General features: G+C 37.9%; 5 protein-coding genes across 9 annotated transcripts in view; 2 read left to right on the top strand and 3 right to left on the bottom strand.

Moving 5' to 3' along the window:
- Positions 1 to 1,973, top strand: part of LOC148868542 (protein MALE DISCOVERER 2-like) — a 6,302-nt gene extending 4,329 nt beyond the window's left edge. For both annotated transcript variants that reach the window (XM_088973438.1, XM_088973439.1), the window contains exons 8-10: positions 32 to 222; positions 306 to 438; positions 1,151 to 1,973. In XM_088973438.1, coding sequence (XP_088829564.1) covers positions 32 to 222; positions 306 to 438; positions 1,151 to 1,737 — 911 coding nt within the window. In that variant the 3' untranslated portion in view covers positions 1,738 to 1,973. The remainder of the gene's footprint in view (positions 1 to 31; positions 223 to 305; positions 439 to 1,150) is intronic.
- A 3,682-nt stretch (positions 1,974 to 5,655) lies between these two features.
- LOC148868541 (Mad3/BUB1 homology region 1) lies at positions 5,656 to 9,295 on the bottom strand. Of its 2 annotated transcripts, none has more exons than XM_088968082.1 (5): positions 9,099 to 9,295; positions 8,835 to 8,979; positions 8,539 to 8,696; positions 7,615 to 7,699; positions 5,656 to 7,514 (listed from the first exon to the last, which is right to left on the bottom strand). In XM_088968082.1, exons 1-5 carry the CDS (start codon positions 9,185 to 9,187, stop codon positions 6,159 to 6,161), a joined length of 1,833 nt encoding a protein of 610 aa, XP_088824208.1. In that variant the 5' UTR covers positions 9,188 to 9,295; the 3' UTR covers positions 5,656 to 6,158. The 2 variants fall into 2 exon arrangements, with proteins under 2 accessions (XP_088824208.1, XP_088824209.1); XM_088968083.1 differs by having other exon boundaries at positions 8,539 to 8,747; positions 9,099 to 9,258.
- A 5,958-nt stretch (positions 9,296 to 15,253) lies between these two features.
- Positions 15,254 to 16,951, bottom strand: LOC148868540 (uncharacterized). Its single transcript, XM_088972224.1, has one exon. It carries the CDS (start codon positions 16,669 to 16,671, stop codon positions 15,775 to 15,777), a length of 897 nt encoding a protein of 298 aa, XP_088828350.1. The 5' UTR covers positions 16,672 to 16,951; the 3' UTR covers positions 15,254 to 15,774.
- A 6,508-nt stretch (positions 16,952 to 23,459) lies between these two features.
- LOC148868539 (Outer membrane OMP85 family protein) lies at positions 23,460 to 46,482 on the top strand. The gene is made up of 4 exons (XM_088970795.1): positions 23,460 to 24,049; positions 25,395 to 25,880; positions 45,204 to 45,719; positions 46,009 to 46,482. Exons 1-4 carry the CDS (start codon positions 23,534 to 23,536, stop codon positions 46,090 to 46,092), a joined length of 1,602 nt encoding a protein of 533 aa, XP_088826921.1. The 5' UTR covers positions 23,460 to 23,533; the 3' UTR covers positions 46,093 to 46,482.
- Positions 46,483 to 50,476: 3,994 nt separating this feature from the next.
- On the bottom strand, positions 50,477 to 60,160 carry ETO1 (tetratricopeptide repeat (TPR)-containing protein). 3 transcript variants are annotated; one of them, XM_088973192.1, is made up of 5 exons: positions 59,953 to 60,160; positions 57,596 to 59,644; positions 55,242 to 55,533; positions 54,829 to 55,138; positions 50,477 to 51,060 (listed from the first exon to the last, which is right to left on the bottom strand). In XM_088973192.1, the coding sequence occupies exons 2-5, from the start codon at positions 59,593 to 59,595 to the stop codon at positions 50,828 to 50,830; spliced, it is 2,835 nt and encodes a 944-aa protein (XP_088829318.1). In that variant the 5' UTR covers positions 59,596 to 59,644; positions 59,953 to 60,160; the 3' UTR covers positions 50,477 to 50,827. The 3 variants fall into 3 exon arrangements, with proteins under 3 accessions (XP_088829318.1, XP_088829319.1, XP_088829317.1); XM_088973193.1 differs by lacking the exon at positions 59,953 to 60,160 and adding an exon at positions 59,719 to 59,905; XM_088973191.1 differs by lacking the exon at positions 59,953 to 60,160 and having other exon boundaries at positions 57,596 to 59,910.
- Between the last annotated feature and the right edge of the window lie 11,693 nt (positions 60,161 to 71,853).

Below are 71,853 nucleotides of genomic sequence, written 5' to 3'. Positions count from 1 at the left end.
TTGATCTTATAGATTTGAGTCTGCAATTCAGGTGTCCCTAAGCTGAAGCGATCAGAGCTTGAAACAGCTTGTGAAGATTTCAGTAACATAATTGATTCTTCAATAGATGGCACAATGTACAAAGGCACTCTTTCAAGTGGAGTTGAAATAGCAGTGACATCTATTGCAGCGACATCTGCCAGGGACTGGTCCAAGAATTTTGAAGAACAGTTTTGGAAAAAGGTACTTCATAGTCCTAAAGTGAACTTTGTGTAGTCATACTTAGTCTACCAGTCCCTTATCATTTTCCTTGGTTATGGTTTCAGATAGACACATTATCAAAAGTGAACCACAAGAATTTTGTTAACCTTCTTGGATATTGCGAAGAAGAGGAGCCTTTCACAAGGATGATGGTTTTTGAGTATGCTCCAAATGGAACACTTTTTGAGCATATACATGGTATGTAACCTACTTTCAATTCCCCAAGGTTTCTGTATAGTCATCTTAAATTTAGTGAAGAATCATTACCATAATTTGGTTGACAATATCCCAATTTAATTTCCAGCCAACCTTATATACTCTTTTAAGAATCACAAGTATTCTTGGTTGATAAGTCCAATGCCCCAACTTACAAGAGCTCCTCAGGTTGAGCTGATCAGATCATCACAACCATTCAATCCCTCGCATTTTTTTTCATATATCTGGATGATATTTGAAGTTTTCATAGTGAAATTTGTACATTGCATTTGAAGACTAAACAATGTCCCTTTTTTTTTGTGGGGAGATGGTGGGGATGGGGGTAATCTAGGGCTAGGCTACTCCACATCAGAATATATTAATGAAATATATAAAGTAGTAAGATTATGATTTGTCTGAAATCATTAATGTCATCATTTAAAATCTAGATATCCATATTTAACCTGTTCAGGTCCGGTACAAGGTAACCACTCTAGTTGAGTTTCCAGATAATATGAAAATGATAAATTCGGTATTGTAGTGTGACTAGAATGATATGAACTAGATTTATTCTTCTCTCTCTCAAATAATGCATCTTGCTGATGAATTTATACTTGGCCGGTACTTCAAGTATTGATCATTTGGTTATGCAGTAAGTGAAGCCTATATGCTTTTGTATTTTATTTGATTCGAGATTTGTGGTGGGATCATGCAGTTAAAGAGGCAGAGCGCTTGGACTGGGGAATACGTCTGAGGATTGCTATGGGAATGGCATACTGCCTTGAGCACATGCACCAACTGACCCCACCTGTGATCCATAAGAACCTGCACTCATCCATTGTATATCTGACTGAAGACTATGCAGCCAAAATCTCAAATTTCAATATTTGGAATGAGGCAACTGCTTCCAAGATGGGACCCACAACCATGGAACTCCCGGATATGCCATCTGGTCCAGAGAGTAACATATACAGCTTCGGTGTTATATTATTGGAGATGGTAACAGGTAGACTCCCATACTCAGTGGACAATGGCCCACTTATTGATTGGGCATTTAGAGGGGAGAAGTCCCTTAAAGAAATAGTAGATCCAACTCTGAAAGCTTTCCAAGAAGAGGAACTCAAGAAACTGTTAGAGGTTATAAGATCTTGTGTTCATCCTGACCCAAAGCAGAGACCAACAATGAGAGAGGTTACTGCTCAATTGAGAGAAATTACAGCAATGGGACCTGATGGAGCAACACCTAAACTATCTCCTCTTTGGTGGGCAGAGCTTGAGATTGCATCAACAGAAGCAAGCTAAGATATGGAAAATGAATTTATCGTGAAGTATAAAAGTACTTCCTTTTTTTTGTTGGCACACAAAATCGGTTTGTTTGTAGATTGGTATGTTGTATCTAATGTTAGGCAATGGAATGATCTTTGTATATAACAGAGGTAAGCCTGTATTTTCCTAAACTATTTTATATTGTGAAGAAGTTTAATGTGAAAATCACAATGATAGTGAAATCAAAATAAAAAGGAGAGTTCCATTTTCAATTGTTGACTGTACAATCTTTTAGTTGGTAATTAAAGTCAAAGCATGAAGTATAGCATCGTTTTGACACAAGGATCAAAATTTCACAATGTATTGGCCCGTATCGGCTGATACATAGACCTCATCGATACACCATTATACACACAGTTTCGGGATTTGACCTGTTTTAGGGGGGTAGACATGCCTTATACCAACCACCCTGAACAGATTTGAAAAAATAAATAAATAAATAAATAAATAAAACTGTGTACCAATACAGATTTTCTTTTTGATAAATAAATAACAAGAATGTTATTAAAAGAAAAGAAGTTACAAAAAGAGGGTGATAAGAAAGCACCCGAGAATAAAGAAAACCCAACAAAACAAAAGAGCCATCTAACAAACTAAATAATAGGCCCTGCATTACATATTTGATATCTCAGGACCTCTCCTAACCCACTCCCAAAATCCTCCTTGTTTAATTGACTGAATTCAGGGAGAATCAACACCCATTCAACCACTGATCTGCCCACAGCCGCAACCATCTTCTCCATGCTACAAACCTTCTCTTTGAAAGTCCTGTTTTCCTCCTATTTCTTTCCTTTCATATGTTCCACAATACCACCATACCCCCTGACAGACCTACTGCATCCACCTCAGCCCATTCTCCTCTATTTGACCCCCATATCTCATTTTTTAACCTTAAATCAAAAGATTCCAATTTTGTTTCCTGCAAAAAAACAGCATTCGGATTATGTTTTCTCAGAAGATTTTTTACCACCTCTCTCCTCCTCCCATCTCTTAGACCCCTTGCATTCCAAGATAGAAGCTTCATTTTCACAGCTCGCTTCTCCCCCTCTCTCTGCCCTTCTATTCCTCTTCCATCAGCCCTGTGTGTCTCCCCTCCCCCTCTTCCCCTCCTTCAGCAGTTCCCCCATTATCTCTTCCTTCTTGTTTATCCCTTCTAGACCTCTTGTAATGATCAATAGCTTTTCTCACCACTTCTTCTCCCCCTAGAAAAAACAGACCCAAGGCTTTACCTACTTCTATATGTCTTTCTGCTAGTTCTTCGATACCCACCTTCCTCTTACCCACTGATGTCTCCTTCCTCTCTACCACCTTCTCTCTTTCTTCCTGATTGTTTTCTACCTCGTCCCTCAGCTCCTCCACTCCAGATCCCTCCTTCCCCTGCTTCCTCTCTCCAAGCTTCTTTGTGTTTTTTCTTCCTATTATAGAACCTACTTCTTTCCTCCACACCCCCCCCCTCCCCCTTTTTCTTTTTGTACCAGACTTCCTGCCCCTTGACACAGATACAGTGTTCCAGTATTACCCCATCGGAAACAGCTGCAGTATTACTCCAAAATAGAGGTGGTGCAGAGACGGAAGACGCTCCAGGGGGAGAAGAATGACGAGGGAAAGAGCTAGGAGATAGGCCTTCCACGTTGAGCTCACTCACCTCTTGCCGACTAAAAACATCTTCAAATCTGCTTGGGACTGCCTCAATCCCTACCAGAGGCGGAGCTTTGTCGTTTGAAGTTATGGCCAGTTGGCCACCTCCACTTCATCCTCTTTGGCTTCATCTACTGTCTCCACCCCAACTTCTTCCTCCCTTACTCCAGAAACAATTGTAACCCTTATTACTATTGTCTCTGGAGCGTGATTGTCATTCACTAGAGGCTTCTTTCTTCCTGGTGCCGCTGACATCTCTCCCTCTTCACTCTCTGTTAGAGAATAAAACCTATTCAAGGACCTCTCTTAACAGCTTAAGCATTTAGGTTTAATGGTTCTTTGAGATGGTATCAGAGCCACTTTGACCAAGTAGTCTAGTGTTTGATTCTCGTTACTCCCATTATGATTAAGTTTCAGCACAAGATATGGGGTGGGCCTTTGTTGTTTATCCCAATGGGCTTTCGTGTGAAGGGGTATGTTAGAGAATAAGACCTCACTTAACAGCTTAAACTTTTAGGTTGAAGCCTGTTCACCCTCCTCGAAGACGAAAGGGAAGTTCCGGTAAGACCCCTAAAATTCTTGACTTTTTTGCCCCCTCCTCTTCTTTTACACTCCACCAACAACCTGCTAAAGCAGTTGTCCCTTCTCCTCCTTCCTTGATTCACACAACCGGCTATAATTGGTTCCTCTCTCCTCTTCTTCCCTGGCCCCACTCGAGATTCTCATTCAAGAATCGGGTCCACCTCCATCTCATCCACTTGTCCCCTCTTTGTCCTTTCCAGCCACCCCTTTGCCCACGTGTGTCTTCCCATTTGAGCTTGAATCTGACTCAGCATCAACCTCCTCCCCCACTCGACTTTTCAGCTCCCTCTCAGCGTCTCCCTCCTCCCTTGCCCAACTTTTCAGTTCCCATCCTGTCTCCTGCCTTTTCCCTGTTTTCACCTCTGTGCTCACCTGAGCTTCCGAGCACCCTGTCTCTCCCTCCGGCCTCTGCTTCTCTCTGTACTTCCAGATCCAAGTCACCCAATTGATCCAAGAACGGAATGTTTGTATCTCAAAATTCAAACCTCACACTAGTGTTTGTCATTCTAACCAACTTGGCCTTGGCAAGATATACGCCTAAGCATTTGGTTTTACTCTACTTAACAAATTTAGCTGGGGTTTTCATCTAATCCATTTAACAACTTTAGCTATCGGCCCTTTATCTTGGATTCCGTAGGGATGAGAAGCATTTATGCATTCAATTTATTGGGTCCAAGCTTTCTCAATAATCTGGGGGGAGGGGGAGCTTGAGCTTTGGGCATAACAAGGGCATACTCTTCTGTGTCTCATTATTGTTACCAAAATAAAAATAAAAAGAAAATAATACTAACAAATTAACAATCTATGTTTTCCAAGATTCTTCCCATCACCCAAATTCCATTCTATTTGCCATCCATTATCCTCAGCCAATTGTATGGCCCAAGATCTGTGACTTGGTGAATAACAAAGTCTAGTAGGTTGGGCAGGTATGGATTGGGTTCCACCAATTTAGAGTTTGGTTCTAAATTAGGACTGGAATTGGAATCAGAATCCCCCATAATCGGAATTGGAATCATCTATTCCCGATGCCTGTTTGGTCCAATCAAGAATCAGAATCAATCAAAATTTTCAATTTTTGCTCCAGTTAGAAGAAGAAGAAGAGGGAGGCAGCAACAATATTAGAGAGGAAAAGGGTGAGAAAGAAGTGGACAGAAGAAGAGAGAAGAGGGGAGAAAGAAAAAGAAAAATAGGAAGAAGAGAGGGATACAGGGGAAGGACAACCGGATAGGCAGCTAGCAACCAGTCTTACCTTGCCGGTGATGGTGGTTGTCAACGGCTAAGTTGGATGAAGGCCTATCAAACATTCAAGCCTTTGGACAAATAAGGCTTTAGGATTGAAATGGGACTTCTTTGTCAAAAAATAAAAAAGAGAGGAGAATGGAAATCACATTCTTGAAAGCAAAATGGCCATTCCCCATATAGGGGAATCCCATTCCGATCAACCCATTCCAATTCTGATTCCAGACACCTATTCCCACAAACCAAACGCACTCTTAGTTTTCATATAGACGGGTCACTACTGATTTTAGTCCCATTTATTCATTGTACTTTCTGAATATTGAATCAACGATTCTCTGAATAAAAAAACAATTTTTTACTATATACACCATCAGGGGTCTGTCCGAGGGATCTGCAAACGAGAAGGCATGTTGACTTGATAAACTAAGGTTCCGGTTGTACTGATGCATCATTCTATTTCTTTTTTCAGCAGAATGTTCCATTATTATCATCAATGATAAGCAGGTGATACTAAAATTCCAGAACATGGATCAATTCACCTATGCTGCAGTAAGGTATGACATGCCTCATGTTACAATGAAAAAAAAAAAAACTCATCATGACCTTGATAAGCAGGCATGTGCTTCATAGTCATTAGACCTAAAAGCTAACCAAACCCTAATGATATTGACAACATGGTTGGACATCTTTCAGACCCTTCAATTGGATCATCCAAAGGTTTTTTGGATGGCAAAGAAAATAGAGAACCTAAGAGAAAACCGACCAATTAGATCCTCGGGATGTGATACTTTGAATTGGCAAATGGATGACACAAAAAAAGCCACGCCAATTAGCATAACCAGATGTTTATGGATTCAAACTCCATGCCACCATGAAAGTAGACTGAAAACCAGAACCTGTGATTGACATCCGTACTGTAGAGTAAAGAGAGAATGTTCCTAGAAATCCAATGGCTTCCCAAACATCGCATTTATCTCATCCATGGCCTCCTTGGTACACATAGTCGGCTCAAATAAATCAAATTCGCTGCCCAATTTGCTAGATGGCCTCAATGAAGCTTGTTGCTGTGGTTGATTTTCCAAGTTCTCATCAGGCAGTATGGAAAATCCAAAGTCCCTCTTCTTTTCTGGTGGATTATGTTGTTTTTTTGATCTGTTGGTCTTCACAAAATCTAAAGGCTTTCCAAACATGCTGTTTATGTCATCCATAGCCTCCTTCAGGTTGATTGTGGGGTCTACCAAGCCATGGTGGCAAGCATTTTCAACCTCCGGGTCATCCAGAATGGTAGACCCTACAAACCTACAGACAACTGTATCTTCCCTGAGTTTCATATTAGGTGAGCTCTGTACATCCAGATCATCATAACCATTGGATGGGAGATCCTTAGGACCTGGAAATACAAATGCATTTATAGTTTGATCAGATAGCAACGATCTTTCAGTGGAATGATCAACCACATGACATGCTAATCCATTATTTTCATTATTGTTGTCACCACTGTCGTCACATTCATCATCAACAAATATCTTAAAGGTTTCTTGGGGAGGCTTCCGTGTTTCAATGCTAGTATGCTTCTTTAGTAATGTTGGATCTACATGATTCCGAGTACGCAATTCACCAGTTCCCTTGCTCTGATCAGCCAAGCCAACCCCATTTTCAAAGCCTTCATCAACAAATACTTCAAACCCATTATTCACATTATTATTTATTTCAAAATGGTTTCTCTGTGATCTTCTCTTACCCACTGTCTGCATATCCAAAGGTTCACGAAACATATTGTTTATTGCATTCATGGCCTCCTTCATATTGATTGTTGGATCCACCAACCCATGATGGCAGGCATCTTCTGCTTCAGACTTCCCAACAATGGCAGTATCTACAAATTTTACCACCACTGTGTCATCATTGCAATATGTGTTTGGCTTAAATGATTCCACACCAGTGTTTTCTTGCTGCTTGAAGGAACTTTTGGGGCAGACAATTCCTGTGGTTTGCTTCTCTATGGAAGGATCACTAACTTTTCCAACATCAGAAGAGTTTGCTAAAATCCTGAGATGATTAGGAGGAAGGTGAACATCAGGGTCAAATCTTCCATTCCTACCTGCAGTAGTGCTTTCTTCTGTTTCCATTTCGTTCCCAACAATTTTACAATTATTTTGTGCTTCTGTTGGAAAAATCTTAGACCCTGTTGCTGAAGCACCGTATTCCATTCTGCTACTTTCTCCTCTAGCTTCTTTTCCCAGTTGAGAAGAGGCATCCCTAACAGTCAGGGGCCTCGTGGCAATTCTTCCTTCCTGGCGCCGAAGGACATCCATTTTAATAGTTACGATATAGAAGAATTCCAGAAAGAAAGAACAAAGAAAGAATGCACAATACAAACAAAAGAAATGTTACCCTGGCCTTTCTTTTCTTGTATAGCTCCATTCGTTGGAGAAACTTATCATACGATTTCTGCAACTCAACTGCAGGCTCTGCAAGACTGTTCAACAGTTCTTAGGTGAAAAAAAAACTCGATTCATAATAAGAACCATTTGAAATACGTATCAGTCACATAGTTAGCTAAGTATCTCATATTTAACCGATACCTATCACTTCATAGCCGTTGGTATCAATTTAGTTAAATAGCAACCATATATACTACACAGATCTAGATCCTTCCCGTCTATTATATAAAGGCGGTTCACGTTGCTAACTGCTAAGTCAAGCATTGTTAATGGTTTCCAGTGATTCAGAACATTATCAGGCATTTCTAATCTATTACAAGTGAATTTCTTCATTACATAAATCGAATTCCGAAGTGAAGCATTCTATTCATTGGGAGAACCGAGTGATGTAAATAATTGGACTCTGGTTACAAGTGATTAACTACAAACGGTTTGTTTAATTTTTTTCAGGATAACCATTTTTCAACTTGATAGTTTTTTACTTTCTTTCATTCTTTTATTTATTTTTTTGGAGGGTGGATATGCTGGATTCTAACACACAACTAACCGTATGCCTGCGACACGTTACGTCAATGAACTAAGCTACAGGTCTATGTGGCTTTAAAATTTTTCAAATAAATATGCAGAAAAACCTAAAAGAAACAAACCCGCAATAGTGGAGATTCAACTTTCAGAGTTGGTAGCAGCTTATTGCATAACATCAAGTTCCCTATCAGAAAGCCCACAACGTTTCTTAAGATAAATCAATATATCTTTGCATAATATCCAAAGAAAAACACAAAGCACAGTTGCAGGTTAAACGCTGGAAATAAGAATAAGAGGAACAAGCTAAACTGAGAAATATATTGTAACTACAGTAATGAGGATCTCTTACTTCTGCACGCCCAGATGGAACATTTTCTCAGCCTCCTCAAACTTCTTGAGCTTCTCGTAGTACAGGGCATAGGCTTGGTAAAATAGTGCCAACTTCGTTCCAATCCGATTCGTCTCCATCGTCTTGAGAAGAGCTCGAGGGTCGTCCACAAAATCCAACTACCCAAAAGGAAGGGAGAGAAAGTACAAAGAAAAGAACCCAGTTGAAATCTAACCAAAAATAGGCGAAAGAAATCAGAAGGATGAAAGACTCTGAAGAATATTAGAAATATGTAACGAGAACCTGACGGTAGTTACCAGTTGTATCCAAACGCGAAGGTAGCGCATGTCGTTCCGGTAACGCCGATCATCCTCAAAGGTCTGAGCACATTTCTGAAGGAATCGAGGGAGCTTCTCCTTGAGAAGCAGAGGCGGGAGATAGTCCTTCATTTTACGGATACCTCTGGTCTCAGTATTTGATTACACGTACAAGGGAAAATAGAGAATAATCAAAACCAGATCAGATAAAATCATAGAAAACGTTGAGAAGAGAGGAAAAAGTCATGGGCCCTTTTTTCTTACCGGAGCCATGGCAGAAGAGGGTCTTTACCATTGTAGGTCTTTATCTCGGTAATCAACGAAGAAAAGAAATCGTTGTGGGTATCTGCCATGTTCGGAGGAAATCAAGAAGAAAAGAGTACCAGTGATGGTAGAACTTGGAACTTGGAAGAGGAACCACAGACCTAATTCAAATTTGAAGTAACGATTCTAGGCACATTTTCTCGATTCTGCATCTCCTGCCAACATAATATTCCAACGTCCTACCAACAGAATGTGACACCGCACATCTCCCACATGGCGGCGGGTTTCAAGTTCCAACTTCCAATGAGATATAAGTTGGTGGGGTGTTGGAACCGGAACGTGCTAACTAGGAAATGGAAAGTGAAATCTTGGTCCGGAGCTACCGAACCCGCATCAGAACCGGACTGATGGCCAGTTTAAGTGGGTTGTGGGTTGTGTGGGCCTAGCCCATTCCTTTCAAATTTTAATATTATTAGGTGGATTAAATCCATATTCGCTTATCATGTCATTATCGCTTTAAACCGTATTTGAATCTCCCATCCATAAAAACCTATTCACAAATCACCTCATATCTTATCCCACCATGTTTTTGAGAACATCTCCCCATAAATAATACGGCAAATTTCTTAAATTATCATTATGATTTTATTAATTAACTAATTTTATTCTTAGGCCCCTTTTGTGCTTTTCGATAAATTATTTATCTGAGTAAATGTAATTACTTGGATAAAATTTTTCTGAAAAACACTTGTTCGAGTAAGTACATTTATTCATGTTCTTTATTTCTTAGGTAAATAAGGTAACGATCATTTTATCCATAAAAATTCATTATTAAACTGGGTGTTTTTGTCCCATTCAAGTGTTAGCAACTTTTCTCTTAGGTGGAAAGTTTATTTACCCACTTAGACAAAAAAAATAAACTTGTCTCGATCCCCACTCTCCACATAAATCTGAAAAATGAACATGAGATTTCTTGGTCAATGGAATTTGGGTTTCCATTGACCAACCTTCACCCCCCCCCTCAAAATCCAAACAAAGAACGTACCCTTTTTTCGATAATTGACATTGTCGGAAAAAATGAAATACTAAAATTGCCCTCTACTATTACTTAAATTTGCAAAATAAAACCCAGCTAATGAAAAATTTTAAGAAGATAGGAAGCGGATCACTACTCCATTTCTGTTTTCCGTCTCTAACCCATCTCTATCTCCATTTCTGCCTCCATCTCCGGTTTTCGTCTTTGTTTTCGGTCTCCATCTCCATTTTTGTTTTCTGTCTCCATTTGCACGATGCTCAAAACAGCACTAAATCTATTGTGTTCACACTTTTGTCATTGTCTCATGCTCTCTCGTCTGAATCGCATCACGTTCCGGACATGTTCTCTAATTTTAGGGAAGAAATATCCATTTTCAATGGCTAAGTTCAAAAGCAACCACCATTTTTTAAATAAATAATGTGGTTGAGATGCTCCTTGTGTAGGAGATGACACCGTTGAAACAATAGGGGCATTTTCGGTGGCTAAGTTCAAAAGAAGCCATCACCGCCTCTTTCTCGATAGTATTTTGGATGGAACGATAATAGGGCATTTTTGTAAGACAAAATGCAAGAGACATTTGTACTTCTTCAAGACTAAAGGATATCAACGGTAGGCATTCTTGTGCCGGATTTTTTGTCCCTTCAATGAGAACAAAGTGTCGCAATAATCACACGAAGGTGAGATTATAATAGAAATTTTTATTGGTTCAGAATTTGAGAACTCAAACGCAGAGATCTCCCGCAGTCTTGGCCGAAAAATACTCATGGTCCCACGATCTTTTTGGCCGAAAATAGTCATAAGAATTGGTTGAACATCAAGAGTAGAGCCGACAAGTTTCATTCGGATTATGCCACAAAGATGAAGTCTGGAATCTTCACTTGTGACTTGTGAGGGGAACGGAGATAGAGTGGATTTTGATAAAAAAAAAAGGTATTTTAGGAATTTTTGAAAAATGTATCAAGTACATGATGTCACATGTGGCAAAAAGTTAATGGAAAAATATGTTTTAAACAATTGTAAAAAAAACTTAAGAGTAATTTAAGATAATATGTAAATAATAAGCGTAGAGTTGGTTAATTAGCTAAAACATAAGGATAATTTAAGAAATTTGCCCTAAATAATAATATATAAATAATGTACAATTGGGAAATACTGTGGTGTCGGTGTGAGGAGCAGATCTAGACTTATCATTGAGTAAGTGTGGATAGGATTCTTGTGGGCAAGAAATCTAAATTATTTAAACCAAAGGCCTAGCTGTGTGTGTTCATGCCCACACAATTTTTCCAATCCTCTACCAACATGATCTCACACTGCACATCTCATACATAGTAGGTCTTACTTTTATAGTGGGTCCCAATCTTATGGTGAGATGTGTGGCATTAGATGAAGTTGGCATAGGGTTGGAACGTGTTTTGTTGGTAGAAGATCCTAACTCCACACTTTTTTGTTTGGATCAAGTTTTGGTAATTGTTAAGGATCAATATGGTATTTTGTAAAACTAAACTCTTATTTGTAAAAGTCATTTTTAGCCAAATTTTTAGGCCCAAAATACAGCTGGGATATGTGCCAATTCACCAACAGGCATTGGTGTATAGAGTGGGGGTACAGATATTTTGAATATTCATAGGTCTGTAGTAGAACACAAAAATCTTCATTGGGCTTGTTTGTACTTGTCCATTTTTTTTTTATTATTACTTTTTGTGTACCTTTAAATGTAGTTAAATCAAAGGTGCTGGCCTAGCCAATTGATAAAGTTTTATAATTGTAGCAATGGCCTAGGATGGAGTTCTACCTTCATCTAAGTAGCCCTGTTTGGATATAAAGTACTTTAATACTTTTGAAAGTACAAACATACGAAAAGCACAACATAGTGTTTGTATTGTGTATTTTATACTTTTTGCTTATACTTCATGTGCTTTTGCTTTCGTGCAAATGGAGATCACCCTTCAATAAAACTCTTGGTCCTACTTCCACTTGCCGCTGCTAAACAAAAAAAACGATACTTCTGTTTTGGAAAGCCTATTTTTCAAAATTCAGAGCACAAATACCCAAATAAAAGTATTTTATGTACTTTATACTTTGATATTTTTAAAAGTAAAAAAAGTAGAAATCTATCCAAACAGTGCCTAAGTTGTTTCAAATTTAATATTCACAAAATCACAAGCCTAACCCATTCCTTTCAAATTTAATATTCATGGGCTCGTATTTAGTTTTGCCAAATTTTGAATAGGCTGCCCTAAAATCCAAGCCCAAATCAATGTAAAATATTCATGGGGCAGAGCCCAAAGCCTAACACGTTTGTACTTTGGGGGTAGCAGCAAATGGGTACCCTAAACTTTTAATTGCAACACTTGAGTACCAAGAATTTTTAAAAATAGACACTTAAGTCCATTGATTTAGCAAGGTTCGAAGTTTTGATACAGTTCAATATGCTAAATTGGGTGTATCAGACTTTGTATCGACACTCTTTTATATTTTTTTTAGTTCTTTTTCGAAATATGTTCAGGGGGTCAATTAAAGGCATGGTTACCCCTGAAACAGATCGTATCCCAAAATTCCTTACATTTCACGTGACGGTGATCCACTAATACAATACGCGTCAATCGATACAAGCTGATACATAATGAAATTTTGAACATTGTTCGTTAGTATTTTATCGGTTAAACATTACATAATGCCAAAAATAACATTTCCGTATATTTCTGAAATCATTCTCAGGTAACCAAACATCTCCATGATGATGTTCTCCATGAACAATAAATACATATTCAAATTTCCCGGTGATGATATTACTTCATATAATGATCTCAAAACTACACGAAAAGGGTATTTTTTATATTATATAATGTTTAACTAACAGATGAACCCAAGTGTCTATTTTTTGAGAGTTTAAGATACTCAAGTATTATAATTGAAAGTTTAAGTTAACTATCTCTTACTACCCCCAAAGTACAGTACTTTGGGGATACGGGAGTGCTGAGAAAAATCCAGCTGCCTTTGGGTTATATACATGTCTGGCTACATAGGCACTAAAGCCATAGGATGAGTCGCAAAGAAGTCCATATCGCGCTTTCAGTTGCAGGTTCAGACCCGGTCCGGAAAGAAATGGGGAGCCCATTTCTGACGGCATCTGATCTGATTGAGACTTGAGATGTATTGAATGAGCGGCTTCAGATAAGCTACCAAACCTCTAATCTTCACTTCTCACCATAAAGTCAATTCCTCAGCTACCAACCCTAGCTTTACGGGAAACTGGGAAAGTGAGAAAGTCGATTTTTCAGTTATGGCACTTTTTTTTTCAGCATTCAAAGGATTCTCACCAAATAGAGCATCTTGAGTACGCTGCCGGAAAGCCCTCCCAAACGGGCATGAAAACATGAATTCATGTGAATTCGGATCTGTTGCACTTTTTTATCACTCTAGACTCGAAGCCTTCGAGTCCAATCACATTGTGACACGTCATCGATTTAAGGAGACTTACAACCGGTTGAATTAAAAACCTTTTTTGCCCTTCTTGGAAACAAATTGAAGGAAAACAAAGAAACATACATAATACAATATTCAAAACAGAAGAAAGAAAATATAACTCAGACTGCCCTCAAATTTCAGATGACTTCGACAATTCACACAAGATGAGAAGAATAGAACCCATATATCTGCCATGAAAATTAAAAGCAACATATGAGCTTCATTGTTGCATGAGAAATCAGGTCCAAAGATATCCTTATCAAATTCTTTCAGTCTGTTGGCCAATACTACTGTAAAAGAAAGACAAGAATGTTGAAAAATACACACATACACACGTATAGCCGCTGAGTCACTACAATTAATTCACTCAGAAAATCATGGCTGCTGGGTGATATCCACCCTTATAAATTCTTTCTAAAGCTTTACTCTTTGCAAATAAAATTCAGGTTTCTTCATCATTGCCGGTCAATGGTCCACATGATCAACGGTTCTTGATTGTTTGCTGCCATGGGACTGGGAGGTGGAGACAGAAGGGTTTTGGAAGAGTGTGGAGACAAAATGTAGTGCTCACACCGTTTGCACAGCCTTTTCAGCTTTGTACTGAGGTTTTTTTTTCATGGAGAGATATATCTCAATCCAAGGCTGTAAAAGGATGTGAGAACAGTGTAAACACGGTCATGTAAGTATATTAAAGCCGATTTCCAAAGTTTGAAATGTTTTTACTGTCATCGAAGGCAGAAGGGTTTTGGAGAGGGTGGGATAAGCAGAAGGTTTTAGAACTGAAGAACTTTTAAAAAAGAAAAAACTTTTACAGCCGGTTGAAAGCAAGGTTTAAAGGTATGGATGCGATACATCTATTTACAGGTGTTTTATGAACTTATTTTTTAAATGATGTATATTAAAACTAAAACTTAAAAAAAAAGTAAAAAATTAAAAAGAGTATAGTTGAAAGTAAGGTTTTAAAAATCAACCCGGAATCAGAACTGTTATAGTCAGCGGTTTCTAGGTTGATGGTTCAACCATCCGGTTTAAATGAATGGCCCATTCCAACTTGAAAAATAAAAAGTAATTATAATAAAATAATGGCTAAAATTATTAAACAGGTTGAATGAGTCAACAGGTCATTGACCAATTCAACATTTTGTTGCCAAAAACCGGATTTAGGATAAAATAAAACCAATTGGATGAATGATTTCCAGGCCAAATGGTCCAATTATTTGGATCAACAAACACCGGTTGAAACTATCAATACACCTTTACAACTCTAACCAATCACAAAGGTAACTATGGTTGCAAATGTAATTGAACTTACCATATGATAACTGTACAAATGTGATTAGACTGGAAGAGGAAATCCCTTCGAGTCCAATAGCACTAGATTATCCTGAGTGCTTCTTTATAGAATTTATTATTCATATCCATTCAGCAGGTGTCCCATTACGTATAATATGGTGTATATGAGTTCACATGCCGCCCCACACCACATAAATCTCAATCGTGTATTAAATACATCTCCCAATAATAAATACAGGAGATATGATCTCTGTGTATGTATAGAGGGAGGAACATCAAATAAAAATACACATACCGATTAAAAAAAGTGCACCATATTCAATTCTCTTCAACTGCCATGAGATACTAAACGAGTCTATCCTTGCATCAAGCTAATTTTTCCTTCCTTGTCCACTAACATACATCAATTACATTGATTTATAAAGGTATCGGAAAGACATGACAAGCTCTTCTCGTATCATATCTTTCCAGCAGAATAGATAACTAATACAAAGATATTCACTACCCCGTTTCTTCACTGCCGTAAGCCAACTGTTTTTTTTTCCTTGTCCAAAAGCAAAGTGCAGTTGAGTTTGACAATACACAATCTGTCCACGATTCCATGGTTTAATGATTTAATCCCTTATTTGGAAAATAAGGAGTACCAATATATACTGTACATATTTATATTTATATTCTTTCTAAATTGAGCCTTACAATCATTATTTTTTATTTTCATATTTAAGGCTCAGTTTGAAAAGATTACAAATTATAAATATATACACATAAAATAATATAAAATACACATACTCCTTCCAAACTTAGCCTAAAGAACTATACTTTAACTACTTTAGTTTTGACAAAGTAATATATGGATTATATTCTGGCATAAATGATGAATCAACGGTACCACCACATTCTTTGGGTCGAAGCATTTCTTGTTTGTCTGGAACTGCCATCAAATTTGGAACTGGGCGAGCCATGCCGGATAGGGCTCTTCAATCCGCAGAGTGTGTGCTTCGTGCGCCAAGGGAAGAAGGGTGCAAGCCCACACGCCTTAGCAGGTGTATACGATCGTGCCAGTGTACTTCGCAGATGAATAAATCTTTCTGTTTCTCGGACTTGAATATTACTGATCAACTCATCATCATCATCGTCATCGCTTGAGAAATGGTAAGCAGAAGAAGAAGGAACCCTCTTATGCATTTTCTTCTTTGAAGAAATTGAGTAAGAAGAAGCCAAGGCATTTGCTGCCGGGAGAAAACGGCGTATTATGAAACTCGGTGAGTAGTATCCTCTAGACTCCACCATCTCTAAACCTTCATGCTCCAACCCACGCACCCCAAGGCTCATGATATCAACAATATCTATGGACTCTGATAATGAGAAATTGTCGTCTATTACATCTGATGACAAAACCTCATCGTCGTCGGCGTCGGTATCGTCATCACAGTCTGTTGAATTAAAATCCTCGTCATCGTTGCTGTCGTCGACATGTTTATCATCATCATCGTTGCAGGCCACTTTCGCTGGAGGACGCCATCGACCCGGTGGGAGCTTGGGAGGTGGTGGGCTCTCAGCAAGGAAGCCGCTTTTCTCAATATCTTTGGGCATTCCAGGAGATCTCTCCCATGAAAATGGGATCCTTTTACTTATATCACGAGCAACTCCTCGGGGATCTGCATTTGCATCTGCATCGATGGAATCAGCTGCGGCAAGACGCCTTGTTGATAGAAGCGGTGCATTGAAGTTCAAGCTGCGGCCATGACATCTCTCGTTCGAACCCTCTTGATCCATAGCATAGAGCTCAGAGCTCTGCTAACAGTGGTATACCAGTAGAAGAAGTAGTAATAGTACAGTGAGACACAAAAAGAAGGTGAAGAGATTTGCATGAAGACGAGGTGAGGTAGGGGGGTAAAGGGTTGAAGATGAAATATGAAGAGGTGGTTGGAAGAATTATTACAAAACAGTTGAAATGTGGGCATCTCGTGGACACATTTAAAACTCGTTTTAAAAGGGCTCACCGGTGAGGAGGAACTCATTGAAGGGTGCAAAAACAAAATAGTATCATCGTCGTCTCGTCGCAGCCAAGAACTGTGAGTCTGTGAATCGGCAGAAACAAGTCAATGGCACCACCACCCAGGTCCATTGGAAAGAGACCACCCACTGAATTTGTTCTGACCATTCATTTCGGTAGCTGTGGCTCGCAGCGACAGATGTAGATCGATTAATTAACGTCTTTTCTTTCTTGAGGGATTTATCGAGAAACAACTAACACGAAAAAGGAAATTGATCCAGTTTTTCGAAAAGAGAGAAAGTTATCTATTTGCCTAAAGCCCGGCCCACCTACCTCATCCATCTGACACTTGGGCTGGACACAGGACATTACCAAAAGTTTCAAAGTATAGGTTTTTTCGATATCTAATAATTTCAATATTTATTTCAGATTTTCTTATGGATTTAAAATACCCACAATTGAGGTGAGCTAGGTTTGGAATTGGGCCTAAGCACCTTAAATTGAGTTGGGCCCCAACACAGCCAGAGAACCGAAAATATGTCTCGCCTCCTTGATCTGGCCCAACTTCGCTCAATGTCCGGCCGTAGTAGGGGTGTTCACGGGTCGGGTTGGGTTCATTTATTGGGTTTTTCCAACCGATCCGATTTGGTCGGGTTATCTGAGGTGGAAACTGAAACCAACCCACTGATAGGCCAAACCAACTTAATCGGGTTGGGTCGGTTTCGGTTTTGCTCCTGTACAAAATGACACTTAATTGAATTCTAATTGTAATTGCCTAATGGGTTGCCTATTTGGTATAAAAGACTATAGAAAGTTAGAAACTATGATAAATTGCCTATTCTAATTGTAATTGTCTAATGGGCCTTCTAGTTCTAGTAGAAGACTAGTTATAGTTAAGTAGGAAATTACTCAAACTAGGAACTACCAAACTAGTCTTCTACTAGTTCAGGTCGGTTTCACACAAGAAAACTGAAACCGACCCGATATATCAGTTTATATATTTGCCCAGCCCGAAACCAATCGATACTGATGAATTAGATCGGTCCGAGTTTATCAATTTGGTCAGGTTGGGTATTCTTATGAACAGCCCTAAGCCATAGTATACTATCCCTCATGATGCGATTATGAACTTGACACGTTAGCATGGAAAAGATCATTACCAAATTAAGAGCATGCAAATCACATAACGGCAAAGCACACATCAAGGGTTTCTCCTTCTTTTCATTTCTTTTAAAATAAGCATCAAAGCTGTGTTTGGTTTGAAGGAAAAGGTATGGAAATGAAGAGAAAGACAAAAAAATCAATACAATATTTGTAAAGGTTTCTCTATGCTTCCATTCCTTTCTCTACATTTTTCTTCAAACCAAACACAGCCCAAAGGTTTTGCATGTTAAAATGAGTTATATTGTGATGCCATCACCAAATTAGCCCACTTTATTCATGGAAAAGATTCTTACCTTAAACTTGTTTGATCCTTGGGTTTCGAACAAATACACTTCCTCTTCAAGGATAGCTTAAGGGGAAGGTTTGGGTAGCTTATTGTGCATGAAGAGTTAACATGAATATGGATGTACGGTAAAAGAATAATTACTATCAATATTTTTTTAATTTAAAAAGGACAAATAAGGATAACATGTCAATGTCATAAACAGGAAGGTTGGACTTGGATTGGTTACTCCACACCTGGACCTCAACCTCATTACTGAACACTGAAATCTGTTCTCTGATCCAAAGTCTGATTGGAGGACCTATGGATGATTTGGGGTCATGCATGATTGGATCCCATTGGACTTGGATTTGATCTTACTCTGCTTTGTATTTATTTAAAATAAATAAATAGTTAAAAATTAGTTACTCTTTATATATGACTGATTGACTTCAGTCAGATGCAGGTTGTAAAACTTAAATCCCATCTGATTATCTAAACAGATCACTATAATCTGAATCGGAATCAGATTGGGTTAATTCAATTCCAAATGTATGGTCGAGTGGAATTGGAATCTCATTCCTATTTCTCGTGAAATGGCATTTTCCCATTATTTTGACATTCCTTGGGAATGAAATCTCATTCTTGCTGATTCCAATTTTTATCTCCATTCCTGTCACAGATTATGAGAATAGACCATTTTGATTCCAATTTCAAAGGATTCTAATTCTGACAGTAAATTAAATGAATCCTAAATTTTTTGGACTTTCGAACTCATAACAGCCCTATATTCAACTTGACTTCAAATCAAATGGACTAAAATGCCAGCAAGAAATTTGCTTTTTCTCAAGTCAGAGGACAACAAGAGTATCTTGTGGGTGCATCACCTATTGTCCAATGTGGCCAGCAAATATGTACCAGATCAAAATTGTTAGCTTGGAAAATCAAACACCAAATATCCCTTCATACATCACTTGACCACTTTTCTCAAAATAAATTCGGATTATGGGCCAAAAGGGGTGCAACTTGGCCAGGTTAGCGTGAACCCAATCTGAAAAAAAAAAAAAAAGGATTAGGTTGAAGTTAATGCTCATGCTGAAAAAATACTAACCAGTATAACTTTTGCCCAATGATCCAACTCGCACATGTAATATGTTCATACTTTCACTTTCCATTAATCATCAAAACAGGGATGTGAGTGTGAGATACAATATCCTCTTTAAAAATGATAGATGCAATACAATCAGGAGGAAGACAACCATGTAACAGCGGGGTATACCATGAATTATTGAAGATAAAGAAAATTGGGTCTCAATCTCTCACAAGTATTGATAGGATCATAGGATATTCCTGAAATAGTATTGATAGGATATGGGATAATGTGATCAGACATAATCTCCTTTTAACTTTCCCAAAAGAGAGCCACCACATTCGGCACATGCTGGTAATACTCACTAAGCCATCTGCTATTAAAAGAACCATGGTAAAATACAAAAATCTCCCATGAAATTTATGACAATTATAAAAAATTCCTCTATAGTTTTAGTTTAACAAATATTTCCCCTGATTTTTGAGAAATTCAACAAAAACCTCCCTTCTGTCATTGTTTCAGACGGAAAACGTTAGATTGATGCACCAGTTTTTTCTAAATACCCATTCTACCCTTTTATAAATTATTTTACTTACAAAATTACTGAAATAATCTCATTTTAACTCAACAAAAAAACATATTTCAGTAATTTTATATGTAAAATTACTGAAATAATCATTAAAAGAGGTTTTATTGCATTAAAACGAGGTTATTTCAGTAATTTTGTATGTAAAATAATTTATAAAAGGGTAGAATGGGTATTTGGAAAAAAAACTGGTGCATCAATCTAACGTTTTCTGTCTGGACCAATGATAGAAGGGAGGTTTTGTTGAGTTTCTCTAAAGTTCGGGGGAGGTATTTGTTAAAATAAAACTATAGGGAAGATTTTTATGATTGTCAGAATTTTCAGGAGAGGTTTTTGTATTTTACCCAAAGAACCAATTCACCATTGCGCCTAATGTAGAGAAGGGAACCAAACCATACCCCTTTGCCTATTGGTGAAGCCACAACTAATAAAGAAGCGTTCCAATGATTCAACCTCTAAATTACATAATAACACAAATATTGTTTTGATAAAGCATAAAATTTAGCTAACACTACTTTAATTAGAATTGCACCAGATACGCATATACATCTATAGAAACATCACAATTTGAGGTGGGAGCATATTATGAATTATCTATACTATTATTAAAAGTGTGAATGAGAGTATGAATCTTTTGGTTGAATAAAATATCCTTTTTCTTTAATTTGGTCTATCTTTAATTGTAATCACATGAATGCAATTTGAACAACTTTTCTTCTCATTTAAATCTCTATCATTAAGGTGGCGTTTGATAAATCTGAAATTTGAAATTTAAAAAACTTAAAATATTAAGTGTTTGAAATCTGAAAAGAGACGGTTGTTTTTTAACTTTTTAGTGGCTCTGAATAAAAAAATGTTGTTTGTCTTGGATCAAACCTTCAGCATATGAAATTTACTAATTTTACTATTTTACCCCTAAATTAGATTATTCGGTTGTAGTGGTGAGAGAAGAGGAAGGAGAAGAATAAAGGAGTGAGAGAGATATAGAGAAGGCCAGAACTCGCCACTGCTAGTTCGTCGAAGGAGTTGCAACAATGAGAGAAGAAGAAGAAGAAGAAAAAGAAGAAAGGAGGGAAGGAGGGATATAGATAAATAGATAGGTATATATAGCTGCCACTAGTTTGCCAGAGGAGTTGTAGTGGCGAGAAAATAAGAAGAAGAAGAAAGGAGAGAGAGAGCGAAGGTTGGAACTCACCACCGCAAGTTTGTCAAAGGAGTCGCTTGTCATCACTAGTTTGCCGCTGCATCAAGTGGAGAAGATGAACAGTGAGGGGGAGAAACACAAGCAACATTTTCAAGGGTATTATGGACTTTCGTCCATATCTGAAATGCATTTGAACGCATTCAACACTTGGCCCGTGTCTTATTATTTCATATCTAAAAATAAATTTCTAACCCAAATTCATATACACTTTCAAACATCACTAATTTTTGAAAAGCAACAATTTTTAGGCTTATGAGGTTTGAAAAGTGTTATCAAACGTTACCTAAGTTTTATATTTAAGGTATTAACTCCCTTTAACATTCACTAATTTTTTTTACTAGACTATAATACCCTTTTTGATTTAGTCCCTCTCTAATTCCAAGGGTACAAAGTGTAATTTGAACTATTATGTTACTCCTCATTCAATTTTTTCTCCTCAAGTCTAATATTTAGGGAATTAGGGTATTTATATCACTCCCATTTTTTCATTGAATCTTATATTAATTAACCGTATTCAAAAAATAAACATGACAAAGAATAATAGTGTTTTATTGATAATAAAAATAAAATACAAATTTAAAACGAACCCAACAATAAATAAATGTGACAAAGAATACTTTTTGTTTTTCATTGATGATAAAAATAAAACAAAAATTTGAAATCATCCAAAAAATGGAATTATTTACCTATATGGTGTTGGATCATCAATTCAACATTTTGGATCAAAATGTGTCAACACTTAATGCCATAATTAAATAATAATAAAATTTAAAAAAGATGAAAACACACAAAAATATAAAAAATTGTATAAAACATTTTGACACGTCCCTAATATGGTATATTTATCATGTTAAACAAAAATAAGCGTGATGAACAAGACTAATTTTTATAGATATAGGAATACAAAAAATTATATAAAATTTTAGAAATATATTATTTAACATCATCATCACCACCATAGCAAAAATTGCCACATACAAAACAATTACACACTTACTAGCGTTTCCCAATAGCTTTTATATAGGATCTAATGATTACAAGTAGGAGTGTCAATGAACCGGTTTCGTGTTGGACCCCATCCAAACCAAAATCATTTTGGACAGATTGGATGGACCAACAAGACATATTGAATTGGACCAGTCCAGCCTTATTGGTCCATCCGTAATGAATTTATTTTGGATTGGGTTGGATTGAACCAATACATTGTCCATTGATACAAGATAAGAATATAGGTGTTAATGGACGAGGTTTGGATTGGAATCAATCTATATTAAAACGAATTCAACCAAATTAGACCGGTCCAAAATATTTATTGGATTGGATTGGACCTAATCCATTTGTATTGGGCTCACATTGTATTGGATCGGTTTGGACCAAATCCAATCCAATTGACACCCTTAATTCACAAGCAAACGAGGATTCAACACAACAATAATTCCTGGTACACACCGATTTTAGTAGAAAAAAGAAGCTTAAGAGGCAAGTGAATTTATAGGAAACTTATTACGAGGATCAAAACGCTGCACAAATGAATCAAAGAAAAAGGGGTAATAGCATAAAAGGGCAACTTTTGAGGTTTAATATCAATAAAAGTATTATATTTAAAAAAATTTTAAAAATAGGTTAACCTTTTAAAAACAATATCAATAAAGGGCAAAAACATTGTTCATCTTCTTATTCTTGCCATTTGTTCACCAGAGCCGTCATCCTCTGCCACTCGTTAATACCCGCCACCGCTGTCCGCTGCCCCCGCCCACCTTCGCCTCCGACAACGTTGTTGGAGGTAGTCGGAGGCAGAGGTGGTGGCGACGGTGCTAGTGGTCATTCCTCTATCCAATGCCACCTCTAGCAACGTTGCCGAAGATGGGTGGAGATAGAGGTAGCGGCGGCGGCGGGTAGAGGAATGACCACCAGCTCTGTCGCCGCCACCTCTGCCTCCAGCCACCTTCGGCAATGTTGCCGGAGGCGAAGGTGGCTGGAGGCAGCGACATTTCTGGTGAATAAATGGCAAAAAGAAGAAGATGAAGAGTGTTTTTGCCCTTTATTATATTATTTTAAAGAAGTTAACCTATTTTTATTTTTTTTAAATATATTAATTTCATTGATATTAAACTCCAAAAGTTGCCCTTATATCGAAACCAATTCAAGCCCAAACTGGGTTCAACGACTCGGTTTGGGTTAGGAACCCGACCTAACCCGGCTGCTTGCATCCCCTACGTGCCAATCTCTAATTGAGCTAAGAGGTTACACGCACCCGTCATTCAATATTTGCATACACGCCCTTTCACCTGGTTACCTTCCGAGTTCCGACCTCGCGTTTCTTCACTCACTTGCACATGGCGACCGCAGTAGAAGAGCAACCGAAACCAATCGCAGGCAACCCAATCAACGAAGACGACGAAGAAGCCCCAAATAGCGAAGATGACGAAGATGAAGAGTTTGAAGAAGAAGAAGAAGAAGAAGAGGAAGAGGAGGTGGTGGAAGATCGAGTAAGCGATGAATCAAGGTTACTTTCGGAGAGAAACAAATTGAACAATCTGCTCCATCGCTTATCAAGGGAACGAGTAACCCTTCGAGTTCATGACGTCTTGATCAAGGGCAACGCCAAGACCAAGGACTCTCTTATCGAAGCTGAAGTTGAAGTCCTCAAGAACGCAACCTCTATGCAAGAGCTCCTGCAAGCCGCTACCATCGCCAATGCACGCCTTCAGAGGCTCGAAATATTCGATTCCGTTAACATTACGCTTGACTCCGGGCCACCTGAGCTACCCGGAACTGCCAATATCATCGTCGAGGTCGTGGAGGCCGAGAATCCCCTCACTGGAAGCATCGGAATGTTCTCCAAGCCAGAGGTACCGCTATTTCTTCTTGTATTCTTCCCCCACATTGTTTTCAGGGTTCTATTTTTATTTGGGCTAAATTGTGGGATTCTTCTGATTTTCGATAAATATGGGTGGTAGTCGTTGAGTGAGCAATCCAAACTAAATTACTGGGTGTTTGGTAAGTTGATTGGGGCATTGTAATTGTCGTTTATCCCACGAATTTTATCTTGAATGATGGGAATGCTATTTTCTCTTTAAGTTAGTTTACATCTAACACAAGGAAGAAAAGCTCATCTTGCTGCCACACAGATTCCTCTATGTAGACCATTAAGAAAATTAAGAAACGCCAGAATAACTCTGGGAAACTACCACGGGATTCAATATGACATTGGGCAACTATGTCATGTTAAGGATAAGATCTTGTAGAAAGAAGAGGTGGTGGCTATATAAAATGAATCCAAGGAGAGAAGGTGAAAGGCTGTCCAATCAAAATTGGGTAAAATATCCGCTTGCAACTAGCGTAATAGTTGAGAGGTGTTCAGAACTATGGCACTTGGATTACTTGAATTTTTACTGTAAATTTGATATTCCATTACCTCCAAATCCATGTAACATAGGTTCAGAACCTACACGAAATTCATCAAGTGCAAGACTTTGGATGGTTTTCACATCCTGCTGAAATTGTTTGCTTTCTGTAAATATAAATTGAGCTTAATTGTTGATTGGGTGCTGGTCCTTCCAGACTTCACACAAGTTGCTACGACAGAATTAGCGGTGAAATTTTAGAAGTACTTGAGTTGCAAACTTGTATTTCTCATTGTATCTATGAGTAGTCATGCTATTTCTTGAAGGTGTTGCCTTAACACCTTATTGGGATGTAATCAGATTACTTTTTCATTTTATTGAAATATCTTTTCTTTTGTTATAAAAAAAAAAAATAAATATGAATTGACATTACTGGAGAACAATCTTGCAAATTTCTGAATGAACTGTACCTTTTGGTTGCATTATACCCTTGATCTCCAAATCAGTGGAGCATTGACCTTGTTGGATCCATTTTTTTTTGCAAATCTTTTTCTTTTAGATAATATGTATTTTTTTCCTTGTTAAGGAAAGCAAAAGCAGATCACATGTGTTGTGCTGGTTCCTTCTGAATTTGTGCAATGGATATAAACCCATCTAAGATGTAAACATGAGCCACATTAATGTAAACATGCATTTATTTTGTATGAGTAGAATTAGGGATTTGAGACATCTGATTCTGATTAAGAAAGTTCATTGAACATTGTCTTGTGATACTCTTTATTGTGTACTTGTTTTTGAGTTATCGGGTTATCCTCAAATGGTTTTTGAAGTTGCAAACATGCTTTTGTAGGCTAGGTCTTGGTCACTTGAAGGATCACTCAAATTGAAAAACTTGTTTGGGTATGGTGATATTTGGGATGGTTCCTGGGCATATGGCTGGGACCAAACGTCAGAAGTAAGTGCTGGTTTGTCCTTGCCCAGATTCAAAGGACTAATAACTCCTGTAGTAGCTCGCATTTCACTACTCTCCCAGGATTGGTTGAAGGTCTCTTCCTACAAAGAACGCTTATTGGGCCTATCTGTTGGCTTGCTTTCTACCAGGCATCATGATCTGGCTTTCAATCTTACATGGCGTACTTTAACAGATCCATCGCAAATGTCCTCTAAATCAATAAGGAAGCTGCTTGGACATAGTTTGATCTCATCTCTAAAGTACACATTTAAACTTGATAGGAGAGACTCGCCTTTGAGGCCAACTCAGGGATATGCTTTGGTTTCCACGTCTCAGATTGGTGGCCTTTCACCTGATAGTCGGAGCTTACGATTTTTACGCCAGGTTAACATCCTCCTCCTTTTATTTTTTATGTATCTCCCTTCCTGCAAGAATTGTATAATAAGATTCTCCAACTTCTGTTATTTGGTGGTGATTTGAGCACATGAGGCACATCCTTGTGTAATATTGAAGAATACTCTTGTGAAAAGACAAGGGTATCCTCATGTAAAGAATTATTATAGGCAGAGGAATCTTTTATTTTTTTACTAGATATGCCTTTTTCATCAAAAACAGAGTATGCCCAAACTGTGAGCTTTTGTTTTTTTATTGCTTGAACTTGCATATTGGATCCTAGATTATAGACTTTTGGATTATTGTACAATTATCTTCTTTTAGGCCTAGAAAGTGGATAAGAACATTATACTGTATAATATAACATGATATATTTATATTTATAAACATAAAAGGGATAATTTTGATGAGACTGATGCACAACAATTTGGCTAATGCATGTATTCTAGATTTCTGACTATAAAGATGTAAAATCACATACCTATCATGTTTGCCAACCTGCAAGTGTTAGAAGAAGAATGGAATGAATGAGGTGGCAGAATTATTCTCTCTGGCCGACCCTAACTGATTATAAAGTTTAAGATTGAAAGTACATAAAAGTACAATTATGCCCTCTATTGGCAACCCTATCTGGCTAATGGGGGTGAGAGCTTAAGGGAAAAAGAGGTAATTTTGGTTGCAAATAGGTTTTAATGAAGAGCCATATGGGAGCTGATTGTGTGGTAGGTTTGGAAGCTCAAGAAAGCAAGAAGGGGTGGTTATTTGTGGCTCCTGAAGGGATGCAGTCAGTTAATGATGTTAATGGGTGTGGGAATGTGGCCCGCATTTTAAACTTAAAGTCTAGGTTTGATAAGAGGACTTACCAACCTAATAGGTTGAAGGTTTTCAAGGGAAGGTGCTCTAAACTCAAGTTCCTTAAGCGAAGGAGACGAGAAAGTAAATTCCACGTGTAAGTTGGGTGGTAAGGCTACAAAGGGGGTCTCCCTGAAAGACAAAGGATGGCTGAGGTGTAGTAGAGTAGTGGGAAGTAGAAGGCTAGGAAGCTAGGGCTCTTTCTGTACTCTCAAGATGATCTCATGTGGAGGGCTTTGGGCCTCTTTTATTTATAGAGGAATGGATGTGGCTATAAAGGGAGACATGAAAATGACAGGGGGAAACTTTCCTGTCTCAGAGAAGGGGTTTTGAAGGAACCATTTGTATTGGGATACCTTGTAATCTTTATCCATAGTGCTATGTGATTTTTCACTTTTTAAGGGAGGTCACACCTTGTCCCTCCCAGTGGGATGCTTGTTACAGTTCTCATATTTTCTTAATAAAATTCCTCTTCAATTATCAAAAAAAAAAAAATCCTGTCTCAGAAAGGCAGTTATGATTTGTTAAATTCATAACGGGTAAGCATCTTCAGGGTTTCGCCACATGCCCATGAGAATCTCTGAGGATTAGGATTCCCTGTCTCTAGAGTTCTCACGTGTGCACACTTATAGCTACGACCCTTTTGAGAGCTTACTCGTAGTCACGTGGGACGAGGCTCTTGTGTACAAGGATACAAGTGCCTAAGAGTCAATATGCAATATTGCAGGTGGGCTGGCTTCGCTACTATTTTAATGGCATCCTGCGATGCCAGGTTAAGTTAAGGAATTTGGTGAATGCGATGACACATAAATCGTTGGCCAAGCTGTGATGTTTATCACTGTCATCACAGTGCACATCTTTGCAGTTATTTCTTCTAGGTGATATCCCTACTTATAAGGAGATCAACATGCTCATCATAAGCGTCATTGCAGGTCTTATGTGGTCTGGGTGATTACGAGGTCCTGTGATTTTGTTTCTTGATAGTGTGGTTGTTCTTCATGTCAGGTTAAGTTGAGGGATTTGGTGAATGTGATGGCACATAAATCGTTGTCCAAACTGTGATGTTTAACTCTGTAATCGGAGTGCACATCTTTGCATTTATTTCTTTTGGGTGATATCCCTACTGATAAGGAGATCAATAGGCTCATTGGAGGCATCATCGCAGGTCTTATGTGGTCTAGGTGATTACAAGGTCCTGCAAATTCGGTCACTGACAGTGTGGTTTTTTTTCCTTTGGCAATGGACACAGATTTCATCGCATGTACTATGGTGGTTGCTTTTCTGTCATTATGATCCTCATCGCAAGTTCTATGATGATGCTCTACATGTACTTACACCACTTTGTTTGGGAAAGGATGAAAATTGGCTTTGGTTGGTTACCATATTCAATAGTAATCGAAAAAAGATTGAAGATCTGAAGGGTGAGGCTGCCCAAGGTGATCGGGAAGGGATCTGTTATCTTGACTGCTGCAAAAGACAAGGGTGAGCTAGGATTACAGGGCGACGGGAGCTTAGAGAGGGAGAGGGCAGAGCTGTTCCTGTAGGTGGTTAAGGTGATTCATTTTGGTTCTTTGGCTGTAGAGGTGTACCCTGACCCATTACAGGAGGGGAAGGTGATTATGTTGGAGGAGGATGTCACAAGGATAGAGGGAGAGTAGGGAAAGGAAATAAAGGATGCAAGTAGGAGAGACCATTGAAGGGGTCAAAGGTAAGAATCTGGAGGTTGCCTACCTTGTTGAGGTATTGGGCAAAAAAGGTGAGGATAGAATATACGAAGGAGGTGATGAATACTTAAAAATTGAAGTCCCAATAGGCTTGGAGTTGACTTAGGCCTAAGAAGAAAAGTTGCAAGGAAGGTGAGGCCGTTGCTTTGGAGGTGTTGAAGAAAGCGAGAGACTTAAGGAAATCCAATATTTTTCATGTTTCAAAAGTTTTTTCAAGGTTGAAAGATGGTTTAATTGAGGCTTGCTTGATAAATATAAGAGAGTCGTCATCATCATCATCATCCATGCCTTATCCCAAGTACACGCGGTTGGCTGCATGAATCCTGTTTTGCCAATCCGTTCTATTTAAATCCATATTCATTGTTAAATTATTAGTGCTTAAATCGTTTCTTACTACTTCTACCCATCCCCCTTTTGGTCTACCCCTAAGATCTTCTAGCCCCACCAATGTGTAATAAATCACTTCTTCTAACTGGCATAATTGGTGGTTTTCTATGCACGTGCCCAAACCATCTTAGTCTACTCTCTCTCGTTTTATCACCTTTTGGAGCTACTCCTAGGTTCCTACATAACTTCATTCTTAATCTTATCCTTTCTAGTTTTTCCACTCATCCATCTTAGCATTTGCATTTCTACCACATTCATTTTCTGGACATGTTGTTTGTTGACTACCCAACACTCCGCCCATTATTACTAAATTTACATGTCATATGCTCTATTTTAGTCCTACATATTTTAAAACCTCTTTGTTTCTAAGGCATTTGTCCATAAGCTTAATTTTGCATTTAATCCTTCATTAGTTTCATCAATTAAAACAATGTCATCTGCAGACAACATGCACCATGGAACTTCCCCCTGAATATGTTTAGTCAATTCATCTATGATTGGTCTGATAAAAAAAATCATCTATGATTGGTGCAAATAGATAAGGGGTAAGGCTGCATTTGGCATTCCTTATTTTAAGGACTTATCTCCTTTTTCCTGTTAAAATGCCCCTATGAACACCAAGTTTTTAACTGCAAAAAGGAGATAAGTCCATAAAATAAGGAATGGCAAATGCAGCCTAAGTGCTGAACCTTGGTGAAGAGCCATAGTCGCTGTAAAATCTGAAGTCTCTCCCACTGGTGTTCTAACATTAGTAATTGTAAAATGCATGGGAGTCTATGAGAAAAAAAAAGGATAAAAAACCAAAGGTTTGAAGAAGAAGGTGTCAGAGGGGTGGGGAGTAGTGCCTCAAGGTTCAGCTGGGGAAAAGGTGCGGATGATGTAATCTCTTGATGATAGTATGGAGATGAGGCCTGGGCCAGAGGATAAGGAGGAGGGTGGTCGAAACTTAGAAATGAGTTCTGGGGAGTTTCAGTTAGTATGGAGGTGAAAGGGGGAAAAGCAAGGATTGAGAATTTGGTGGACAGGAGTGTTAGAGTTGGCAAAAGCTTAGGCCTATTCTTTTGGGGTGGAGAGGAGTTTGCTAGAAGGCCCTTTGAAGTATTTGAAAGGAGCAAAAAGGAAGAGAGATTGAAGAACTCCATAGCAGGGGAAGGAGGAGAGGCATGGAACAAGGAAGGTGATGGGCAAGAAGTGTTCGAAGGAGATGACTGAGGTTATCTTGATCTGGATAGCTTGTATCAATTTTTGCCTTGTTTGTGGTTGATGGTCTTCTTGCCTTGCTGTAGTTAATTTGGGTGTTACCTTAACACCTTGTGATGTTTGTATTCTGTTCCTTCTTTTAATAAAAATTTCTTTTTACTTATAAAAAAACTTAAAAGGAGTATTGAGCCCAAGAACCATGGCCCAATAACATAACTAACAGCAGCAAAAAAGATAATAAAACAAAACACACTTAATGACTCCAGCAGGCCCATACGCCAATTACTCATCACAACACATTAGTTAAAAATACACATTTGAATTGCTCAAGTAGCTAATTCTTAGAGAGTGGTTCAGTGATTTGCTTTTTATAGTATATGATAGAACTATGCTGCTATTAGTGGTTATAAGTAAAATCTTCTTAATCCATCCTAATTTTTCTACTGAATTTTAGCATCATATCAGTTTAAAAAAATTCTTCACCACATTTCTGAAAAAAACTTCATTAATGGGGGTTAGAAGAGCTAAGGCAGACAAAAAAGGGACTTGGTGGAAGTAATAAGGAATGATTTAAGTGTCCATAATTTAACGATGGATATGACACTGAAGAGAACAAAATGGTGAAATTGGAATCCTGTAGCCAAAACCATATAGTTGGGATGAGGATTAGGTGATGATTTCTGAAAACTTCAATATCTGTTGCTATGTTAGATGTGATATCCATCATCCATGCATGCGTGCTAGAATTTCAACTTAATTTCATTTTAATAAATTGTTCATTAAGAAATTATGATTAGAATATATTGAAGGCTGAGGCAACTATTTTTGTTTTCCTGACTTCTTTTTCATTACAATTTAGTCTTCTTGTTACCATAAGTTCTCTACTAGTCTACTATTTTATCTATAACCTACCTACGAGGTCTGGTTTAGACACTGCAGCAATGTTCTGGAAAAGAAGCATTTTCTTTTGTACTTATTTGATTTTAAGCAAGAAGAAGGCATATTACTGGCATTTATGAGGGAGCACCTTAGGTAGGTCTATCTGCAGACATAGCGAGCTCAGCTTGCTTGTGAGCTTGTCACACCAAGGCATTATGTCGAGTTCAAGTTTCTGGCCAAGGGTAAGGCCAAACTTGAGAACAGCTTGTTTACCTAAAATTGCTTTGGTAATTGGTATGGAGCTTAGAATGAATCAACTTGTCTTAGGTAAAAATCTTTTTCTATGTTGTATATTTTATATGACCAAATATACAATAGTAAGGCCGTCAAGGCTGCTAGGTGAACCTAGGTGACAGCCCGGGAATCTAGGTGTCACTATATGCTTAGTCACTTTACTGATAAAAAATACCTAGGCAATCATGAATTTATGATATGACATCAAGCATTAAATATTTCACACAATTAATTGAATTTGCATAACCAGTGCATTTAGCAGAATACTTGAATGAAATAAGGCATAACACGCCATTCTTAATTAATTGATTTGATATATATGATTGGCATACTCAATTAATCAAGCTAGACTCTATGCACATGACAACATGCTCAATGATCTTTCATGTACTTAATTATCTTATATTTAATTGAGATGTCTTGAGTATCCTCTTATACATATTCAATTAGTAAAGTATTCTATCCTTATATTATAAGAAACTGATAGAAGATTCGATTAAAATGCATGTGTGCATTGACTATTGTATATTGTGCAACATTGTGTCATTGTTTTACTAGGACTAAGTTCACTACCTTCAGGCACATTTTGTATCATGGACCAAAACAAAGCTAGGTTAGCAAGCACCGGCATTAAATAAATTGCAAATTTGAAAATATGATAAAAATTTCGCATTTAAAAAGAATATATAATATAACCTATAAGTAACATAAGCAACACCTAGAAAAAACCTTTCTTCCTTAAAATTGAAAATTCTAGAGAACCAACCCAAAACTTTTCAAGTAATGGCATACTTGCGCTGCAAGAAGGTATTCTACTATTTTACACTATGTGAACTAAATGGTACATACCTATCTTTATAACAAGTGATATGCTCAAAACTTTTCAAGTAATGGCATACTTGGGCTGCAAGAAGGTATTCTACTATTTTACACTATGTGAACTAAATGTTTACCTACCTATCTTTATAACAAGTGATATGGTGTAGCAGTGATGCTTATGGTAAGTACTCCTTGTCCTCTTTCAAATTTAGAGCTATCTCTTAACTGGCTTAATTATTGTCATTTGGTACTGATTAGAATTTTAGTTTTACAAGGGATTTGAGGGAGTTAGAGGTATCCTTGGTTTTAAATTTGTTCAATTATTTAGGTGGGATCTTTCTTGATCTGTAAAAATCTGATGGTATGATTTAGATCCCCACCCCTTCAGTCTCGTTCTCTTGTTCCTATTTATTTGCTGTGTTGGATTCTCCCTCCCTCCTCTCTCTCTCTCTCTCTCTCTCTCTCTCTCTCTTCACCCCCAAGACTTTCTCAGTGAAAAAGATTTGGTATAGAGTAGTGTTACCTGAGGTGAGGGTCTTTTGTTGAGAGGCTTTTCATTTGAAAATTAATATTTTTGAGCATCTTCAGAGGAAAAGACTGAGCTGGCGTTTATCTCCTCACATCTGTACCCTTTGTAATGCAAGTGGGGAAGCTACCTATCACTTGCTGATATCATGCTTTTTTGTTTTTGGAATTTGGGAATGGTTGTTTGCTCTTTATGGGTGCAGGTTGACTTCTCCATTGGATGTGGTAGACCTCTTTGAATCTACTTTCTTCTGTCCATCAATGATAAGAGGGAAATAAGTTGCTTTGGAGATGCAAGAGAGTAAACAATACTATGGTCTATTCGGGAAGAAAAGAACCAAAGATTGTTTGTGGAAAGGCAAGGTCCAAAAATGCTATTACCAAAAGCATCATAGCAAGGGTAGTTTAATGGGTCAAACAGTTAGGCACTTTGACTCTTTCTCCATTGAGGACATCATAAGATGCTGGCACTGGGTGGCAAATTCCTCAATAGATAGAACTGCAGTCTCACTTTGAGCACTACTTGAGAGAAATGTGATAAATCTGAACTTCAATGGATGTAAGTGGGGGCAGTCTAGGTCCATTAGGTATTGGTGGACCCTTTAGGGACTGTACTCATACTGACCATATATTCAGGACTGATAGGGCAGGGAAGCTCAATAAAAGAAGAACTATCAGCAGCATTGCAAGGCCTAAGGAACATAATTATAGAAATATAGGAGATTCAAGCAACTAAATGACTCAAAATTAGGAGCTGAACCCATGGCTGTACAAGAATATCATGAACGAGGTTAAAATGCTGAAAAGGAAAACAGTTATAAGTGTAAAATGGGTACAAATATCAGCCAATGGGATGACTGATACTCTTACCAAACCAAGGGGTAAACCGAGACCGAGGGCAATTATTTGGGGGTCAGGTGGAAAAGGGTTGCAACAGTAACACTTCAGTGTATAGATATGTATAGGTGTCCTGAGCTACATAATCACAGGGATTCTTGACATCTATGTAAATAACTAAATATTCTATTTTATATACTCTATGAAATTATCGTTATCTATAAAAAACTAGGAATTAACACCTAAGCTTCTCTATGAATAATCTACTAGATAAATTATTAGAAATTATCCACTAGTATCTTCTTGAAGGAATCAACACAACCAAAAAAATTGGAATGAGTTCATATTATAAATAGAATATACTCACATTTTATTATTTGATGTCAAAATAGAAAATGGCCTTACAGATATTTATAGGCCAAAACAGGAAGGTTGGTCAACCCTTTTCCATTATTTTTCTATTCAAAAACCAACTGAAAAACGCTGCTAACAAGCTAGATAGTGAGAAACTAGTTGGCTAGGGACTATGGCTTTGACTTGGGATTAGGAATAAAACAAATCCTACTTTATAACTATGTCCCTAACTAACATAATTTTGGTTTGCTATCATAACTCTTATTCCAATTAGTACAACAAACTCCTAGTCTAAAGGGAAACCAACTTCTCCTACAATTAGGAAAACAAACTCCTAATCTAACTAGGAACACGTCCTATAATCAGAAAATAGCTACTGAAGTACTATGACAAAACCCCCTCTACCACATGGAAGGGCAAAAAAGATATAAAAAAAATAAAAATTCCCAGATCTGACTTGTTACATCCTGCATTAATAATGGAGTCTTTGAATTATATGTTCACTTCTACAGTCCATGTTAGCTCTATTACTGTTTTTGTACGGGAGCTTCTTCCTAGTGGTAGGAGCTTCTCAAAGTTTCAATATTTCATATTAAAAGATTCCTCCAAAGAAGGCTTCTGGTTGCCATATGACAAATGGTTTTAAGATGAAGTTGGACCCATGAATAGAAGGTTGTGTGGTGAGTTACTGCTCACTGCAGGGGCTGATTTGAGGGAGCCCTAGCCTCCACAAGAAGAAGACGAGATATTTTCTGAAGGGTTGATGCCCTACCCCAATCATTATTTACCTTTTTTACTTGTGCATGTGTTCCATTACCTCCATTGTAACTAATTTTCCTTACGTGTCTTAAGGATGTATACATATCTGACAGGTGGTCTCTGGGGTGGGGAAAGGTGATGGGTTGGCTCAGATGGATCATGAACTTCACGATGGCTTGAGCCTGGGTTAGCAATATTAGCATGGACTGGGGCCTTAGCAACTTGCCCCTCCTCAATTTCAACCTAGTCCTCAAGGTTGAGGTTGGGGAATTTTGCTGGACTCCAGGTCTTCCCACGTGGCATCTTTAACCGACATGTTCTTCTAGGTGACCAAAATCTCCTTAATATGTTTCCCCTTCTTGAGCCATCGTAGGTCTAGGGCCTTTTGGGGCTCCATCTAAATGACTCCATCATCTGTGAATTCTGGTAATGTGGTGATATAGAACATGTGGTGGAGTTTAGAGGAAGGGTGGAAATCCAGGCGATAGGCAACTTCCCCTACTCCAATGATGCGAAATGGGCCGAAAAATCATGGGCTAAACTTGGGCCATGGCCATTTGGCTACTGATTGTTGTCGATACAGCTGGAGTTTAAGGAAAACCCAATCACTGCGAACTCTAAAAAATTGTGCTTCTGGTCATAGTGGGCCTTCATGTATTGTTGGGCCCTACTCAAATGCTCTTTAAGGGAATGCAACACTTGATTGCTGAGATTGAGTTGGTCCTCTACTTTGGCTAACTTGTTCCTTTCTCATAGGGAAGGATGGGAGGAGGCTCCTGCCCATATAAGGCCTTGAATGGGGTCATCCCTGTGGAGGCATGGAAGGTAGAGTTGTACCAAGATTCAGCTCATGGGAGCCACTTGGTCCACTGCTTGGGCTTCTCACCAGTGAAACATTTAAGGTAAGTCTCCAAACATTGGTTGACCACCTCCAATTGGCCATTGGTTTGAGGGTGGCAACTGGTAGAGTGCAATTGGGATGTCCCTTGTATCTTGAAGTACTCTTGCCAAGAAACGACTCATAAAAGTAGGATCTCTGTCTGTCAAGATGGACTGGGGGATACCATGCAACCGAGTGACTTCTTGAGTGAAAATATGAGTAACTTGGGCTGCTGTAAATGGGTGGGCCAAGGCAACAAAATGGCTCTACTTAGTTAGCTGGTCTACCACCATGAGAATGATAGATTTTCTAGTTGAAGTGGGAATTTCAGTTATAAAATCCATTGTAAGATCACCCCATACCTTGTTGGGAATGGGCGAGGGTCCCATAATGGTCCCCCCATGGGGGTCTCATGGAATACCTTAAGCAATTATGATATGTGTACTGGAAGTAGGGGATATCACCAAGTGTCCCTTGTAAAAAATGTCATCAACCACTAGGGAATACCCGGGGATAGTAGCTGACCCTGCCTGAATCTTATTATGAATTTGGGCTAGTTGGGCATTTGTTTGAGCCTCTTCCTTGAGCTGGGCTAGAAGTGGGACGATGGGCCTGGACTCGGCCAAGAGAGACAATTCATGAACTCTAGATAGTGCATTGGATGCTCTGTTTGAGGGCCTGAGCTTGTATTCCACCTTAAAGTCAAATCCCAACAACTTGTAAAGCCATCGTTGTTGCTTGGGGCTATGCACAGGCTGCTGCAACAAGTGTTTAAGGCTTTGGTGGTCCATCTGAATGGTAAAGGGTCGACCTAGTAAATAAGAGCACCACTTTTGGGCTGAGAGCACCAGAACCATAAACTCTTTATCATATGTGGACTTGAGCTGGGCCTGAGAGGATAGGGCTTAGCATAAAAAAGCCACAGGTTGGCCATGCTCCATGAGGACCACCCCCAGCCCGGTCTTAGAGGCATCACACTCTATGACAAATTCCTGTGAAAAGTCAAGTAAGACAAGCATGTGTGGGTTTGAGACAACTTCTTTGAGGGCCTTAAAGGCCTACTAGGTCTGCTCGTTCTAAGAGAAGGAATTCTTCTTCAATAGTTGGGTCAGAGGCTTGGCTAACAACCCATACTCACCGATGAACCGCTTGTAATAGCCTCTGAGTCCAAGAAACTCCCTCAGGCTCTCAACAGTTGTGCACTTGGGCCAATTTTTCATAGCTGCTATCATTTCCAGGTTAGCTTTGATGCGGCCTTTTTGCACAATATAAACGAGGTAGTTCACTCGAGTCTTGCCGAAGAGGAATTTGGAAGGTTTGGCATATAATTGGTTGATGTAGGACCAGCTCAGTTCTAGTCCTTAGAGAATGTTGAATGATCATCTTGGATGAGAATTTTATGGTTGATGGCTGTAATAACTTCTTGAAGGAAAAAGAGAGAAAATAGGGAGAGAAAGAAGAGAGAAAATACATGGAATCACTCATTGGGTGCCTAAAATCACTCTAGGGCATGGGAATCACTCACCATAGCTAGCATAAGCTGAAGAAAACTCAATAAACTTCATTGCCTTTTGTGTAAAACGTCCATACATATTTATAGACTCTAAACTCATAATAATCATAGGAGTCAAACTCATAATAGTCTTATAATTTTTATTAGACTCAATAGTCCTAGTAGGACTCAATCTAAGTTGTCATATCCTATTTCAATTCAAAGAAGACTCAATAACTCTAATCCTACTTATGCAATGACTCTGAAATTGTAAACATAAACACATGAAATTTCATAAAATTCCAATTTTGACTCTTCAGCTCTTGCATAATTAGTGCTTCTTGAGAGTCTCCAAAGTCAATTATAAGTGCTTCAAATGGGAAAGCCAATCACAACTGTAGACTGGAATGGCTGGAATACGTCGTTCATCAGAGATTGGAATATGGATGGGGCATTTATGAGCCTAAACAACATAGCGAGGAACTTGTAATGACCGTTGTGAGTACAGAAGCCACCTTATAGGCATCATTTGGGTGGATCTAGATTTGATGATAACCTGAATGCAAATCCAATTTGGAGAAAAACACAACAGATTTTAACTCATCAAAAAGTTCATGAATCACAGGTTCGGGAAAATGATCTTTTACCGTGATGTGGTTCAGAGCCTGATAGTCTACATAGAATTGCCATGAGTCATCTTTTCACAAGGAGCATGGGGGTGGAGTAATAGCTGGAGCTGGGTTGGATTAGTCCCTTGTCCAGCAGTTTTGCCGTTGTCTTCTCAATTTTGACCCATTGGAATTGGGATTACAAGTATGGGCGTACGTTATTGGGACTGGTGTCAGGTACGATGGGAATCATGTGGTCACGGGCCCAGGGTGGGGGAAGGCCCACGGGCTTTGTAAACACCTCCTTGTAGTTTGCCAACAACCGTTGAAGGTCTGAGTCACAAGGCATTGGGTCATTGGGCTCATCTTGTAAAGTTGGGCCAGAGAGATCTGGGCCCATATATAGCAGGATAGGGGGATCATGATGGTGGAAGCACTTCAGAACTGCTTGGATACTCTCCTATTTGGGTGGGTCGGGTTGATGCCCTTGCAATTGATATGTTTGTTTTCCTAGAGTAAAATCCATGGTTAAATTCTTCCAATTGCAAATAACTAGGCCAAGTTGGCTCAACCATTGAATTCCCAACACCCTAAAGTCCAAAGGATGGAGGTCAATCCACAACCAGTTCTGTTGAATCTTCAACTCGGCCCTCTTACATAGGCCCTCACAGCATAGGTGGCTTCCATTCGCCATGTGTACTCGACTACTCGGAATGGTTCAACGGGTTGAATCTAGAGGCCAATCTACCTGGCCAACTAGTCGGTTATAAAGTTAAGTGTCGAGCTGCTATCAAACAAAATTGCCATTGATCTCCCTTAAATAACACTAGGTATGCGCATGGTCTTGGGTGATGTGGACCCCATGAGAGCATGAAGGGAAATTTCAGGGGCCTCTTCACTAGGTTCTATAGTCATGGTCTCGGTCTGGTTCACCCATTCCTCCCCCGCATCATCACTTTTGTCTGCAGAAAGAATAGATGCTATTGTTTACAATCATCATAATTATAGCAGAGGCCCTGTTCTTTGTGGTCTTGCATCTTAACCCAAGGTAGCTTTAAACTAGTACTGAGGGTGGTGGTATTGGTAGTGGTCTTCCCTAGGGTGGAATCTGGCTTTGGGTAGGGGAGTTTTGAGTATTGGGCCTAGATGTTTGTTAATTCCTTCTTTGTCTGTTCAATGGATCTTCATGTAATCGGGCTAAACTAGCTACAACTACCACAATGATGGGTTGAAGAGCCCTCACTTCTACCTGAATTCCTCCTGTAAACCCCCAATAAAACTTCCCACTAGGGCCTTCATTTAGCTTCATTCACTTTTTTTTGACTTCTTTTCTTATGGTTTTATATTTTTCCCATTTTTCTGCATTTTTAGCTTTTTCCCATTCTTTTTAATGTGCTTGTTTTAATATGCTTATATTTGAAACCTCTAATACTTTTCCATTTCCTTTAAATTTGTCTAAGACCCATTTTGCTACTTTCTTTACGTTGTTTGCCATTTCAAGCCAAATATCATTAATCTTTCCATCTAAATTCTAGTTCCCTTCTATTATCAACTTGTTTCTAAATTGATCTAGTTTTTCTCCTTTTAAGTATTCCCACCTAATTCTTGGACACCTGTTTTCTTCCCTATTTCTCTTCCATTTTCTAGTGTGCACATCTCCCACCATTAATTTATGTTGTGTTGTTAAACTTTCTCTTGGAACGATTTTGCAATCTTTACACATCATTCATTTTATTCTCCTAGTAAGGAAAAAAATCAATTTGACTTATGTTTGGTTCACTTGTAAATGTTATTAAGTGTTCATCATTCTTTTGGAAAAAAGGTGTTTAAAATTTCCATATCATAAGCTATTGCAAAATCTAATATTATGCCTCCAAATTCATTCCTTTCCTAAACCCAAATTTTCCATGTACCATATCATATCATACACTTTTTTTTCCTACATGCCCATTTAAGTCTCCTCCTATAAAAATCTTCGCTTCATTTTGAATTTCTTGAATTAATCCTTCTAAGTTTTTTTGAAATTGCCTTTTAATGTTTTCTTCTAAACCCACTTGAGGTGCATAAACACTAATTGTGTTAATGATTTCCTCACATAAAACAAGTGTAATTAAAATTATTTTACCCCAAGTCTTTTAACATTTAGAATTTCATTTTTTAGATCCTTATCTACTATTGTCGCTGCACCATTTCTATTATTCACCTCTCCAATATGCCATAATTTGTAACTTTTTTACCTTCCGTTTAGTTTATTATTGGCATGCCATATTAACCCTTCTCTTCATAGTGTGTACTAACTTCATAGTTTTTCCTATTAGGCTCTGTTTAGTTTGTGGGAAGATTTAGGTGGGATGGGAATAGATGGGATGGGATGGGAAAGTGTAAAAGGGGACTGAAATGGCACTGTTCACCTTCCTCCTTCGTTCGAGACAAACAGAGGTGAGTTAGGCGACGACTACCCCCTTCATCTCCCACCTCTGAAATGGCACTGCTCACCTTCCTCCTTCGTTCGAGACGAACAAAGGCGAGTCATGCGATGACTACAATGAAAGGATTCCAATTTCAGTAGTTTCTAAGAATTTACAATTTTCCTTCTTCCTCTTGGCTTATCACGAAGGAAGTTTTCACACAAACAAAAAAAATTGTTCTTGATTGTGAGAGGAAAATTAAGAAAGAAAAAGATAGAGGCAAAATTTGACTTAAGTCGCTGAAATTTACAAACTCCAGGAAAGGAAATCAAAGAGAACACAGTTGGATACCTGATCAAACTTCCATCTATCCACTACTAATTACTTATAGAAAAATATAAATAAAAAAAATAAAATAACCAAAAAAGCAGTCGGAAAAAAATGAAAATAGGGGAGAGAGATTAGAATTTAGAATGAGTGAAGAGTTCTACTTAACCCGTTCACATTAGCAAAGAACCCAACGAGACCGGGCCTGTATGGAAGATATGATTTCCGCCGATCTCCCTCCTTAAATGCTTTATTTTTCACGTAGTGAATTTCATGAGCCGATACTGCGTCGGTGACTCGCTTGGCTTTTGATTTTCCATCTACCTTGACATCAGTAGAGTTTCTCCTTTCCTTCGAAACCTCGGGCTTCTCAAAGTTGCTCTTCTTACATCTCGCCGGCGACGCTTGAACCGGTTTTGGTGTCCAAACATAGTAAGTACCGGGTAGTAACCCTTCAAGTTCGTCAGCTTCGGACGAGGAAGGCGACGGAGGATTGGGATCACGTTCATCAATCAACGGCTTTCTCAAAGGGAGCCAAATGGACAAGACATGCGAGAGGGAGGAAGGAGATGGAAACTCAAGTTTTCCCACCGGGATCGCACTGTTTTGGTGCAACCTTGAATCCACGATTTTGGGATCTCACATCCCACCTTTTTCTCATCCCATCCCTTTCTTTCCCTCAAAACAAATATGAGAAAAGGGAATATTTTTGGAATATTCCATTTTTCTCATCCCCATCCTAAAAACCAAACAAAGCCTTAATGTTTTTGCATCCCAAGTGGCTAAATGAAGTCATGTTTCTTGGACTAGCTTCTTTACCCACGCTCGTCCAGAATTATGCGGGAACCCATGCTTATTGGACATCACAGCAGGTCACTTATGGGGACCATCCTAGCAAATCCTTGCCCATTTAAACTACACTCGGATTAAGGTGCAGCATGCCGTTTCTGGAGAATGCCCTAGCATGATCACGAAAAGGCAACAACAGAAATGCTGGTTGCCACTTTATTGGCCACCAAACTTTTACTTCTTGAAAAAGCTAGAATTTATAAAATTTCATTAAAGAGGTAATCATTTCTGGCCAGGGGGAGGGGAGCAGAGGGGGCCTCTCCCCCATGATGATTTATGTCTTCTCCTTTGCAGGAAATATATATTATAGTGCCAGGAACAGGTGTAGATAAAATTACCTTTTCTCAACAAAACAAATGACACAATCTGTCATGTGTCATCTAGTTGAATTAGCAAGATGAATTTACTTCTGTATTCCTTCCTATGGCTATGGCTCACTTTGGAAAGCCAACTTGTGGGTGTAAATTGTTGGACTTGTAGGCTTGGATGAATTTTTTATTTTATTTTTTATACTTTTAAGAAAAAAGCCCAAGAGAAGCTGCTTTCCCAACACAATATTTGGAAAACATGATCAATTAGGATGGCTAGGATGGTTAACCAGGTACTTGGACCCATTGTTTTAAAAGGCATGGGAAGCATACGCCTGGAGGTGTGCCTCCAGGTGAGGCACCCCCAAAACACCCTGAGGCGTATTGTCAGAGGCGCTGACACCTCTGAGGTGTACGCCTCATATGCTTTTTTCATGAGGCATGCTAGAGGCGTACGCCTCATGCACCTTATGCGCACCCCATGTAAAAAGATAGAAAAAAACAAAGAAAAAAGAAAAAAAAGGAAAGGAAAGAAAGGGAAGGGAAAGAAAAAGAAAGAAAAGGAAAGGGAAGGAAAGAAAAGATAAGGAGAAGAAAGTGGGTTAGGGACTAAGCCCTTGGACCCCTTCGGCTGGGGGGCTTCACCCCCTAGACCCCCCCAGCCCCCCTTTGCAGCCCAATTTGTCTTTTTTTTTTTGTGTGTTGGGGGGGGGGGTCTTGCTCCACTCCGGCTCGCTTGCTTCCACTTCGACAAGATCCCCCCTCTTTTAACTAGTGATATGCATCTTCATTCTTCTCAATATAAAAGATTTTTATTAAAAATAAAGAAAAAATGAAATCCTCCTTCCTCCTCATCCCCTCCTCTTAAGTAGGCTTATGCCTCTTTGTGTTCGGGAGGTAGTGGAATGCCTTGCATCACGCCTCCGTGTTTTAAGACATTGCTTGGACCCTTCTGCAAGTCATGGAAAACTCCATATTAGAAACCAAAATGAACTGTTTCAACAAGGGTGGTTATCTAATAAAAACTTTGACATTTGCTGGATCATGGTAGAAGAAAATAAAAGCAGATATTAAAAAGCACCCCCGATAAAATAAGGCATAAGTTAAAAAAGAGAGAGAGGATGATAGTAGAGATGTTTTTTTTTTAGGGAGCAGCAAAGGATATTCATTAATCACTATTTGAAGTTGAACTTCAGTACAGCTGTTGGACATTCCAAATTTCCAACCAATCCCCAAATATAAGAGTTTACATTTTTTACCAGAATTAGTAGAGATGGTGAAATTTCTATGCAGAAACAGAAAAAAATGATGCACATGAGTTCAAGTTTGTCTATCACCACTTTGTCCTCTAAGGATAAACTCACCAAACTCTTCATCATTAAATTCATCCACATACATTTCTGGTGTATGCAATCCCCTAGGAGCATTTCCTTGTATAGGTTGATCATGAGCTTCTTTTTATTTATTTATTTTTGATCAATAACAGCAACTTTTATTAAGAAAAAAGATGATAGAAATATACAATAGGAAGGGAGGGGTAAAAACTCTTAACCCTCCCTAACATTATAGATCAGATTACAACAATGGCCAAAAAAGATTTGCTCTTCCCACCCCTAATTAGCACTCCTCTTGGCCCACTGAACCTGAATTTGCAAGTTTTGAGTTAGCTGGTTATTTATTTATTTTTTTCATTTGAGAACTTCCACAGACTAAAATCTTCCTTATGCAGCGAGTTAACAGCCAGCCTAGAGTTGCCTCCCATCAACAGTTTACTGATTTTCAGCTGCTGGGCTCTTTTAATCCCTTCCAGAACTGCCAAAATTTCAGCTCTCAGTGAATCCCCCCAACCTATAGGTCCTGAAAACATGGCAATAATTCGACCTTCTTCATCCCTGAACACTCCACCTATACCTGAAGGGCCTGGATTTCCTTCGCTGCTGCCATCAAAGTTCAATTTGGTGAACCCCAAAGCTGGAGGAGTCCAAGCTGGACTGGGGGAAGTAATCAAGGGAGCAGACCAAGCCACTTCTTTCCATTTTCTAATGATATCTCCCGCTGAATAACCTTCAAAGAGCTTCATAGACTTGACCTAGTGAACCACCCTAACATATATTAATTCAATGATGGTTTCCTTGTTTTTTTCTTTTTCATGAAAAGTTCTTTGATTTCTTTCCTCCCACACTGTCCAGCATGCAGTTGCTCTAACACATCTCCACAAGATTTTACCTCTCTTTTTTAAACCCCTCATGTAGAGTTAAACAAAGTCTGCACACTTGAAGGGGAGGGCCACCTGCAACCAAAAAGAGAAAAAGCCAACACCGGATTTCTGATATAAAGGGGCAAGAAACTAATAAGTGATAACAGCTCTCACCGTTCTTCTTACATAAAATGCACCAGTGCGGGGATAAACACCAATTAGGCCTTTTCTTTTGAAATAGGGCACAAGTATTACACTTTTCTAGAATAGCTTCCCAGCAAAAAGCACCTACTCTGGGAGGAATTGATCATGAGCTTCTTTGATGATTTTGGGGTCTGCCTTGGTCATGAACTTGCACATAATTCAAGGCTTGTGGGTTGTTTAGATCTATAATTGCCTTATCCCTGCAGTTACACAGAGAGGCTGTTTCCAAATGATTTATCATAAGTGCAATTTATGAAAATAGATTTGACAGTATGTAATAACAGGGACGAATTGATCAGCTGTTGAGAGATATTGAAGCATTCATTGTAATCATCATTTCCAATGAGTGGCTAGAACAGGGATGACTTGATCAACTGTTAAGTCTTATCCTTGTCCAACTACAGGTACAACAACTGAAAGACTTGCATACTTGGTTTACTTTCTGGCTCAAACCTCTGGTAACCAAGTCTTTCCCCATGTTGATGATCATTGCTGGAGATTACCTAAAGTTCAGACAGCAAAGCATATCTGTGCTAACAAAGCTATGATTCATCCAGTCAGTAAAGTCCACATGGGGCAATCTTTCAGAAATGAAGTTAAAGAAGAACAAGATTTCCCAAGAAACCAATTGCAGACTGTAATTGAAGATGGAGTACAATTTATGCAAGATCTCTTATCTCTTCAATTCATTAACTAGGTTTGACTGTTTCTTACCTAATTGCTATTAAACAGTGTTTTAGATGAACAAAGAACCCACAACTCATAGGTTGTCAAGGCATATTGGTACTTTTAGGTGATAACAGAGCACCTAGTGGTTGCCTAGGTGTTGCCTAGGCAATGAAAGCCAACAGGCCTAGGAATTGAAAAATAACAATTTTCTTCATTAAATAACAACGAATTTCATATTGAACTTTGGTAATACATCCTATCCAAGCATTTTAAAACTATTAATTTCAATATTTCAACATTATTGCAGAAATTGCATGAATGTATTTTTTTTGTGGATGCTGAATAATTTATAATTTCAGCATTGGTTAGAAGTCTTAAAAACTCAATTATTTTCCTGGTTCCAATGTACCATGAGGTGACAACCTTGCTGTTGCGAGAGCTTTCCATAACTTTGGTCCCATTTTCTCCATGCTTCTTCTATCAGATCTATTCTGGCTGTTGACATCTGCTAAAGTTGTTACTAAAAATATATATTTTGTTCTATAATATTATTACTTCTTGTAATTCTGTTTTTTGGGTAACTTGACATAATTCATTAGCTTTTTTTTTTTTTTCTTTGATAATGAATTAGTCTGTTTTGTTATTCTGTGAGCATGATCCGTGTCCCTTGGGCATATATTTTTCTTTTTTGTTCAACAAAATATTATTCAATAATCTTGCTTCCTTTGCATATTCTGAACAGGAGGTTGACCTTCGTTATGCTTTCCCATTGGGCTTTTACAATGCAGCACTTAACTTCGGAATCTCTGCGGGTGTTATTTTTCCATGGGGAAGTGGTTTCCTTGACATGCCTTCTCCTCTACCTGAGAGATTTTTCTTAGGTGGTCATTCTTCTCCAATATGCACCTTGGGAGGGCCAACAACATTGTTGGGATTCAAGTGTAGGGGACTTGGTCCAACTGAACCAAGAAGGTCAGTTATTGACAAGTCTGACAGTGAGAGTTCGGCTACCTCCCCTAGAAGGGACGCCCTAGGAGGTGACCTTGCCATTATGGCCTTTGCAGACCTTTCTTTCAATCTTCCATTGAGGGTGTTCAGAGAAGCTGGCATCCATGGACACCTATTTGCATGTGCCGGAAATCTCACTAAATTAACAGAGAATGAGTTCCGAACTTTTTCATTTCGTAAGTTTGGAGAGTCTTTCCGAAGCTCTGCAGGAGTTGGCATTATTGTCCCCACCAAGTTGTTCCGCATGGAGGTATGTATTTGCCTTCAGATCTTTCTATTCAATTTAGTAAAGCTGATGATAGGAACATGCCATCTTCATGCACTCCAAAGTACCCTGCTGCTTTTGAAGTATGGATTCCGGCGGTTGGGCCCTTATTGTGATGGACCTGACCTGCAATATCTTGAACCATTCTAAACAATTTGTGTTCGTTTCGATTTTCCAAAAAAGGAATAAAATAAGAAAGAATAAAGTTTTGAACTATTCTTTTCTTCTTATTAAACTCCTGCAATATTCTAACAGTACTTAATTTTGTTTTCAGATAAACTACTGCTACATACTGAGACAACTAGAGCATGACCATGGGAAGACAGGAGTGCAGTTTAGCTTTTCCTCTCCATTGTAGAAGCTGTACTTCTAAAGTTTCATGTTTGCAGAGCAGCCTTTCTTATGTTTGCTATACAGATTCTTATTCTAGGCAAACAGATATTTTTCTCAATTTGGTGACTGCTGTCTAATTGCCGATTGCCCTACTTTTAGACCATCCAGCATTTTGCTCTATCATCACTGGGGCTTTGAATACCCTGATGGCAATTCTACTTGAGACAAAGTTTGAAGTTCTTCAGATGTTTTTTTAGGAGGCGAACACAAAGATGCAATAATACAAAATACATAAGATACAGGCATGTATCCTGTTTGAAAAGTGGATGGATGGAGGAGTCACGGGTCTAATGTCCACAATCGTTGCTAGTTTTGAATGGAAATAGTTTTTGCTAGCCTGTATGGCTGCATTTTTTATATATTTATGGTTAATTTGTTATAAAAATTGCTAATCCTTCACCAGATCGTCAAATCCCTTATGGCATGACACAAGTGGATCCACTTGGCAATGGGCTGGCAATTTTAACCCCAACCTATTTTACCCATTAAGGTCAAAGGAAAAGGGTCAAAGTGAGTTGAATCGAGAGTACCCATTGGGATTTGAAAATGAGTTCACATTGATGCCCCACAGGACGTCCCACAGCACGTCCAATCATGTATTGGAAGCATCTCCGAAAGACAAGTACAGGAGATGTTACCAATGCACGCTGAGATGTGCATGTGGGGTACAGTGTGGGGTGCTGCTATGATCTATTTGATTTTTTTTTCTTCATTTCTAATTTCTATCCATAGTTCCTGAATCCTGACTTCACCTTGCCAGTTGCATTGAAGCAATGTGTATAAATCAAATGGTAGACCAAGAGAGTGAAGTTAGAGAGATGCTGTCCGGTGGCCTCAAGCTCGATCGATGACCCAATATTGGGGATTTGAGCTGATGATTCGAGATGAGGTTTGGGTTTTGATATTGAGAGGAGAGTAGATACCGAGACCAGAGCTGATGATTCGAGCTTGTAGATCTTCGGCAGAGTATGCTGCGACTCATTCTGGTGAATGGTGATGAACCAGAGGCAAGTTCTGAGATAATGAGATTTAAAGGAGGTCGCTGGCTTTGTCAACGTTGTCCATGAATATAGCATTGACGCATTGGAGTGGAAACCCCAAGAGGTGGAGAGCAGAGGAAATCACCTCCGATGATAATTTCTTCTTCCGCTTTGTCTTCGTTTCTTAATTTCCAATGTTCAGAGAACACTCAAATGCCGAGCCCCTCCGAAGCAAAAGATTTAGGTTGTATACGCCTATACGGAGAAGAATCTGTTAACAAAGACGAATATGAAGGCAAGGATGATGATATTGGCTTCAAAAGGCAATATAAAACAAGTGAAAATGGTGGTCTGATAGCCGATCATTGCAAGACACTGATAAGGAAACTTGGATCTTTGAGGAAGTTATTGATAGGTTCTGGATTTTAAAAATTTGTTATTTATATTGATATTGATTTCTGGTGTTCGTTGGCAATATATATTACAAATTTCTGCTTTTGTCTACCAGTTTTTACAACGTTTTTGAAATTTTCTACAATTTTATGTCCAGTTCTTACAACGTTTTGAAAATTTGCAACTTTTGTGCAAACTCTGCATTTTCTGGATTATTTACACTTTTCTCTTAAAATGGACTTTTGGGGTCTATGGGTTCACCCTTAAAAATGTATTTTTGGGTATATGGATTGTCCGGACCCAAATCTGATGAGATGACCCGACCCATGTCTACAATTTCTGGGTTGAAATATATAATTATTTTGAATTTTTGTCAATTGATGTATTTTAGGCAATTTCTACTTTTTTTTAATATATATTTTTTAAAAAGAATTTGTCATTTTCTATGTTTTTCTGCAATTTTTTATTAATTTGTTTTTTCTGCAAACGTATATCAATGTGTTTTTATTATTTTTTTCAATTGTGTTTTTTGTTAGCACTGCTATTTTTCAGTAATTTTCTTAATATTTGTGTTTTTATTTGATTAAAATATTTATATTTTTATAATATTTGCATTGATTTAGTGGGTCGTATGGGTGGGTTGTGACCCACTTTTCCACCCGGTGGCAAATGGGTCAGCAGGCCAATATGAGTGGGCTGATACTGAACCCTCACCCAACCCAAACCCACTCATTTGCCACCACTACTTGGTGGTCACCACAGACCACACATGGCTTGCTTCAAACTTCAAAGTGACTGTTACCGGGCAACATCTTTGCCTGAGGCTCTGTGCGTTATGTGCTGTATGCCTATATCTACAAATCAGACCCCAACCGTTGATTGGTTATAAGTTTTTGTAGAAATCATGCCTCGTACCATATAGGGTGATGCCGGATAACGTTGTATATGAATTTAAATAAATAATGTTATATATGACTTTTTGAACAAAAAATCTAAAAAATGACCATTAAAATCAGTATTTTATAAATATTAACTAATTGAATGATCTACCGAAGTCATTAATCCATAGTTATATAGAAAAATGATTTGTAACTTAGAAATAAAAATACCAAAAACAGAATAATAACCTTAGTATTTAATAATTTGCATAAAATAACTATCTTTGAAATTCTAGTGAATTTGATATTTTTTAAACTAAGATTGTTCATTTCTATAAATTATTAATTAATACTTTATTTTACAGTAAATAACGATGAATTTAAAAGGGAAAAATCTCGATTAGTATCTTGTACTTTGGGTCTAGTGCCATTTTGGTCCCCGAACTTTAAAATACGACAATTCAGTACTTGGCGTTAACTAACCCTTAAGTGGCATTTGAAAAAAACACAAATGCCCTTTGAGTGTCATATAATTTTCCTTATCAACCATCCAAACATTGACAAAAAATTAACAGTCTCAAATCCTTGCCTTTTCCATTTAAGAAAGTTGGGGTCACGTTTGAGTGAGCATTCTGATGACCCCAACTTTCTTGAATAGAAGAGGCAAGGATTTGAGCTTGTTAATTTTTTGTCAATGTTTGGATCGTTGATAAAGAAAATTAGATGACACTCAACGGGCATTTGTGTCTCTTTCAAATGCCACTTAACAGATGATTAACAACTAATTAACATCATGTACTGGATTGTCATGTTTCGAAAGTTCATGTACTGAATTGTTGTATTTTAAAGTTCGGGGACCAAAGAGGCATTAGACCCAAAGTACAGGGTACTAATCGAGAATTTTCCCATTTAAAATAAACTTGGGGGCCATTTGGCAAGTATTTTTGGGAAGATCTTATGGTAGCTCTGACAGTCAAAAGATGCATTGAGCTTTTGCATGATCTGAACAGCCCGAAACTAGTTTGGCTACTATGTGTCTTTCCGTTTATCTTTTCATGTCTTTTTTCGTGCGAGAAAAACACGAAAAGCTCCATTTGGTGTTTCCCAAAATCAGCCCAAGATGGGTTTCTTGCATCTTTTCTACACACTGACTTTCAATAGTTAAATCTGTTACGAACCTAACAGAAAAAGACCACGGCACGGTCTACTTGACTTGTAAATAACCGAAAGGCTGCAGGAAAAGACGTGCCAAATGGGGCCTTATTTTTTTGTTGATATAATAACTGGATATGTATGTCTTAGATCTTTTGCATTCTCATGAGTTTAATATATTTTTTATATTACTTGATTTTTCAACAATATCCATACATATCGAGTGCGTCACAGTAGATCTATTTCCAAGCTTACTATATTTATTTATTTATTTTTGGGTTTAGTACCATCACGTCGTTTGGCTAGCAGCATGCGCTGTGTTTCTGCAAAGTTGCATGCTTTGCTGCGGTTTTGGCCTTTGGGTACTGTAACAGTGTAATTTGCTAATGTTATCTTGGCTGGGCCCCCTGGTTGGCAATGTATATGCATCCCTTTTTCTTTTTGTTTTTCGTTGAAGTGTCTCATTTCTTTTGACCATCAGGAAAATCGATTGTATCATCTGTGCCAAAAAAATTATGCACAGAAAAATTACAAGTTAGATGGTTAAGAATAATCTGATTAGGCTATTTCTTTTGGCATAACCATTATTTAGGGGGTCCATTCTTAAAACACGATAGGCAGCAGGTTATGGGGTCAGGGTCTTGAGATGTCCACGCTTCCTACTATTAGCTGTTTCTTACCATTTGCCAACAACAACAATTATAGCACAGGACTGGAAAAAAGGGAAAAAGAATGCAATTGTTGTCTTTGATGGTTATTGCAAACTACCTTTTGGTGGTCTTGGTTTGTGTCCAAAGCTGAAAATGAGCATAATTGGTAAGAATACCTTCACATCCAAAAGCTAAAAACCCATTGCTGTCTTTTTCTTTTTATGAGGGAAATTGACAAGGTAGACAGTTAAAACAAAACGATGACGGGAAACTTAACAGTAGGCTAACAATTCAACTGGGCATCAACAACACGAGTTGTTCATTTTCATCACGTAAACAATCAATCTTTTTTTTTCCTGTTTACAGCACCGTCTATACCACAGTAGTCTGGTTGGCAGCAGCAATATTCTGCAGTAATATCATATCAATTTCATAACGAAGGTGTAAGTATATACATACTACCATGCCCCTCCTCTTCTCATGGCTGTGACCAATATCAGCACTCAACTGCTTTCAGAAACCAAGTCCGGAAAAAAACCGGAAAAAAAATGTGTAAGAATATGAGTTTTGGATTTGATGGTAGGCGAAAAATTGGCAGTAATTGGATGCCCATAGAGATTTTGTTGAGCAGCATAAATATGGGTCTCTCATTTCTTCTGCTGTTTACCAGCAACTCGTGCCTTTTTATACAATTCAAGAGTGTCGATGTGGTTGGGGTCAAGGCAAAGAGCTGCTTCGCAATCCCGGAGAGTGGAAGTGATGTCACCCATTGAATCATGGAATGCTGCCCGAAGATGGAGCAACTGCAGGTCCGGTTTGAAAAGTATGGCCTTTGTAAGCTCTAATATTGCTTCGATTTCTTTGTGGTCATCCATCAGAACTGGTAGGATTAGGAAGCACATCAGAATAGTACTCTCATTCTCGGAATCAACCATGAGGAAAGAAAAATATATGCAACAAGATGGCAGATATCGAGGATTACAACTAATGAACAATAAACAATTTTTTAAATGAAAACCAAGATTAACTTCATAATAACAAGATAGTAGAAAACGAGAGTTCTAGTCAATAGACCAAGAACAAACCTACAAAAACGAGAAGGTTAACTCCAATATTAAGGGTCTGCAAGGCAACCTGATGAATTGCAACATGGTGGATTACCAACTAATCAATGAAGAGATTAGCTGTACCAAGGATCGGTTTCAAAAATGCTACCCTAATGTATTTAATTAATTTTTATAGAAGTTGTAAAAGCACAGAAAGGGCCAACATAGTCAAAAGATTTTGTCTACGTGATGCCCCGCCAAAGGGCAGGACCCATATATAATTAACTACCCTCTACATGAAACATAAAACCACCTAATATCACCAATGAGCAAAATCTCTGCAACTCTGCAACTTTATGCCTTTTAATTCTTTTTTATAGATTTATGCCTTTTACCTTATTTAGAACAACAGGTCAGTCTATCAATGGTGAAGTGAAGGGTGATACACATCAGGACAACTTTCTGGGTGCCAATCTTTTATGTAGGACCCACTGACAATGAGTGGACCCCAATCATTCAAATATCCATTCCATGTCAAGTTATGAAGGTCCAGTAACCCTAGAGCTAAGAGATTCCTTAGCTCCATTTATGTCTAAAGATAATAAAACTAGTTATGAGCGCATTTGTGGGAACTCAAGAGGAGCAAAACAGGTGAGTAAATCAGTGCAAATTGAAGGATCAAACAGAGGAATGGGAAGCCAATAATTGAGTATTGACTGTAGCATTAAGCTAGTCTTAACACAAGTCTAACAGGGGATATAAGCCTTAGATAGAATGGAGTGGTGGGGAAGGATTTATTTTTTATGAAGCCAAATCCCAAATAGTTGGGGCAGGGCATATTTCAGTTGCACATGCTCACCAATAGTAGGTGAGAGTTCCACTTTTTCTAATGTAGTAACCCTATCTAAGCTTCTACTTACTATGTCAGGATATCTTGTCCAAGTTAAAGGTTTTCAACATCTGAGCTACAAAATGGAGAAAAATCCACTCTAGTCAGAATCTCTGTCCCTATCATATCTTATAATTTAACAAGAAAGATTTGTGGTATTTGAATGTGCAATAGGGTCACAGAGACACTATGCCCTTGCTTGAACTACTTGAGTATGTTCCTATTGATCCTCATTTACCTGATACTAGAATTTGGACCCTAAACTCTTTGGGATCTTTCTCTTGTGCTTCATTCCTCAAAGCCCTCTCTAGTGATACAAACCAAAATCTGAATTTCCCCTGAAGCCATATGGAAAAGTCCTATTCCTCCCCAAATCAGGGCTTTTTTGTTGGGAGGTATACCACAACAAGTATTTTTATTTTCAAAATCTATTATATATGTTTTTTATGTGACTTACAGTCAAACTGTTTGCCCCATGACCCAGTAAGCATTTTGGTTTTGTGTCTGGTCCAAGTCTTAAAACACTACTCTCAAGGCAGAAATGTGGTCCATCCTTTATGGGGTCAGACATGTACTATTTCTGTTTTTCTTTTATGGTTTCTGGTGGGTGTTAGCCAGGGCTAACCTCTCCACAGGGTGTATGATTCCTCCTGTAAATCAATTAAATCTGTCAGTTATATTCATAAAAAATTAAACTATCAGTTACTACTGCACTCAATCTTGTCTCAGTCCAGCCACTAGTTGTCTTCAAATGCATTCAATGTACCGAAAATGGGAACATATCACATTACCTATTTCTATCGCAAACGTTTTAGTAACATCTCAATCAACTTAGCTAATGGTTTTTACCTAATTCTCACTCAATCAACTCATAATTTATAAATTCTTCTAAATTTTTTGACATATTTTTTTTATAAACACTCCAAGGCTGCAATCTGCATTTGGCATTGCTTATCCATAAATAATCTCCTTATTGGTAAGGAGGTTTTGAACCTTATGGATAAAAGATGGACTGACAGTTGATAAATTCTGAGTAAAATCAGGTTCTCAAAAGGTAAAAATGGATACTCTGGTCGTTTTAAGTGTAGTCCAGGTGTTTTAAGATAAACTATGAGGGGCTAACAGTGTAGAGAGTTAAATTTAGACTGTGTTTGGAGGGTGTAATAGGTATTTTATGAATTTCATTAAAGTTAAGTTACAAAGTACTCCAGTTCGAAAAAGGAGTTAACAAGGGCTAAGGGAAAAAGGAGCTTTCATCTCCTTATAACATAGCGGATAACAGCTTTTACTTGTCCTTTTTTTTGATAATTGCTTTTACCTAATGGTTAACAACTAATCATCTTAAACTGTTCAAACTGGAGAACATGGCTAATGTGATAAATTCTAAGTTCCTTAGTTGAACAAACAATTTAGGCATCAAAACAATAAACAAGCCCTTGAAATGATAACAACAATTGGAGTATCCTAATTTGAAACAGCTAAACTTATTTACATCTGACAACCCCATAGCATGACAGGAAAATGGATTAGAATAATTGGATAAGTGAAATTTCTTGTCTATGGAGCCATGTATTAGCCTTGTTCCACAAACATGTGCTCCAATTGTGAAAAAAACCACCAACCTTGCCAAACTTGAAAGAAAAAACCAAACCCGAAAAAACTGAACTTACAGGAAGACCAGAACCTAATTAAAGGAAGCTCTCTCTTCTAAAAGTCTTTCTTTGATTTCATCTTCTTGTTTGGCCCAATCCCAAATAGATCCCCTCTCAATTTAGCAAAAACATTGGAAGGCATGAAATATAGCTCATAAAAGCTTAGAACTAAAAACACGTGGAAAACAATAGGCTTATGAATTGATATGGGAATTAAGAAAACACAATAGAAGAGCTAAATTAGGTAGTTTCCCGGTGATGCCTTATCACCTTTCTGATGCATTTCTTTTCTTTTCTTTTCTCTTTAATAATTTTTTTAAACTTTATCCTTGAAAAAAAAAACAATAAGTTCTTGATGTTTTTTTTAGAAGGTAAAAAGATTACAAAAGCAATCTAAATCCTCAACAATATTTGGTTTACTTAGAATTGGACCCTGGTAAGGATTTTGATATGGATCAAGGACTGCATAGGAACAGAATCTACAGGTATAAGCAAGAGTAACTTGGCAGTTTTGATCTTTTATGCTACAATGCTTACACTGAGCATGGATGGAAGGCTGGCAATTGTAATAAAACTTTTTTTTCTGAACCCCACTTGAACTAACAAGAAAATAAACTATAACTGCAAGAAGGAATTTTACTAGAGAGAGAAATTTGACATGGAGGATACAGAGTAACCTAGTATCATGTAAGCTTGGAGATCCTAGATTCCTCAAAGATGGGCTACTAGATTAACAACTCTGGGTATCTGAGTGTTGTGTCACTCTAGCTCCCAGAGAAGGAAACTCAGAATGGACTTTAATTGATACCTGAAATTTTTGCATACGAAATATGAGCAGAAAATCATCAAGTAGTTAAAAGGATTCATTTAATGACTTCATCCTGCATAATGGTTTTATAACAGTAGAAACCGCTGGATTCTACAAGGAAATGTTAATGAATATGTCCAATGGGAAAGGCATAGGTGAATGATGTAGCATAAAATTTTGATCATTATTAGTTTACCTCTCAAAGAATCAAATTTCATAAACTAGTCTGAAAATTAAAAGTTGTGGAGCTTACCTGCAGCCCTGTATCTATATGGATACGTTCTCAGTGGATCTAATTCTGTTGCCATACTAAGATCATTCCTTGCCATGTCACGATCACAATACTCTGAGCGTTTCTCATAAGCTGACGCATTATTTCGAGCCTTCTCTATCAGCTTTGTCATCTCATCATAAGCAGGTTTCCTTTGATTCTTGAGATGATAAACACGTGCCAGACCCTGATGTGCTCTTGTGTGCCTGATATTAATAGCACTGACATAGCAGTCAGCAGCAAGATCCAGTTTATCACAGTCCACATACACACTGCCTAGATTATTTAATGCCTGCAACACATAAAATCAGACAAATCAAAACAATTAATTTATGGTATGACTAAAATAACAAGATGTTTCATCAATTTTTTTAAAATACAGAGATAACACATACTTGTCCTTTCCGAAGGCCATCGGAAGGGCATTTAAGGGCTTCTTCCAAAAGATGGATAACATAAGATGAAGATTCAGGATCAAGGCTTGTATCTGCTAAAACATACGCTTTAAGGAAAAAAGCTTCAAATGACCTCTGAACAGAAATGGATTCCTCAGCTTTTGCTAATGCTTCCTCACGATGGCCAGTGTCATATAAAATCCATCCTTCATAGACAAGCTTCTCATGTTCTGAGTTGGAATGGTTTCGAGCCAATCGCAAACTGCGCATTGCAGCCTTTTGACAATTTAACCTAAACATTCAGAAATATCAATTTGATACTGCCAAATGATAGATAAGTTAATAAATATTCTACCTGGATAACATCCTCTTCGAATAGCAGTTTCTATTGCCAAGTACACCTAACAGTAATTCTAACAATTTTATGCCAAGAATACTGATTGTTTACTTGCAAATGATGACCAAAGGAGACAATGTTGTAATAGATGAACAGTTTTCCCCCAAATATGATTTCTGGTGCTTTTATCTATTCTTTTTAAAAAGGACAAATATGGTTCCATATGGCAATATATATCTAATCCATGGTTCAATAATTGAATGCAAAAGGAACCAAAGGAAACAAAATAAATCTCATCGCACTGACCAAGAAGAACAAATATGTCCAACAAGAATTAGCAAGCCTTACTGTTTTAAGTGTTCCATGGGTATATGTCATTTTTGATAAACCAGGCACATTTTTAGTAAGAAGACAAAGCAGTTCCCTCTTATAATGATAAAGAACAACAAATAAAGTGTTTATCCTTTACATGTATTTTTTGATTAATGATTAGAAATGTGTCAATCTGTCTAAATCACTCCTTAATTAGTATTGGAGTTTGCCAAAATGTCTGTTCATACAATATGAAAAGATATTTATGTAGATGAAGATCCACTGGTAATTGGAAATGAAAATGAGAGTTGAGAATGTAATGATGAAGATCTACAATTAGAAGCTACAAGAAGAATGCATTTGATACATCCCAAACAATCAATATGAATTAAAAAAATAAAGTTAGAAATTATGCAAAATGGACGAGAAACTAGAAAGGATAGTATTAGGAATGAAGTTATCTGTAGGAACCTAGGAATAGCTCCAATAGGTGATAAAATGAGAGAGTAGACTAAGATGGATTGGGCATGTGCATAGAATAGAAGACCACCAACTATGCCAGTTAGAAGAAGTGATTTGTTACACATTGAAGGGGCTAGAAGAACTCGGGGTAAACCAAAAAGGACACGGGTAGAAGTAATAAGCAATGATTTAAACACTAACAGTTTAACAGTGGATATGGCTTTAAATAGAACGGATTGGCAAATCAGGATTCATACCCTATATAGTTGGGATAAGGTATGGATGATGATGGTGATGATTCAATTGTATAAGTAAATGTGAAACCTTGACCAGATCAATTGCTATCACTCAAAAGGACTTGTGTTGACATGAAGACTTATTGTAGGGCAGGGTAACATTATTGTTGCCATTAACAGATTAACATGGTAACGAAGTTGAATTATACCTGTTTAGTGACCTACTCTCTTTCTTTATTTTTTATCTTTATGTTTTCCCTCCTTTTCGCAGGAGCCTCGTGCACTGGGCTGCCCTTTTTCCTCCTTTTAGGAGTTCAATAGATATATATTTACAAATGGAAGTTGTAAAGTATTTCTATTTGTCTGTACAAAGATTTGTAAAATAATGAAATGAGATACTTTATTGAATTTGATGATAAAAGAATGTTCTATTTATCTAACATGATTATTGGTTATTATTGGGCCTCACTTTAGAAGCTAACATATTGGTTGGTTTCCACTTTAAAGCTTCAGCCTGGAGATAGCACAATGAGTCAATTGCACCAATTTATAAGTAAAAGAAAAGAAAACATAAGGCTCAGTTTGGGAAGAGTGCAAATACAAATATGTTCAATGCAAAAGTTTGTAAACGATATTTCTAAACCTTGTATTTGCACTTTACATAATTGTATTTGTACTCTTCCTAAGCTGAGCCTAAATGAATTCATTTGGACACTAAGATGCTCTTTTGAATTGTGCCTCTATGCTAGCTTGAAAATTCAAGGTGGGAGATCAACTGGTAATGGAAAAGAAATGTCCATTGCCCTTGCGATGAACAATTAATGCTTCCATATGGTATTTAGGCAAGGTATGAGCTTGGGATGCCATGATCTCTACTACAAAGATTTCTCCAGAAAGGTATGAGCTTATGAGAATGTTCATGATGATTCTGAAGAAATATGGAGATATGACCGTTGAACAAATAATTAGACAATTAACATAACTTCGTACAAAATAATCAAACTTACCGAAGAAGGAGAAGAGATTGTCGAAATCGTAGGAGGCTCTTCCCCGGGTCATTTTCCAGCATTTGATGCACAACAGCCAGAGAGCCAATATCGTCAACAGATGACCATCGATCGTAAAGTTGCATCCAGCAATCAGCCTGACTCCACTGGTGAACACGCTGGCGGAGGAGCTCAATCAAGCGACCTCCATTCATCTTGCCATGGTAAATCATATAATTTGGATCCAAAGTCAACAGTGCCCTGACATCTCTCAGAGCTCCTGCATAATCCTCGACGGCAATGGAGAACCAAGCACGCAGTTCAAGGCAGTCCGCAGAGACCTTGAACCCGATAATCTTATTGAGCTCTGAAATGGCTGCTCCAATCTTCTTCTCCTCTGACATTACAACAGCCCTGTACTTGTACGGATACGAAAGAGTGGGATCCAACTCGGTCGCTGTGTTTAAATCCATCGTCTTCTCTTTCCCAATACAATACAGGGATCGCTCTTGGTACATCCACCCAACTGGTGTATGCTCAGAGATAAGGGAGTTCATCTGCTTGTACGCCGAGTACTTGTGTCCACGTTTATACTTGGTCCTTGCAGCGCCAGCGAGCGAATATACATGTCCCGCCATGGCTGCTGCCTCGAAGCAATTCTGAGCATCTTTGTACTCTTTTCTCTCAAGCATCACACAACCCAACTGGTGGAAGGCAAGCTGTTTCTGCCACCCCTCCGTCGCACAATCTCCCAACCTCTCCAACAGCATAACTGTGGTGTTTGATTTCATATCTTCCTCCATTGCCACCTGGCTCAAGAAGTAATATAGCACGAAGGAATTGTGGCCTACCATGGTCAATCTCTCTCTACACTCAGGACTACATAAAAATCTCAGCACATTCGGGTTGATTAAAGATCTCGGCAGCTCTCTCAGGAAAACTTGAAGACAAGCTGCCACCAGAAGATGAGCACTCTCCTCCAACCCATATTCAATAAATAGCAATGCATCATCGAGATTACAAACCAGAGATGCTAGATGAGCATCACATAAAGACTTCATCTCCGCACAACAGAACTTGTCTGCGAAAGACAGGAGCTCCAATATGACATCCGGAGGAAAAGAGTCTAGTTTCCTTGTCCTGCTAAAAACCTCAACCGCTTTCATCCCTCTCACCGATACCCCATTATGGGAAAAATTTATTCTCTCCCTCCGTGACTCTGTAAAGCCACCATATAGCATAGCATTCAAGGACCTCGAGAGAGTGGCAATGTTATACCGAACACATCTGACCTCCTCATCGTCAATGAAGAATGAAATATCCCCATCCTCATTAGAGGTGGAACACTCCTCTTCTCCAGTTGAAATCCCCAAACCAGCCGCCTCCGGACGGGAGCGGAGACACGGACAAGGGTGGTAGATCGAGTACGGATCGTACCCAGGTACTAGAGCGGCCTTGGGACATTCAAGATTGCGTCCGCCACAGTCCAGCGACGAGGATCCTTCAAGCTCATCCTCCCTCCTCTCAAACCGTAGCCATGCAGATAGCACAACCTTGGAATGGACGTCAGCGGCATGTTGACGGGCAGAGCGGAGGCTCCGGCGGAGAAGCTTCGGATCGGCGAGACCTCGAAAAAGCGAGGACTGCTCGAGATAGAGAGCCGATTTTTCTGGCGGAGAAGAGGCCTCGAGGCGCTGGTAGATATCAGCTAGGGTTTCGACAAAATCAACGGGTTTTAGGTAAGGATCGATCGCGGGTTCAAGAGAATCAGAGACAGGGAGGCCGTAAGGCATGAGAATTTCATTTACTGTGTTGGTTTTAACCGATTTAGACCGAATTGGGTTGGCTCTGAAACGGTCATGATTTTGAAGCTTATCTCCCCCACCGCCACCGCCACCGCCACCTCCACCTCCACATCCACTAGCTGTAGTCATAGGCGGATTTAGGGCATAAACTTGGGCGCCCTTGCAAACATCTGCAAGTTTCAAAGCACGAATCGTAGTGATTATATTGTGCTGCATTCTCTTCTTCTCGATTCTTCTCCTTCTCGTTGCCCTTCTCTACGAAGGACTGCTTCATCAGCAAGAAATAAACATCAACGTAAATGAATTTTGCACGAGATTAAAGAACAGAAGACTGAGTACCTTTGGCCTGCAAACACCACCGCCGAAGAATCGAGAGAAACAGAGACACGAGAAGGGAGGGACGATGGTGATGCAGGCAGCAGGCTTCAAAGAATTTTCGTTCTTTATTTCCTTGTTTCTTTTTTGCTTCTCTATCTTCGGGAAAAAAAAAAGGGAGGGGGGGGGGGGGGCGGAAACGGAGATTTTCGATTTTTGCTCTGATTTTTTGTTATTTTTAATTAATAAAATAGTAACCTGGAGATTTTTGGGCGATGTTTCTTCGTCCCTCGTTTGCCGCCAACCAGACGTTGCCGTGCCGGTGTAAGTTGGAACGGCAATGCTTTCTCTCTCTCTGCATCTCTATCTACTATGATACTATCTATAATTGCGTTATTTCGGTTAATGGATGAGATGAGCGCCGCAGAAGACGGCCTAAATTTCACGCTTTGTTTCATGATTCCAGGACGCTCCTCTGATGTCGTCACTCACTTTAATCAAGAATTGTTTACGACATCCGAGGGACGCGTCCATTGAATGGTGCAGATTGATTCCACGCTCCAGTTTCAATGTATAATGTTTGTACTGGATTTCATCCCGAGTGATCAAAGATGAAGGGCAATGTCTGGATTTAAAAATTTCTTGTATTTCCCGCCAATACGTGAGGGTGAGAAGATCAGTGTTGTAATAGTCTCTGGACTAGGGACTACCGGACTGGGGAGGGATCTGGCGGATTAGCAAATTAAACATAATTACAATAACAGCCATTATAAACTGGGATTAATCAATAAAATATGAAAAAAAGGTGTAATTTAATATAGGGTTGCGACTCGCGATATTATTTTAAAATTTACAGCTATGAGTGATGTCGATGAATATGAATGTGTCTTAAGTGATATTATATTCTATTATTACATGTTAATAATTTTAAGTGCAATGAATACCTGGCACTGGATATTGTCTCCTTAATGTCCCTCTCTTTCTCTCTTTCTGTCCGTGTGAGCCAGCCATAAAGATGGAGTGTAGTAATTCATTCTTCTCCCATTCCTCGTCTTTAGGGGGAGAGAGAGAGTCTGAGCAATTCACATTCACCCCCCTTTTGTCCTAGCTTAATTTTGACCAATTATCAGATCGTCAAACCACAAAAGCGGACGGACAGACCAATTCGGGTTGATTATAAGTGATTCAATTCGGCCGGTGAACATGGTTTTTACTTTTTGATTCCTGAGAGATAACCTCACCAGTTTGTTCAGCTTATTTGTCTCTACTATATTCTAATAAAATGCAGTTGCCCATATCAGACACTTTATAGTTTTTTTTTTTTTTGAAATTTTAAAATAAAAGAAAATTAAAATATGGAGGTAATTTAAGCTCACCCACAACCAAAACAATTAAGAAATTAAATGTAACATAGTCACCTTTCTAACTTCAGCACGTGAATTGCATGGATCTCTTCTAGTTGTGGTTAAATCTGGGTGCTACAACCTAAAAGAGGGAGATCAAGAATCTTCCCACTTCAATGCTCACAGGTTTTCGTTACCCTCTCATTTTTCACACATATTGTTGTTTATTTTTAAATTAAATTATTCAAAAAAAAATCTTATGTTTTAATTTTCTCTAAAATAATACATATCATAACTCTTTCTAATAAAATCATTCTTAATTGAAAATTAAAATTCTCCCTCAATGGTCAATAGTTGTGACATAATTATCTCATTTTCTCATCAGATCCCTGATTTTGACTATTTTTAATAAAATGAGGATATAAACTAGATGAATGGAGATTTGCTGTGAACAAAAGTGTGTAAAATAGGCAATGTGACCTATCAAGAGTGAACACGTTAGTTCATTTTAATTGATCGTGACATAGCCTGTTTCACATGTTATTATTCAGAGAAGATGCATCTGTATAAAATTAGCAACCCAAATTTACCAATAAACTTCTATTTAATTTAATCCCATGTATTGCATGCAATTTTTACTTACTGATAGAATATAATATATATAATTAAATGCGCTTATCTGTTGCAACAAGGGAAAGACTAATGCATCGATCGGGCAACGGCAACGGCAACTGGGTGGGTCAAGGAATTATTGTATCATCTCTAGCTGATCCGGTATTCCGATTAGCAAGGCAACCAACATTTTTGTATACATTATTATATGCAAGTGTTTAACCTTTAACGACTAACATGTGATTAAGAGATTCTCCGTCCTGTTGTCGGGCAACCGCAGCAGGGATGATAGGTATATATGTCGCGTAATGGCAACGAGAAACACTGTCTCTTCCTTGGACGTACGCTAGTTAATCTGGGGATTTGGATTTTACCTTTAAGTAAATCATCTTACTTTGAGAGTTTGAGTGGGATTCATATTCAAGCAAGGTTTGCAGTCTCAACATTACTTTTTGAGCTGTCCTATTCGGATTGGCTCTCAGACGCTTGGGTTCAAAGTCAAATACATTGATATGGGGAATTAACTTAGGACTTACAAACCCTAGATATATATGGTCCATAGAAACTTGAGAAGGCAATCAAACCATAGAACGTTGGAATTGAAAATTTTCACCACACAACCAATTTCCATGGAAACGAAAGGTTTCATTTTCATAAAATGGGTGTAGTAGTTATAGAATTCCTTCTTTTATATATATATAAAACCCTAGGATAATATCATAATAACATAGACCCCACATTTTACGACAATTCAGATCTGTTTGTCAACGTAAATTACAGCCAATTAAAAAACGATTTTTTTTTTTAATTTATTTTTCTTTTTAGTTATAAATCATTTGGGTTAATCTTGTGATAAATCCGTGATACTTTGTTTGGTTTGATCTGGGCAGAAATTTTCTATATAAAATGGCACCCCATACTACGAGGTGGGTCTTAAAAATCCAAACCCTTGGATGGGACAATACAATGTATGGAATCGGCAGCCATAGACATATATCCCAACCTTTTTCTACAATAAGGTTGATAAAGATGGATAAACACAGGGCTAGTCCATTTGTTTGTTTGCAACTTTGTACCAATACAAATGCATGCAAGTGTGAATGAAAAAGAGTGTAAATTCTGATTCCACACTATTTTGGATCATCTGACAGGTCCATCCCCAGTTGAAATGAATGATGCCCATTGCCCATTCCCAGCTTTTGGATATGAGTCGGGCAGGGTCGAGGGTGAATCCTAAGGACCTGAAACTGACGTTCTGATCATGTGAACGAATAAGAGAAATCCTTGTATCTAGCTATGCTATAGAAATAGAACACAGGCAGGAACCTCAAATTAATTAGGAAAGGACAGAAGGGGAGAAACTATTAAATGATAAAAGAAGAGGAAAGAGCCAAGAGTCTACTGATCATGTGCTTTCATTCTGTTTTAAGAACTCCATGTGAGCACTCTATATGTCTGGACTGGAGTATCTTCTCTACCTAGTTGATGATGACCCGCTTTACTATTATTTTTGGACAATGTTGACAGTTCACAGTTGGGAATTGGGGTGCATGCACATGAAAGGGAAATCCCAAATCGTATACACATATGTAGGGGGAGATTTTTGTTACGTTGCATGTGGATGTGGAATAACCAAGAGTAGATAGTACTACAAGTATGTCAATATAGGGGCCGCATTTGGAAATGATGTAAATGGAGTGTAAATCTCGATTTAAGGTAAATTAATTTGTATTCTGGTTCATTTTTGCCTGTATTTGGTAATATTATATTCATGCATTGACAAATGACAGACCAATGAATATTTACATTGATAATAAGACATAAAAGTACATCAATAAAAAATAAGTAAATTTGTATACGAGTGGGCTTTTGACAGAAGAAAAAAAGAAAAAAAAAACATATGCTTTATTGAAATTCATGGTATAGCTAAAAATCTATTTGGTAAGATGGTAAATTTGTTAGTGCAAAATTAACTCAATTTTGCAATTTATATGAACCTTTTTACATTCTACAAATTTGCATTCACACTTATTTGTATCGTTTCCAAATGCAGTCTATTTCTCTCGATAGAATGAGAAAGCAAAATTTACTTCAATTTTTTTTTTCAAAACAAATTTTGTTTGCATAATCGAGAGAAACTTTGGCAATAATAATGCAGATTTCCTTTGATTGCCGGGTCATTTTTGTCTTCTTACCAAACACAGGAAAAGTTGAACCGGGGTGCATAAATGTACCGAACCGTGATTTGCACTCTTTCCAAACGGAGCATAATTGGAGAAGTAGGAGAGATGTGATTATGGAGAAAGCCAATTGAGGCTGGATGGACACCGCATCCAGGGGAGCCCAGTCTAGCTTCGCCCTGACCCACCAAAAGTATTAATCATGGTTTTTAAAATCGAATAAGACCAGATGGTCGGATCAGAAAAACCAAAAGCCAGTCCAATTCTATTTTACCCTAGAACCGTTATTTCATCAAAAACCATTGATTTGGTCAGCAAACCGTTGATTCAGACGGTCAAACCGTTCAACAATTTTGACCATTTTTTATTTATTTTTTATCAAAACAGGTCATATGTTCATTTGACTCGAGAACTTGACCCCTGGCCAGTTCGTTGTCTGATTCGATTTTAAAAACCTTGGTATTAATCTTTTCACAATCCGTCTATTTATCTGTTTTGATCATGACATTATACGGGATATATCGATGCCCCATTTAGGCCTTCCCACTTGCTCCATCAAATTAAGAGGGACCTTTCTTTCTAATGTGATTCTTTTTTAATTTCTTATTGGCAGATCCAAAAGCAAAATAAAATCAGCTAGTTTCAAAACAAATTAGGTGACATCGATGATGCTTTCTCAGAAATCGGCGTCATGTAGGATTCATGTTAGAATTGGAAGAATCAATGTTTTATTTTATTTTTTTGTTTGATTAATCGATTATGCTAATTTTTGGGAAATTAACCAAAAATCGATTATTGAAGTCAGTCACTTTCAAGAATCGCTTTTTTCTAGTGATTTTTGATTTTTTACTAATTTTGATTTTTTGAAGACTACACGGCTTTGAATAATAACTATAATACAAAAATAATTGGCCCTAGAAAATGAGTACTAAATAGATTCAAAGCCGATTTCTAAAAACCAGCTTACATGGCATGAGTGGTAATACTAAACAATAATTTTTTATGATTTTTTTTTCAAAAATTCAAATAAAACCTTATAAAACATGTTATTGGTCATATACTTATATCTATGTTTTGTGCTTTCAAAACTGATAGCAACAAATTTGTATAATTCCTATAATTATACAAATTTTTATTTTTTGTTATTCATCTAGTTATATAATATCACGTTATATAATTTGTACACTACATATTTTATTTTTTATTTTAAAAACCATGATTTTGATGATTAGAGAAGCATTTAAAGGGTGTTTGATGACATAATTGATTTTGATTCTGAAAACAAAACAAAAGGCAATAATATAATTTTACCGATGTGACAGTTATTTTGTTCGAGAAGCAAAAGCAGTCATATTATTGAACACCCCCTACTGTTTTTGGTGATATAATGATATTAAAGACAAATGAAAACAAAAGCATTTAGTAGATGAGGTTCAAATCGATCCACTAGTAGTTAGAGCAGTCTATTTCTTAAAAACTTTTTAAAATCAGTTGTTCAAGAATCAAGAATCAGTAATGTTGAGAGGGATTTGGGAAATAAATCAGTGTCCCCCATAAAACAAATTTCTACGAAAGATTAGGAAACCGTCAATTTATCATAAAGTTTGCACATTATTATTGGCATGGCCGTGTCACTGCCATATTAAAAGTCAATTTGAAAACCACCCTAATTAGCTTAGAAATCCATCTCCCAAAGCCCCATGCAATGGCATGGGGCAAAATGGTAAATCCATATCTCCAACCAAACATCAACTCCTTACAATAATTAATTAATTGCCCGATACGAGGAGTAAGGTAGTTGCAATAATTTGACGGGGCGTCGGGGCCGACCTAATTCATTTTTATTTTAATGTCGTTATTATAAAAATAAAATATTACCATCTTGACATGAAATATATAAAGGTTGAAACGAAAGGAGCAAAACAAGTATTTTAAACAAGTAGCTAGCATCTATTACCCAGTTAAAAGGCTTGATATTATACACCGTATATACCGACAAATAAAGGACAAAGTTGAATCGGTCGTCGGGCAGGTAAGATTGATATGGTTGAGTGAGTCTATCTCCACCGCACATATCGGCAGAGTCCAGTTCATAATGCTGCATACGCCGTAGAAAAAAGAAAAGAAAGAGGAGAATGGTCGTATAGTGCTTAATAATGAGTTAAGATCTTCTGCCAACCGTGGAAGTTTGATTGATAGTTACATGCCTGCATACATGTTTATATAGTTTTTTCACTTATTAAAGTCAATTTTTAATTTCTCTCACATTAGAAATTATTAAACTTGTTTTGAACTTTTATTGGATTTCGATTATGATATGGACTGAAGTTTAACTTCTGACTATTTAACTGGAATTATAAATTTAGTAGCCAATTAGGTGTTATTTAACAAAATTTATGAATGGGTTTTGATTAGTCAAAACTTTTCCCATACTATATCAATAAGAACTTATTTACATTGCTTAAAAATATAAGAGAAGAATAGGAAGGTTTGTAATTATGCAACTTGCATGCATTTATGTATGCATAGTGCAATGAGACGCTTTAGATGTATAATTTGTTTGCACCCATATGGTTCATGAAAAGCAACTTTGACTTTTAGTACGAGATTGATCGTTGATGTTTTAATGGTCACGATTGATTGGATGTAATAAAAAAGCACTATTCAAAGTTAACAATCATTAACTATTAATTATCTTATTGTCTCACACAATATTTTGTTGGATGGTTTTTTCAAAATTAACCACTGTTTTCAAAACCGGATTGGATCAGAAAAACCAGGAATCGATCACATGACCGGTTCCGTTTTCCTCCAAAATTGCTTTTTTTTTGCTTCTTAACCGTTGATTTTGATCAGCAAACCGATGAACTGGCCAGTTAACCGTTCGAATGGTTTTGACCATTTTGCAATTTTAATTTTTTTTTTTATATTTTTTTGTTAGAATGGACTAGCCATTCAGGTTGAACAGTTGAACCGATAACCGAACCCCTGACCGATTTAGTCACTGATTCACTTTTAAAAACCATGAAATTAACAACAAAACACCTTACAACCCTCTATCAAGTTGATTTAACACTGTATATTTCACGAGATTGGAAACCAACGTACATGATATGTGCAGTGTGAGACTATGTTGGTGGAGGGTTGGAAGAAAGAAAGGTGTTTTGTTGATAGGTGATCCGGACTCTTTAATAATCGGCACCGGACCGAGAACCAGTGCCGCAATGACGCATCTGTACAGATAATAGGTGGCGATGGGATGGGTTATATATAGCCTATACACATATTTTCTAAAGCACTGAGACTGAGACTGATTACTGAAGGGATTGAGCGGGTTATATAGGCCATAGGCTATAGCATTCGCTGTTCTCACTCTCGCCCAGCAGCTAGCAAGTCAAACCTTGCTGGTTGCTATCGGTGATTGACTGATTGTAGTAGATAGGGTCCCTCCTTCCACGCACTACACCACATTGCACCACATCACACCACACACCAATGACCAAACCACATCAACATCTTTCCATTTTCCTTTGGAAATGAAAGGAGTCATGATCCACCAATCCAACCCCCATCATCTCTATCTCTGAATATTACTTCCTCTATCCGACTATCCCCTAGAGGCCTAAACCTACTTTTTTTTTTTTTTTTCTTATTAATTTGTATGTTCTTCCCTATCCATGAAAAAAATGTAGGGTACACAATAAAACAAAACGGGAAAAGAATATATAAAACCGCTAAGTCACACGAAACTAACCCTTACACGCCATTATTAAATAATCTCACTGGCAATCAATGGAGTTTCTCAATTTGTTGGCCTTGATTTTCGGATTAGTCAATTTGTTTCTTTCTCACTACATTCAAAATGATAAAAAGTCCAAAAAAAACTGATAATCAATCAATTCATATCATCCTATCATAAAAGTGGTAGTAAGCCAGCTGTAATTTATTAGTAAATTTTTTATTGATTAAAGCTTTTTTCTGATACCATAACTTCAACCTTTCTGGCATCGTGAAAATTGCCTTTTTATTTTGTTATTGCATTTCTTTTTGTTTTAATTTTTAATGGAGGGGAGATGATGCAAATAATTCCGGGTGATCACCCAAAAAAAATTAGGGAAAATCTTTAAATAAATCTCGCTCAGTAATAGTGTAAATCAGACCATGCTGCGATGCCTGACACGATTTTGAATCGGCCTGGATTGATGGTTCATGGACCATGCCACGGCCTGGCATGATCGTATGGGCCGATGAATCGTGTCGGGCTTGGGTTTCAAGTCAGCAGGCAGGCCAGCTTGGTCTGCACTATTGTGGAGTGCATTCTTTTTTAATTTTATTATACTATTTTATATATAAGCAATTATATACAGTAAAATTCATATAAAATTAAAAATTTAAGTTTTCTTTTTCAAAATTTTAAATTAATAACTTTGGCCTATTCCACGATCCGGTTTAGACCAAGGCTTGACTTACGAACCAGCCCGGCTCGGGCCGATCCCCCAAAGTATCTCAGGGGAGGGAGAAGCGACCCGACCCGCACTTTGCACGAGCCGTGCCATGCCATCCCAAAAAAGTGCCTCATAGAATGTGCCCCAAAAACGTCCCACAACACATTCCAATTGTGTATTGGTAACATCTCACAATGATAAGTATGAAAGATGTTCTCAATGCATGTTGAGATGTGCATGTGTGACGTTTTTGGGGTGCGTTCTGTGGGGGGCAGATGTGAACTCACCTAAACCTAGGGCAAGGCTTGAAATATAAACCCGGGCTTAGGCTTGGTTCTTGGTCTATAGTTTATCTTTGGTTTTCTAATTTTTAATCACAGTATACATTTAAAATTTAAAGGGAAAATCTATGATGTGGAAAAGATATAGTATGGGAAGTGTTTTGACCAATCAAAACCCACCAATGAATTTGGATAAATAGCACCTAATTGATTACCACGTTTATGATTCCAATTGACTGGTAAGAAGTTGTTGGAGGGAGATTCAAATTTACAAGAATCTCTCTCCTCCCTCTCTTGTTTTTTGGCATTTCCTCTTCCCATTGTTGAATGGCTCATTGTCCCACATTGCTTGGGAAAGGAGTGGAAGTGGAGTATATTTGTATTTTTACTCCCACTATGGGTAGGGACCCATAGGAGGAGAGGATGCACTAAATCTTTTTGGTCTAACCAAATTACACCTTTTCTTTTTTAAATTGAGTCTTTTCAATTTCAAATTAAAATGTTTTCTTTTGTGTCTCTTCTTCATCCTTGTATCTCTTCAAACAGGTGCATTGTTCTGAAAAGTCTCCTGTTTAAAAGGACACATCTGTGTCCATTCAGGTCTAAGAGCACTCTATAAGAAGAGTGTTGGCCGACCCAGTCTACACACACAATTTTCGACATTTCTGTTTTCTCTAAGAAATCTTGAGCATCAGTCTTCTATGGTTCGCGGAGGTCTGGTAAGCGAGTGCATGTCTACTAGTAGCCTGTGGGTTGTTTTATCTTGGCGACCGGTTTGCGATCACCCAGCTGCACCATAGGGGCAAATACGGTTTCAAGGAGAGTGACCAAGTAGCACGACTCAGCCCCCCATCTTCCTACAATTCCCAGTTTTGAGTTCCTATAACAACTTCACACCACTGCAATTTCGGTTTGGAAAGCGATTATCGATAAGTTCCATATGCTCTTTTTACTATTATTATAACATTCTTAAAATCATAATTATGGAACCTATCTCTGCTAACCCCTTCATGGGGAACCATATACTATAAATAGTTCCCGATTTCTCTAAAATTGAACCGTTCAATGGAACCAACTACAAGTGTTGAAGACAACACCTGTTGTTTTCCTTAGAACAGTTAGGGGTAGCTTTCGCTTTGACTGAACCAAACCCATTAAACATGGAGGAACCAACCTATTCTGTTGTTGTAGAACATTGGACTATAGCCGACCACCTCTGCACCAACCATATCCTAAACTGCTTGTCCAATGAATTGTACAATGCTTATTCTTCCTACAATTATGCCTATGAAATTTGTAATGCATTGGAAACTAAGTATGCTCTAGAAAATGCCTGGAATAAGAAATATGCAATTGCCAACTTCTTGCACTTCTCCATGAAAGAAGACATTGACGTGTCTGCCCAAATAGATGAGTTCCAGGTTCGTAGGTGAACTAGCAAAGGAAGGCATGATACTCCCAGATGAATTCATTGCCGGTTCTCTCATAGAAAAACTGCCACATACATGGAGTGATTTCAAGACCAGTATGAAGCATAAGAGAAAGGACACTACTTTGGAACAAGTAGTGGTCCGGATCAAGATAGAAGAAAAGAACAGAAAGAAAGATGATGACCAATTTTCCAAAACCAATTTGGTGGAGGAAAATACTTCAAAATTCAAACAGAACTTGAATGTGAAAAATGATCATAAATTCAAGAAACAACAAAAGAAAGGAAAATTGCTATGTATGTGGCAAACCTGGACATCACAAAAAGGACTACTAGTACCGAAAGAAGAAGGATTATAGGAAACTGAAAGTCAATCTGACTGAGGATGTTATTGCAACCATGGTAATTAAGGTAAACTTAGTTGATAAGCTGAAGGAGTGGGTATTGGACATTGGTGCTACCAATCACATTTGTGGGGACTGTAGTTCCTTCTATGAGTATACAACTCAGACTGAAGGAGAGCAAATCTTCATGGGAAACTCACAAACTTCGAAGGTCATCGGCAAAGGAAAGGTGCTCCTAAAACTGACTTCAGGAAAAATTCTAATGTTAAATGATGTGCTGCATGTACCAGAGATCCGATGAAACTTGGTATCCGGAGCACTCCTCAACAAAGTAGGACTGAAACTCACATTTGAAATAGACAAGGCCATGTTCAATAAAAATAATGTATTTATTGGAAAATGGTACAATGCGGGAGGGTTGTTTGTATTGAATGTTTCTGATATTATTATGAATAAAATTGTTTCTTTTGCTTATATTGTTGAATCTTTTGATATTTGGCATGCTAAACTAGGACATTGTAGTGCTCCTTATTTAAAACGATTATGTAAATTAAGAGTTTTGAATATTCCTATTAATTTTACAAATGAAAAATGCTAAGTACGTATAGAAGCAAAATTTACTAAGAAACCTCATAAAAGTGTACAAAGAGAAATTGAATCACTATAACTTATTCACAGTGGTGTAGGAGACCTTAAATGTCATGAAGATAGAGGAGGAAAAATATACTATATAACATTTATAAATGATTTCTCTAGATATGCAAAAGTAGTTCTACTAAGATCAAAAGATGAGGCTGATCAAGCTTTCATAAACTACAAAACTGAAGTAGAAAATTAATTAGGAAAGAAAATAAATGGCTTAGAATAGATAGAGGAACTGAGTATGATGGACAAACCATTAGAAATTTTTTTTGAAGAAAATGGAATCATACATGAAACCATAACTACCTATCAACCTACATCTAATGGAATTGCAGAAAGACTTAACATAACAGTAAAAGAAATGATGAATGCAATATTAATTAGTTCAAGTGCACATATGAATTTGTGGGGGGGAGCAATCCTAACAGCTTGCCACCTATACAATCGAATACCACCCAAGAAGAAATGGCAGATACCCTTTGAACTTTGGCATAACAGAAAACCTAGTTTGAACTATCTAACAGTTTGGGGTTGCTTAGCAAAGGTTGGAATACCTAAACCTAAAAGAAAGAAGTTAGGACCGAAAACCTGTGACTGCACGTTCATTGGATATGCACAAAACAGTGCAGCTTATCGGTTCCTTGTAATTAAAATAATTGATAATGTTGTCGAAAATAGCACAATAATAGAGTTCCGAGATGCAAAGTTCTTTGAGCACATTTTTCCCTAGAGAAAAGAAACAATAAATATGGAACATTCCCAACACCCAATTAGAAACCATGAATAAGTGAGTGCTTAAGGAATTCGTTTTTCACCTAGTAAAGAACCAAACTTAAGGAGAAGTAAAAGACAAATAAGAGAAACAAACTTGGGTGACGGAATG

The sequence above is a fragment of the Nelumbo lutea genome, chromosome 2 (genome assembly GCF_056320005.1).
Source record: "Nelumbo lutea isolate HS-2025 chromosome 2, American lotus-T2T, whole genome shotgun sequence".
Classification (NCBI taxonomy): domain Eukaryota; kingdom Viridiplantae; phylum Streptophyta; class Magnoliopsida; order Proteales; family Nelumbonaceae; genus Nelumbo; species Nelumbo lutea.
The sequence above is the reverse complement of the archived record's forward strand: the minus strand, read 5'-3'. Positions and strand labels throughout refer to the sequence as shown.

Excerpts from the sequence above, each read along its gene's own strand:
- LOC148868541 (XM_088968082.1), bottom strand. The coding sequence starts at position 9,187 with ATGGCAGATACCCACAACGATTTCTTTTCTTCGTTGATTACCGAGATA. Across the intron at positions 8,980-9,098 it reads CCTCTTCTGCCATGGCTCCG|AGGTATCCGTAAAATGAAGG; the intron begins GTAAGAAAAAAG and ends TACTGAGACCAG. Across the intron at positions 7,700-8,538 it reads TTCCATCTGGGCGTGCAGAA|TCTTGCAGAGCCTGCAGTTG; the intron begins GTAAGAGATCCT and ends ACTGTTGAACAG.
- LOC148868539 (XM_088970795.1), top strand. The coding sequence starts at position 23,534 with ATGGCGACCGCAGTAGAAGAGCAACCGAAACCAATCGCAGGCAACCCA. Across the intron at positions 25,881-45,203 it reads GCTTACGATTTTTACGCCAG|GAGGTTGACCTTCGTTATGC; the intron begins GTTAACATCCTC and ends TATTCTGAACAG. Across the intron at positions 45,720-46,008 it reads CCAAGTTGTTCCGCATGGAG|ATAAACTACTGCTACATACT; the intron begins GTATGTATTTGC and ends TTTTGTTTTCAG.
- ETO1 (XM_088973192.1), bottom strand. The coding sequence starts at position 59,595 with ATGCAGCACAATATAATCACTACGATTCGTGCTTTGAAACTTGCAGAT. Across the intron at positions 55,534-57,595 it reads CAATCTCTTCTCCTTCTTCG|GTTAAATTGTCAAAAGGCTG; the intron begins GTAAGTTTGATT and ends CTGAATGTTTAG. Across the intron at positions 55,139-55,241 it reads ATGGCCTTCGGAAAGGACAA|GCATTAAATAATCTAGGCAG; the intron begins GTATGTGTTATC and ends TATGTGTTGCAG.
- LOC148868540 (XM_088972224.1), bottom strand. The coding sequence starts at position 16,671 with ATGGATCAAGAGGGTTCGAACGAGAGATGTCATGGCCGCAGCTTGAAC.